The 72,089-nt window shown below is 36.4% G+C and overlaps 1 protein-coding gene across 2 annotated transcripts; it reads right to left on the reverse strand.

Annotated features, from left to right (window-relative positions):
- Positions 1-2,206: 2,206 nt before the first annotated feature.
- On the reverse strand, positions 2,207-38,563 carry CRISPLD1 (cysteine rich secretory protein LCCL domain containing 1). Of its 2 annotated transcripts, XM_031504041.2 has the most exons (14): positions 38,246-38,563; positions 19,587-19,705; positions 19,321-19,453; positions 17,769-17,884; positions 16,778-16,878; positions 15,523-15,702; positions 15,370-15,430; positions 15,178-15,244; positions 14,437-14,567; positions 11,521-11,564; positions 11,362-11,434; positions 9,209-9,284; positions 4,812-4,942; positions 2,207-2,848 (listed from the first exon to the last, which is right to left on the reverse strand). In XM_031504041.2, exons 1-14 carry the CDS (start codon positions 38,501-38,503, stop codon positions 2,797-2,799), a joined length of 1,542 nt encoding a protein of 513 aa, XP_031359901.1. In that variant the 5' UTR covers positions 38,504-38,563; the 3' UTR covers positions 2,207-2,796. The 2 variants fall into 2 exon arrangements, with proteins under 2 accessions (XP_031359901.1, XP_077639273.1); XM_077783147.1 differs by lacking the exon at positions 2,207-2,848 and having other exon boundaries at positions 4,688-4,942.
- Between the last annotated feature and the right edge of the window lie 33,526 nt (positions 38,564-72,089).

Here is a 72,089-nt window from a genome sequence, read left to right on the forward strand (position 1 = left end):
CAAAAGCAATTGCCACACAGAAGACACTGTTAATGTGAGTAACTTGCTTATATCTCTGCCATATGAAGTTAAGGGTCATGCATTGTCCTGAACATATCAATACATGCAAAAAAAGCTGATTATTTTCCTCTTTCAAATCCACTGAGAATCCATAGACAGCTGACACTCTTGACATTTACATAAAACTTGAATCTATTTATTCAGTTAAAAAGCTGTAAACTTACACAAATGTTCTCCCAACCTGTGTTTTAGGTTTGGTTTCAAAAATCAGTTTATGCAAAATTTTTAGATCAGACTGTTCTCTATGCAAAAAGACTGTTCTCTGTGATCGTGTCTCAAGACACAACAAATTCTGTGAGCCCTTTAATAAAAATTCCTCAGCATCCACATTTTAGGAAATGTTTCTTTTTACATTCCCTTAGTTTATGTCCAGCTAGTATTATATGTCTCAAGTTCACTAAAGCAAAATAATGACTTTTCTGTATGTTTTTTTCATCAGTCAAGTTTTCTAATACTGTTAGTTATTCTTTTGGGCTTTGTGTGAATTTGTTGTGAGCATCTGGCCTACAGTTGCTTCTGCTGCAGAAAGAAATACCAAAGTGTAGCTTCCATTCTACAACTTTCTGGAAATGCCTACTCATTGCCTTATACTTACAGTAAATACAGAAGAAAGACTCAAAAAGCTGGTGGAAGCTGGAATATTTACGTAAGAACAGGATAGTCATTGCATGTGGGAAAGCAACGAAACTCCAAAAATTTGGGCAATGAGGAGAAAGGATGGTGAGTAACTTTCTTCTTGGCACTCTGTTGATTAGTAGAGCTGCTCCCAGCAATTATTCACACATGGAATGTTGGAGCTCTCTCGTTCCACCAAACATTAATTTTATTGTTATGGCCCCAAGGGTCTACCCCTGCCCCATTGTGCAGGAACTTGGTTTCAATCCTGAAAAATGGTTAATGCCAGTATTGCAAAATCTATATAAGTGTTTCTTTCAATGGCCACCACTTGCAGAAGAAAATAAGGTTATATATAAAAGACTCTTAGTCTCCTTCATCGACTTGACCCTGGTCAAAACTTGAAAAAATTAGATTTATCCATAAGATTTCTGATGTAATTAGTGGGAATTTTGGGTCTAAACTGCCTTTACAGTTTTAGAATCTCAGATTATGGTTGCTTGCAATGTTTAGGGCAGAAAAAGAAACAAAGACATATTTAGGGTGGCTGCTACTTTCTCTTGAATCAGGAGGGAAAAAAAAAAGCTGTGAAAGGTATTCTTACAATGTAAATTAATTTTATTCAAAACAGATTAAAAAACTAACAAAGCTTGCCTAACTACATGAGGTAGTACATGTAGCAAAAGAGAATGCAGAATATGGTATTCTGAAATATGAAGAATATGAATAAGTTTACAAGTTGGAGTGAAATAAATTCAACAACAGAAACAAAATATACCAAAAATAAAGTTTAACAGCTTTTTAGTCTTAAAGCACCAATATACTTTTCATAGAAAGAAACATAGTATCACCACTACATGTTCTTCATATACCATAATATGGTAAAATTAATGTACCAAGCTGTTCACCATAAATGAATTCTTTAAAAATGTGAAGCAACAAATGACCTAATTGTCACTGGGCTTCATACCACTATACTTCCTGGCCTGCAGGAGTATTTGCCAGGTCACAAGGAGCAAGGTTAGCCTTTGTTACCATTTTCTTTGGTTTTTTTGAACATTTACTCCCATATTCGTGTTTGGCATATTGATAACATGTACAGCTTAAGGCTATAAGCTTGCAAATTTTTTTGTATGTGTACAATTCCACATTTTTTTCTGAACTCAAATTTAGGTAAATTGAAGGAATCACATAGCAAAAATAAAGCATGTGTTTGTGCAGAACTTCAGGCTTATTCATTAATTTCAGGTTACTGCACTTCTCAATACAAAGATTTTACGAGATCCTTCAAGGTTATGTATGTCTGTTTCACACACCCATCCCAAGACAATGGGATATCTGCAAAGGATTGGACCGTAATGAACTATGGCTATTTGAATTAAAGAGCTTAGCAGCATCCAATAAATCTGTTATTAATCTATTTTAAAAATAATTGACATGAATGGCCCAGTCTCTTAAGAATACTTTTTAACGGAAAACATGCTAGTATGACCCAGGACTTCTTCATACATTTTATATTTCCTAATTTATTTCAAAATAGGTATTTGTACTTGTTATGATTAGTGTAAAATTGAGAACAGTCTAGCTCTTCATTGATGCTTTCATGGCTAATGCTACTTTAAATCATCAAAAAGTTATATATGCATTTATTTTACTTTAAGGCATGATTTATTTTATCAAAATATTGGGATGACTTATGTACATTGGAAATAAAAACTCAGGCCTCCCTCTGGTATAGTTTTAAGGTTACTGTTAGTGGCATATATAAAGCACCATATAATAATATATTTAGATAAAGAAAACAAAGTACATTTATGAGCTTTGAATTAACTGTATAGGAGTAACTGCTAAGAAAATATAGCAATATTTAACACAGGATTCAAAGTAATGTTATATATCATTATAGATTTTCAAATGCATTTTTCTCCCATGTTTATTTTTACAATTTTTTTCATTAAGATTTATATGTAATTTAAACTTTTTGGTGGAAAGCAGCATACATCTTCTGTACAATAATGTTACAGCTTTATACAAATTTTAGGAATCACATGAAATGGCCTGTATTAATCTTTTCCAAGTGCTCTGTATTCACTTGCCTGTTTGATGTTTTACTTGCTAGATTCAAACAACAGCAAATACTCTGAAAGCCTTGCTTCCTGGAGGATTCTGTAAACTGAAATATAAAGACATTTTTTATGTTATTTTTAAGACAAAAACACTCCAATAACAACTTTTAAAATTTTTCAATTGTTAATTCTAGTATCCTGCAGCACTTTGTGTGACAACTCCTAAAATTTATCTATTTAGGATTTCTTTAAAACTGCTACAAATAAAAACGATATAAATTTCAGATTTTTTTTTTCCAAACAGCTTAACTGGAACAAAATCCAACATAAAAAAAATTCAAGTAATCCTTTGTGATGAGGGATTCTGGTTTAAAGAATTGAAGCAAAATGCTAAAAGTGTTTTGAAAATAGAGAAAACATACATCTTATGCTTACTCTTCTAGCAACTCTATTTGGAGAGAACTTGCAGACTCAGGAGATCACTTGTTTGTTAGTTGCTCTTAAGATGAAGAATAGATTTCTACAGAGACCTAATATCTAACAAAACCAAGGGGAATGCCTTCTGAATGGATAAGTATCTGGTTTAAAAAGAAAAGAAACAAAAACACCCAATTCCAATTAAATGTTGATAGAATGAGTATTTTTGCCTTAGAAGTTGGACCAGCATGTCTTATTTAATGGTTCATTGCTTTTTCTTCAGGCAACCCTGTCTGAAGTTTATCTGGGAAGGAAAGGGAAATGGAGGTGGAAGCAAGGAAAGGCACGATGGAACAGGTTGGCTGTAACTGCATGAGAATTCATCATCTTCTGCTTCACAGAAAACTTGCATGTGACTCTTTTCCAAACTGCTGACCTCCCAAACTTTACCAAGATGATTAATATGTAAATATATGTGTATTTATACATAGTTTTAAATGTATATTTATAGATTGGATAGAATACCTATATTAAAGCATAAATATCAAATTGGCAACATTCTTCCTATTTGCCTCTCTATTCAAGAAAATTTATATGGAGAGCAAAAGTGTCAGTAAGGAAGCACTCTAAGGGAATTAGATGATCACAGAGAAAAATCAAAAAATATGTAAAATAAGCCATCCATTGAGCAAAGAAAATCTGTATTTTACAAGCTTTCAGAACTGTTGAAGAGAGAGAAGACATTATCCTACCCACAATTAAAAACAAGACAAAAATACTCATTATTTTCCTACTTCTGAGTTTTTTACAGAAACCTTTTGAAGTTTTTCCCACTCAAATTTCTCAGAAAGACTATCGTCTGGTTAGGTAACCATAATTTTTAGTCTAAGAAACATTCTTAGCTTTACAGGACAAAAAGAGTGGTACAATGTTTTTATAGTAATTTGTCTTTCTTGCTATAGAACCTGGAGAACCCTTTCAGGGATTAAATTAAATCTGCAACATATAGCAATGTGTTATCAGCACACAATGTATAAATACATTCAATACAAGCAGTGAACTTTCACAGCATCTCCCTGTCTTTCAAAAAACACTGTTAACAACAAATTATTAAAAAAGAGAACATCAATAATATGTTTAAATGATTGTGAATTTTAATGCTTGTAAGTATTAAATATGATTCAGGATCACTGGTTTGATACCATGTAAATCACTAATGAACCAATCAGGAACAATGAACATAATAATGAACATCAGGAACCAATGAACCTGCATCATTAATGCTAATTTTTAAAAAATCCTTAAAGACGTAACTGCAATTTTACTATTAAATATTGAGAGAGAACCAGCAAATCAAATAAATATTAAGAGAAATATAAATAATAAGAGAACCAGCAAAGCAAACAAGAGGTGTACTTTATTTCATAAGCAGCTTTTCAGGGTAATGTACGAGCTTAGAGGAGGCAGGCAGCTCCACCAGCACAGCTTCTCCAAAGTCACCCCAGCTGCTGTCACACAAGCCCTGTAAATCACCCCTTGTGGCCTGCTTGTTGGGCTTCTAGCACTGCCCCAGGTACAAGCAGACACAATGCAAGACTGTGAACCTTATCGAGGCCAAGAGTAAAGTGTAGCCTTTGTAAATGGGCTCTGTACCTTTCTGAATATATCCCATTTTGAAAGGAAGCCACATAGACCTTTCTTTTGTCCACTGGCATCACATCAACGTAACCGCCCTGGTTGCGGACCACACCAGCGTGCACTGCTGCCCGGCAGATGCTGGAGATCTGAGGAGTGAAGACACAGATTAGCTTTGCATTCATCCTTTGATTTCACCCTTTCTAAGAAGAAGTGTCGTGGTTTGACATGTCAAGCCATGACAGAAGACAAATACAGGTATTTAAACCAAGTCTAAGAAACATAAAATAATAATATTTATTGCATGACTAATTTTATTAGTCTTACAATATTTACATCAGGAATTCAGGAAGAGATTTCAGATCGCTTTCACCATGATGCAAAAATAATTTATTTCCGGCTATTTCAGTTCAAAGATCAGGAACATGTTTGAATTCTTCAGCCTTTCAAAATGAAAGGATCTATCAGCCAAAATCTCAAACATTACTGAAATGACTCATAATTAAAGGGAGCATTACAGTTTTCTATCCAGGCATGGGTAAATACTAAAAGCTAATTAGATAAAGGGTATAATGGGAGCATCAGAGAGAAGATAAAGGTCTAAAGTGAAAGTTCTCTGTTAAATTAACAGCACTTATAGCTGCTTGAAATCTCTATTTTCTAGTCACAAATTCCCCTTGTAAATCCATGAGGAATAAACAATAGCCATAAGAGGATTTCTCAGTGACATTCTTGATAACTTTTATTTAAATAATTGATTTAAACTTGCACTACTCTATTAGTCTTTCAGCACTTTAACAATTGTCAGAAGAATGAAACTTCTTAAGATATTCCAGAAGGTAGGTCCCAATATTTAAAAGACAGCACAGTAAAGTGCAGTTCCAGCTTCAGTATCTCTCCACTTAAAGATGAGGTATTTTGGTGGGAAAAGTGTTCAATGCAATAAGTTTCTCCACAAGCAACCTTAAAAATTTAGCCAATAGAAATATAAATAGCTGGTCAGAAAGGCCACGATTTAAGCAAAAAAACTGCATTTCTTCCAGTTATAATTGGAATATTTTATATGTTATCACAGCCATTTTCAATCTCAACGCTATATAAAATCAAGAATTTAAAAAGCAATGATCTTCCTACTTTCATTCTAAGCACAGGACTTGCCAGGTTCACTCATATATAGTTCACTCATTTATTGTTTATTAATGTTACAATATTTATCCAGTAAAGATCTGAAATAATTTATGCAAATAATCTTTTGTAAAGATGCTTTAGAGTTTTTCTCTCCACACTGCTGGGTGCAGTTTTTGAACATGCCAGAAAGGATGCCATTTATACCCCTCTCTACTTTTCCTCCTCCCAAGGTTGCAAAATGGTTTTTTATGCCCTGAACACCAATAGATGCTTTATTGTTAAGATTTCAGCACACTTTATTTATCCATACTGTGGAGTAACAAAAGAGTAGACTGATCATGTGCAATTTCAAATACCCAGGGGGAATAATGGCCTCTGCAATACAGGATTACAGTCAGAAGAAATAAAAGATTATATTTACAAGCAATTAACTACACTGAAGAACTAGAAGAACACCACTCTATTCATTCCTAGTACAATAACACAGCAGTAACTTTGTTTTCAGTTCTCACTGGAGATGTAAAAAAAGGATGGAGGTACAATCTCTCACCCTTTACATCATGATATAGGGGTATACTTTCATAATTACATATGAGGGTGGCTAAGATACTGGCTGTTCCAACATTATTTGGAAGTTTCTAGTCAAGTAAAAAGGAAAGGAAAAGTCAAGAGATGGAGATTTTGACAGAGCAGGCTAACTGCTTGCTGGAAACTATCTCCAGCAAAGGATGGAGCCATTGTTAGGGCTGCCACCACAACTGAACCAATCAAGTTGGCTGGGCTAATGCACTACATTTCAAAGGTGAAGGCAAGACCCTTGAATGGAATATGTGAAAAAGGAGAGGTCAGAAGACTGGGGTTCATGAAGCCAGCTCAGAAGCTATTGTCAGATGAAAAATAAACTGATATTTTGATGCTACATTCCAGATGAGACTGGAGAACAAATGCACATGGTTTTTGAATAAATGAACAATTACATGAGTATAAATTCATAATTATAAACTAGTTTGTAGGAATAGCTACAAATAGATGCACATAGTTTTATAAACATATACAAAATATCTTTTTTTACAAAGTATTATCTGTCCTTATCTCTCAATAACTTCTCATTGTCTTGAAATGAGACTATTAGACATGCATCTAAATAGAATCAGATTCCAGTAGTGATGCCACAGTATTTCCTATGCTCAATATTATGTCATCCAGATCACACATCCTTGAGCCACTAAGGCAAGCCTCCTTTTAATTTAAGAAAAACAGGATTTCACTATGTCTATCACAAATTTCAGCATATTATTTGTGGTTTACATTAGCATCCTTGTGTCACTTTCTGGAAAACTTCAAAGATTTGTTGTTGTTTCTTTCATTTTGATGAAGAAATTCCAAAGGATGTATAAGGCAGTATTTTTAAGTTAGCATGAACACTTCATACAGCATTACGTGGTCGTGCTTTATTACTGTGTTGTGAACACTCCTAATTTTATTAGCATTTTTAACAGGTCATAGGATCTGAATACCAAGTTAATTATTTTCCTTCTTCAGATACTCAACAAATACCAGTATCTACCACAGCATAGCACTACTCTACAAAGGCATTTAAACCACAAGTGTCTTTAACATACCATCACAGGAGCTATTTAATAGCCTTCTACATCATATTTTCTATATTTTCCCATAACAGAGAATTATGAATACTTTTGCAAAAGTTTCAGGGAATATTTCCATATATGGTTACTAAAAAATTAGTATGACCAAAGTCCTCAAATGATACAAAATGATACAACTCCATTGAACTCTTTAGATAAAATATATTTGTTGGTCTCTAGGCCCTGTAAGAAATAAGGAGGCTGAAAAATTCAAATTAATTCTGTTCTGCAGATACATATATATCTCTTTTACCACTATACTCTCTGTACTAAAAACTACTGAATGCATAATATAGGTAAGCACCCTCAGTGTAAATGTCTACCCTGACAGCATCTGAAGTTGATAAGAAGACTCCCATCTCTGATTTTTTATCTGTACTTATGTCCATTTTTTCCTAAAAGCAATATGGCTGCACACATTTCTACATAATAGAGATGAATAATGAAATAGGACACCTAAAAAAAATTTAAAGTATGCCTCCATAACATTAATTAAAGTCATCTGGAACTTCTCCAGCCAAAGAAAATACATATTATGAGATTCCCCCTGTCAAGATTAAACACAATGTCTTATTTCTCCTACAACAGTCTCTTTTAACTCACTGGGAAACTTGGTCTGTAGCCCTTTATTGCAACCACAGAGCTGAAAAAAAAATCATCTTTCACAAACTGGACTTGCATTGAATCTATTTTCACTGCCCCTTTTATGTACATTAAGGATCCAGTACACAAATCAATTATCTTTCTAAACTGGAAATACTATTCACACCATGATACTACTTATGGACAAGAGTGTTTCCAGGACAAAACACTCAGTTAGTTTCATAATGCTTAAGAGTAAATACTCACATACTGGTTTCACACATTTCAAAGAACTGAAAAGTAGTAAAAATCATCATCTGACCCAGTAGTTGTCATACTATTCTTTATGACATCCATAAGGCAGTCAAACCCCAGATTTTACTGCCAAAAATACAAACTGCTTTCTCTGCCACTACATCCTGGGTCCTTCATAGAGACATGACAAATTAGAAATCTCTTTTCAGACTTTCTACCCACCTCAGAACTAAACATGCTGTAGAAAAGACAGGGAAAAAAAGTTGACTAGCAAACAGAATGACAAAAAAAAGTCTGTTAAAATAATATGACCGTGTGAGATACTTTACATAAGTATATCCAACTGTGTTGGAAATACTTAGTATCCACACACATAAGAAATATTCAAAATAACAAGACTGCAGACATTAATTTTAAGAGCAATATTTTTTGTAAAGTCTGGCAGAAGTTATGGTTGCATCAGAATCTAAAGTGCAAGGGTTTAAATGAGTATACACTGCTAATATTGAACAAATATAGAACAGTGGGAATTTTGATTGAAAAAAATTTAAAGTATGGGTCCAGAGTCTAGTGAAGCCTACAATGAGTTTTCAAATAACTTTCAATATCTTCAGCTTTTGACTACTGCTAACTTAAATAGGAGCCTCTGAAAATAATCTTTTAAAAACAAAGGGTTTCTTTTTGTAAAAAATCATCATATGGAGGAAAACTGTATATCAATATTCTATCTTAGAGTTACATTATAACTTTTTTCATAGAATTTTATATCTCATTTTATAACACAATGTAAATCCCCATACTTACATCAGAATAAATTCGTGTACCAATTACACGAGCATAGTGTGGATTTGCCTGCATACAGTTGTGAGGACAGTACACCCTGAAAGATCAAAAACAAAGCCACATACAGTTAGGAAGAGTATCAGAGCATTAATATATCATGTTCAATGACAGCATTATTAAATATAAATCAAGCTGATTGTCTATACATATGGATCCATAATGCTATTTAAAACCTGTCAGTTTTCAAGGCTTTGACCATACAACTGAAAGCATTGCTGATGTGTTGAATTTCACATGTCATGCTTAAAATCATACTTTAACAAGTCTGGTCTTCTTTCCTTTGGATAAGTAGATGGTGTTCTTGTTCAACACATGTGAGGCAAGTACAAACATCAGTGAGAAGACAGCCTGTTCATTACTCTATAATTTACCTACGTGCCCTACATAAAATGTACAGTCTCAGAAGAGGCAGATCTGACTGAGGACCTGCTTTGATACTGATGACCCAGTGACACAAGCCAATTTAGCAACTTATAATGAAGCTGAGCATTGGCATATGTGGCTAGAATGAAAAACCTTGGATTTTCATCTAGATGAATCTAGCTGATTCTGGGAGGTCAGAAACCTACTAAAACAAACATTGTCTTTATTAACAGCATTTTGTTAACATTTGAGGAAAACTTTTTCTGTGGTTCATGTCTTCTATACCTTCAAAATGCGCAGGAAAACCACGTGGGAAGCTAAGTGTAGTACAGAAAGTGTCAGCATTTTATTTGCTAACTGTGATATGCTACAAGCAAGAATCATTGTCTGACTCTAGGTCTACTCTGAGCAACTTCATCTGAAAAATGGAGCCACCCTACATGGACAGACCTGGGCAAGTGTTCTTTTCTAAAATGTTATCAGAGCTCCAATCAATATTTGGGAAGTCAAATCACTTGGGCATGCTAGAGTCTTGCCAGATGGGTAACTAAAACATGCTGATAAGAGTCAGGAAAGATATTTTTGTCAGAAGGAAGAAAGAATTGAAGAAGCATGTTGAAGACCTGCTGACTTACGAGTTGGGAGTAAGAGGAAAAAATGAGGTTGTCTAATCAATGCCATGACTGATTACTGCTTGTAATTTCCAAGACCACATTTTCAGAATTAAGACCATGCATGGAATCTTGAATGAATCACTGCCGTTGTGAAGTTCTTTAAGTTGACACATCAGAATTATGTCATTTTAAACCTTGTACTTATTCTTTAATTTTCCTAAAGACAAAACCTGTTTTTCTGTTAATGAAGCTAGCTTTAGTTTTTAATAATAAGGAGAAAAAGAAACAGATAAGAGATTGTAGCCATCCATTCCTGTGTTCCAGTCCTCAGCTTACTTCTCCACATCTTCCAGCTAGAAAGCCAGGAGTCATAGCCAAACACCAAGTAAGTCCATGGACCCAAGTGCTACATGAAGGGATGTTTTCCTAGCAGTTTTGGCTTTGTACTTGTTTCCTGTGTTGGCTGAATGATTGCTATGAAAGTAATCCTGTGGATATCTCCAGCTTAATTTGTGGTAAATCATGCTACAGTGTATTTACCTTTGACTCATCTATGGTTTTAAGAAGCGCTACCAAACTCCTTTGTCAAAATATTGTGGTACAGGTGCCTTTAGAAGAGTTAAAACACAGCCTTCAAAGAAATGGCACAGATATTTAAAGACCAGGTCTTACCTTAACTAGACATGTTTCAATTTTTTTTAATCCAGTTTCTCCAGAATTCCCAAGCAAATGGGTAACTTCCATGATAATTATCTGAATTTTATCCTTCTATTGTATCTGCTTTACAGGTAAATAAATTGAAATAAAGTGTACTTTGCCCAAAGTGCATATATATAAAATAATGGACAATGAAAAATAAAATGCACTTTTATTCACAGTCTTTAGTGTAAGGATTTCACTAAGATTAGCAACAGGATCTTCATGAATAAAAGAGATTTTCTTAATGAAAAATCCTGCAGATGATCTTTACCTACCCTGTCTTCTACTGAGACCAATGATTAAATTATCACTTGAACATTTTTTACTTTATTTTTACAGCCACTGTTGTCACCTTTCTCAACAACTTAAGATAAAATAATTAGTAAATGGCAGAAAATAGAGCAGCACTTTAAATTAACAACATTTTATGAATTTTACCTCGGACAGTGTGAAGCTGGTTTTTGAAATGGGCACAGTTGTTCCACTGTGGTTTCACAGGTGATAGCCTGAACTGAAGAAAATAAAACACCAACAAGTAAATGCATACTATTTAGAAAAAGTAGAGTAGTACTGAGCTTGTAAGAAATAAATACTAACCTGTTACTTTAGAGACAGTGAAGGAGTTAGCAGATTGGTATTTTCTGAAGAAGAAATATTAGAAATTATCAGTAAATAACATATTTCAGTGATTTCTTTTAGCTAGAATAATTTTTATTAGAAAATATGGAAATAAACCCAAGAGAATGTCCATGATCAGGTTTTAGCCACTGCACCTCCTCCCCCACAGTTGCAATGACATATTTGCTTTGTACTCCCAGTGAATCTGTTTCAAAAACAGGAATGTGTGTTAAACTCTTTCAGGAGTTTAATTTGCTAAGAGAACGTGTGATAAGAACCAAGTAAGCAATATATTGGTCCCTCATAATGTAAAATGTGGTTGCTCAGAAGCTTTCATCTACCAGAAGAGGTCATTCAGGTTTTGCTAAAGGTTCGTTCCTATAAGCAAACCTAACACTGAGAAGAGTTTCTCCTCACTGCCTTTCTGAAATGTTTAATTAAATTCTACTTTTGGACTTGGCATCTCCTGTCATTATCAGCATCATTAAAAACCCAATATAACATGTAAGAGCTCTTTTTTCCCCCAGTAATTATACAGCACTCAGATGTACCTGCTTCCTGTTGTTATAAAAAGTCAGGTACCTAGATTATGTTATTTTGTTACAAATTGATGAATGTTTCTATTTTGTTCCCCTAATCTTCTATTTTCCTTCTCTTTTGACTCCTAGGATATGCCTGTGATTGTGATATTTTTCATCTGTAACAAAGAAACTGAGGATGCTTTGGCACCCATAAAGTTACTTATCAAAAAAACAAAACAAACAAACAAACAAAAAAAACCCAAACCAAGCAAAACAAAACAAAACAAAACCAAGGAAATTATTCCCTCTTCACCTTTGGAGCAAATTTCTCCTGTGGACCTCACTGTTTGCCTGCATCAGTTTATTTACTTGTGTGACCCATCAATTTCACATTGCTCATTTACTGGGTCCCAATTAACTTTCAATAATGTAGCTCATACTGCTGTTGCCCTAGCATTGTCAAACATTGATGTAGGAATATGTATTCTATTGTTGACTAGCTTGTTAAGATATTCAGAACAGTACCCTATCCTAAGAAAATCCAACAGCTGAAAAAACACTGGTATTAGCCATCCTGATTAGAAATCCAAGGAGCTGAAGATTAGAACACTTGCTGTATGCTGTCCTGACACTTACTTTTCTGTATTCTGTATTCTGGTTTGAAATACACAGTAGAGGTGAGATTCACTTTATTTCATCTATTCTTGAATAGACTAAATAGTATTTTATACAAGGCTCCATCTACAGACACTGGTGAGAGTCAGGTAGCTGCAAGGCATCCCCTGCCTTATTGATGGGCCTTTTGAAGGTTTGAAACTTTGGCAAATAATCTTTATTTATCCCATAGCCAAAATAACTTTCCCTGAGTTCCAATTCTCAGAGGATAGGTGCTAAATACACTCTGTAGGCTGGACAATCATACAGTTTTGTCTCATGTAGCATAGAAATTCAGAGATTTCAACTGATGGGAAATCAATTGGTTCCAGTTTAAAGATTTTTTTTACAGATTTTTTACTCCTACATTTGTAAGCAAGCTGGCTCCTCATATGTTAGCATTGATATAATCAAGATCTACTTCTCTTTGCATCAAAGCAAGTAAAAAAATGTCTGCCTGTATCTTCATTTTTAGGCAAGTAAATCAAACCAGAGTCTGGTCATCCGATGATCCAAAGAAACTGATTTATATCAATGCTTTAAGTGCTACCCAGGTAGTCCAAATTATAGGCCACTCAATTAAGGCTACCATGCCAATGCTCCTCTCTATGCAGGATTAGACATACCTGTTGAAAAGAGAAATGATGACAGGTGTCATAGCCTGTATTATTTGTTTGCACTGCACAGAGTGAGAGCACAGCTGCTGATGATTATCTGTCTCCTGGACTCTTGGGCTTACATGGGAGCAAAATATATCACTCAGAAAAATCCTCTTTTCTTTCAGCTCAATATTACTCCTTTGAGCTACATGCATACCACCATTACATGCACACTAACTACAGACAGAAATAAGGACTTCAGTGTAAAGTTCTGAAGAATACATTGCGAAATTGTGAAATGTAATTTGAAAATACCAATAATATCTTAGATTCAAATATGTTAATATTGATGCTCTTCATCTATCATTGGATAATTATATAAGAAACAGCCAAGCATTCTCCATTTCTATGAGTTACTTTTCTGGGCTTTTCTTTAGCATGTCTACAAGAATTTGGAACTCTTTTCACATACCAGTCTTAAGGAAGGCACCTCAGCAATGCAGTACAACTCCAAACTAAGTTTCCACAGTATGGAATATTATTCTATCACTGGCCAATGTAGAAATCATGCAAAATATTTGTGAAAAATGTCATATGTAAACTATGGAACTGTGATGAAATTACCAAAGCATACAGGAAGAGATGTCTTTTCTTCTTTTTCCATATGCACACTACCAGAGGGTCATTTACAAACATGAACTTGTAATATTACTGCTTTGTTAACTGTCATAGATTGCTCTGTCCAAGTCCAAAACACATAAAATAATCTGCCAGTATGTGCTAGATTTTGACAATAAATATATACTCTTACCAATTAATTAATTGAATACTCTCAGCATTATTTAGCTACAAACACAAAGTTATTGCCCAAGTCACTCTGTACATTATTTAACCTTCTTTCACATTATTATTGTGCCAACTCTGTCCACCATTAAACACTGCCTAAAGTTTCAGAATGGATACAATATTGCTATATCCACATGCCTCTTTATAGCATTTTCATATTATTTATGACAAAAAGGCGTAGCAAAATGTTATTAAAAATGTGATATATTTTGTATTAAATAAAAATAAACAGATTAAAACCTTTTCATATATTTTAATTTTAAGAAAAAACTTACCCAATTGACTGAACACCATTTCTGTAAGACTTGATAAAGTAATTTTTCCTCCCTTGCCTAGTCACATCAACCCAACCACCTTCATTGTCTAGGATGCCATAATGTATGGCAGCTTTACAAATACTGGATTGCTGAAAAACAGAGCAGGAAAAGCAGATCCATGTCAGACAAAAAACAGATTTTAATTACGTGTCTTTAAAAACTTGATAAAGAGACTTTTATGTTTGACTTGGCTCACGTAGGTGTATTTCAAGCAAATAAACCACCACTTTGCCTTACTCAGAGATAAACTATTCTCATTTACAGTTCACTGGTTCACAGTAGATGTAATTTCTTATACTGTTTTCCCATTCTACAGAGTAAATGATATACTCTCAGCTAGTATTAAGGTTATACACAGGCAGGTCCATCTTACTGAAACAATTTATACAAGCATACCCAAAAATTGCTGTACTCCTCCTTTAGTCACACCTTCACATATTTGCATGTAAATATGTGGACACAAAAATTCTATTTCTGTGTATCTATAAGTATGAAATACATTTGTACAGTACACACAGAGTAGCAGATGAAAATTTAGGTTGTCTGATGCTTTCTTAAGCATTTCGTGTAAGCTTTCAGTTTTGGTGAATGCTGACATCCTCAAAATCCATTCTTAATATAATTTTAACTAATATGCCAACAGAAAAGACATTTCATCAAACACTCTACTGCTACAAAATCTAATTTAAAAGTATTTACCATTTCATAATGTACACTTCCAATAACTTTGGCTTTGCTATCCAAACAGCCAGCAGGACATTCATACCTAAGAGAATTAAATACAACTTAGTTTTAAATCCTGGGATTACAAAAAGGGGAAATATTCCAGCTCATGTACAAATATAGCCTTTCAGAAAAATCCCAAAATGACAATTGTAAAATTTACTGTACCTATTGCAAGTTGTTCCTTTGCACTGATCTCTTAGCCTTACTTCACATGAAACAATCTGAGCTAAAACAAGCAAAAAGTAAATTCACTGCAATGAATTTGATACTAGATAATTCAATTTTGTTGACCACTTGCAAATCAGGTAAATTCCTTACACATTTGCTGTGTGCTTATCACTTCATTTTTCTCATTATCGTCAGTGCCTGTGGAGGCTGAAGGTTGATGTGTTCTTGGCCGGCTTTGCACAGTTGCATCCTGGGCTTTGGATCGCTGACGTTCAATCTCATTGGTTTCCTCTTCTGGTTCATGGGGGGAATACAGTCTTTCTGAATCCTCTGTTTCAGAAAATGGGCAAAAAAAATATAATCTCTCAGAAAAAAAAAAAAAATCTGTGTGGAATGTAAATCCTTTACCATGTTTTAGTAAAACTGCTTTGTTCTCATAAAATGGTGGACAAAAGGAAGAAAGCAAGGAAAACTCTACACTGCTTCATAAGCTGGAGAACTCAAGATTAATAAAACACATCAAGTATGTTCATGATACTTTTTTTTCCCAGCATGTGTAGCACAATTGAAGCATGAAACTGTTATTAACGCACTTGTTTTCAGATCTTCATGCCATCAGAAAACCAACTGGACAAGGACAATCTCTGTTACACATGGGCAAAGTATTACCAAGTTCATAGCATGCAAATAAAGCTTATTTCACAGTAACATACACCTGAAAATTAGGTCCTTCTATTCATACATAGTGAAAATAATTCTGAAACACTCCTAACTGTATCTGCATTTCGTACTTAGAACCATAAGGAAGCTACTTGGGCACACACATACAGCTTTCACATGGTCCATATGAAGTCTCAGAAGTTATTGACAAAAATTGCTAAATGAGTTGTTCACGGAGTAGAATAAAAAGAAGTAGCAGCTTCGTAATATGCTGTAGTTCAATGCTATAAATGCTATTCCAAACATTGTAAACTAATAATCCTAGCTGACATTTTCTTTAATTACTAATGTCTTCCAGCTTTGTTCTTGGTTTTTCACACACAACACATGACTATGTCAATGAGATAATGTTTCCCTATAAACAAATTACTGCATAGACTTCCAGTGTAATTACAGAAAGACATATAAAGAGCACACAGTGAGTCTCCATCTTCGTCTACTAAAAGCCCTGAATCAGCACTTATCAGCAGGAATTCAGTGCACTCCATTCCCTCTGGTGAAACTCAGCCTCACTCATCACAAGCATATAATCCCATTCAGCATAGCAAATTAGGGCCTAACTGGTCTTTGGACACACACATAATATATTTTATTCCACTATGTTAAAGCACAATGAGGAAAAAAATCAAAATAAAAGTTACATTTCTATTCCTGTTTATAGCTGTAATGGTGAAATAGTACATACCTCTGTAACAAAGGTTTTCTCTACAACCTCCTCCAAAACTAGGGGGACATGCAGAACAGGGGCGGCCGGATTTATAAGGAGCATGACCCCACCAGTTACCCCTTTACAGAAAAAAAAAGCAAAAAATGCCTTAATCAATGAGCACATTAACATGTTAATATTAAACAGCACCTAATATATCAAGAAATAAATTATGAAAACCAGCAGGCACATAGACAACACTCTTCTGATATTCCAAAGTCACAAGCAATGGGATGAGAGGAAATGGCCTAAAGTTGCACTAGGGGAGGTTTAGATTGGATGTTAGGAAGCATTTTTCACTGAAAGATTTGCCAAGCACTGGAAGAGGCTGCCCAGGGAAATGGTGAAGTTGTCATCCCTGGAGGTATTTAAAAGGTGTGTAGAGGTGGCACTCAAGGACATGGTTTAGTGGTGGACTTGCCAGCATTAGGTTACTGGCTGGAGTCAATGGTCTTAATGGTCTACAATCCCAATGATTCTATGATTCCACACCAAATTCACAGGATCTTGTTGAAAAGTCCATGAAGAAAAAAAATTAAAAACTGACATAAATCACTGTACAATCTTTTCAGAGTGGTATAGCACCATAAAACTAAATTCCTCCACTTCATGAGAATGGGCTCCACTCTCACCTAGATGGAATATTCTATGAAGTTTGATCTTAACCATGGGCTTCCTTTTGCACATTCCTTTAAGTCACAGTGCGGAAATACATTTATTTTTCAGAAAAATATCACACTATAATAAAGGTCTCTGATGTTGTATATGTACTAAAAGACAGGCCAGAAAGCTGAAGCACCAGAAAACTCATGAGAGTATTTGTGCAGCCGAAGGCTGTTTGGAAACAAGGCTCTATTATGTAATGGTACAAAAACCAGAAAATCCAGACTGATTTCCTTGCAGATTATTTCCTGAACTATTAAAAAGTATCCTGCCCCCTCAAGATATTTTTGGGTGTCAATCTACTTACTTAGGAGAATAATTGCATACAAGATAAACTGCTTTTGGCCAAATCTGCCCCCAGATGTTCATGTTATGACACAAATTAATTGCACAACCGATTCTGCTACTTGTAGCCCAAACAACCTACGGAAAAGAAAAGAGGAAAACCAAAGATGATCATCTTAAAATCAAAACTATCTCCAACATACAAAACTCAAATTACCAAAGTGATGTATTCCCCTCTGTTATAAATGGCTTGAAGTGGTCTAATTACAGCGGTCAAAAGGCCATTCAGTTATACCCTAATTAGAGAGAAACGTTTTACCTTGATGGTAAAGATATGACTCTCATTTTATACAAATGCTATAAGCATATATTTGAAAGTGTAGCAAAACATTTACAAAACATGATCTGAAGATCTGATTCTAGGAATCACAATTAATTGATAATTGTGAGCTAGAAGTTATGGTCCTGTGTGCTGGAGTTCCCAGTACAACCTAAAGGCCCAGAGGGATTTGGATTGATTGGACTGAGACAACAGATATTCTTCAGCAGTAAAAGGAGGTAAGAAAGGATAGAAACATTAATAAAAATATTCATACACTGAATAGACCCAAATAATGGATTTTAAATTAATATTCTTTTATGTCATTGCAACCTAAGGTGGCTGCACTTTTTATTCACATTTCATCGCAGATCTTAAAAATAATCAAAATTACAAAGTCTGGATTGTTCAAATGATAAAAATATGACAAATGTTGAAAATTTCTTTAGTCAATGTAAGCCAAATCTGTAGATCCAGCAGGATATAAGAGTTGAAAGAGATAACTATTGTGAAGAACTAGTACCACAAAAAGCTGTCTATATGTATTTATCTTGCATGTAATAGTAAATGTAATTACAGATTATAGATACAGTAAATAAGAATATAGAGGTAGCTTTATTTTTAAATGAGATACAATTGTAAATTATGCTACTAAACATAACTGTTTAAAATTTCATAATTTTTAAGTTTTCCAATGTTAAATCAAAAATTATATGTGGGCCATAGTATAATCTGAAGATCATGTAGTTCCTATTCATTTAAAGCATGACTGGTACCCCTCAACAAAACTTCAGGCTAGATACACAGATTTCAGAAATAGGAAGTAAATTATCACTAATTTCAAAATCTTCCTGAAGTTAAGGCAATGTCCTAAAGACTACTGTTTGATCTGAGGAATGTACCTAAGAAAACTTTTTGGTTTTTTGTTAATGAGCTTTTTCTTCAACCTATTATGGGAAGGGCTATCCAAATTATGCAGAATGCGCTGAGCAATAACACTCAGTTTAACACTGGAGCTTGTGAGCTTTTTCCTCCATCCTGCTGATATTTATGAGGATGAATTTAAAGATTTGTATGACCACCTTACTTTGTCATTGATACCCAGTGCTTGTAACAGTGAAGTCTAAACAAGCCCTTTTTGTGCTTTTGTGCTGTGCTGTGGTATGTAGTGCAATTTTGTGTGCTATAAGTGTCACAGCTGGAAGTCTCTGCCACTCTTTTCATATGTGATTAAAATCAAGCACACCTTACATACCTGTGTGTAATGTGTACAAACAGGACCAGAGCATCTATATGGACAATACGGATTGCATTCATGAGGATGGGGATATGTGAAATCTTTCACTTCATCATACCATGCTTGGACATGAAATGTTGGAGGTCTGTACCTAGGAAAGCCAGTAGCATGCATTAGATCATTCAAAAGTTGTAGCTTCTGCCATTTTTTCCTTTTATTAACAAGCAACTTTTGTTAGATTTTAAAAAATCTTGTATATTGCATAAAATAGTATCTTAAACTACCTTCCCCAATGTGCCCCCAGATTTTGTCCAATTGATGGAAGAAGGCTTGCTGGTCCATGCTCCCACAGACAGGTTTCAGCCCATGACTCTGCAGATCTCTCCAGTTCTGTGTCCCATGTCTGAAATTTAAAAGAAAATAAAGGGAAATCTTCTTAAAAATATTTGGTGTATGTCTTATTCTCAAAAAAAAAAAAAAAAAAAAAAAAAAAAATTATCCATTTTTTGAAGTTTATTTTACTGAGGCAGAAGACTGAAAACTAAGAATTGAAAAATGTATGCTGCATTTGTGCTTCATAAGAAAGAAGAATGCTTTCACCAAGAGAAAAAGTTTTAATCCTTTCACAGCACTCCCTTTAAAAATCACGTGCAACCATGCTGCAGTGAATAAAGCACAAATACAAAACTCAAAGGCTTAGTTCAACTTTCCAAGCTAAATTAAGTGCATTTTTTGTCTTGTGAAATTGTTTTTCAGTATTGGGCATTCTTTTAACTGAAAGGGGGTATTATCCAACCTGCTTTCAAACAAGGCTTTATTTCATCTAAACTAATAGTTTATATGAAATGAATGAGATTTCCTCTTCCTTTTCTATAACCACCTTTTGTTGAAAGAATACACAATTCCAACGCAAATTGTTAAAACTAGAGTAAGGTTGTCATTCATTGATTTTATGGATAGGTTGGTAAAAAAGGGACATTCATGATAGTAAAGAGGCATGTTTAGAAGAAATAAGAAAAAAAAGATATCATAAATTATTGTTTATCCTTAATTTTTATTCTTTAAGGAGGATGGAAGAATAAGCTTGCAGCTGAAAGGTAAATCCAAGTTTCATTCTCTCAAAAGCCTACTAAGACATACTCTTCTTGCAAAAAGTCGTACCATACTGTGAATGCATAGCTTTTACTGCACTAAGCTGGGGTTTGCTCGAAGTGGTCCATTGCTCCAGTGCAAAGTATCCATAATTTTGTTTAGCTTTTTGAATTTCCTGAGAGCTGCAGAAATAGTTTCCAGATACCTGATTAATACCAACACAAAGGTTAGGAAACTAGAATGCCTCCTGGAAAGAAACACATTCTTGATAGAACCTGAAGAATTTCATCATGTGTTCAGACTAAATTTCATAAAGTGAGACTATGCTATCTAAATAACAGTAATTCAATATTTTCAGATTCAAATTCCCATGCAGACATTGGAGATCATGTCTACTCATTTTTGGCACAGATAAAAGGTAGAAAACTCAACACAGCCAAAGATTGCACAAATATAACAGACAAATTCCGCATGCTAAAATTTATTTTTCTATGGATTTTGGCATGTGGTTTTCAAATTATTAATCAGATAACTCTTTAGAAACAAGTATGTCCTTGGTTATGCAAGACCATTATTATGTAAAAACTTTATTATCACTCAATTTAATCCTAGAATATCTGTTCTTGTTTCTCTTCTTCAGAAATCTGTAATGCATTAGATTACATTTTGTCTGTTAATATTATCAGCAAGTTAACAATTTGCAGGGTATATTTTGACTCCCAAAATGCAACATTTATTTTTACAGAAATACTCAAACAATATAATAATGGCAGAATAAATCTTTTAATCCACCTATGGATACAAAGACCAGTGACTTTAGAAAATTGTACAAATTTTCCATTCATTCTCCTACGCCATTATTTCTGTGTCATAAACCACAACTTTTTTAACCTCCAGAAGAAAATACTCTAATCTTAAATCATGAAGTGACTTTTTGTATAATTCTTTTCCCCTTCCCTTTAGTTGTCACACCATCATAAAATGTTCTTCTCCCTATTGTGCCCATTGTAAAAACACATGAAGATTAACACACTTCCTCCCCATTTATACTTTGTTCTTATAGGCTGTAGTAGAGTTGCTTCATCTTCTACCACAAAATCACAAGACCATAATATTTTAAAATAAAAGCCACTACAATTTGTCTTTGTTGCATATATTGTATGGTACTAAGTCACCTCAAAATCTTATAATATGTAGATTTAGTTCTTAGGATGAACAAGTCATAAAGTTAAAATATTTCCCGAATAATTGCTATTAAGAATGGTTTTGCCAACTGGACTCTAAAATACAAATTTAGAATAAATTAGACTTATGATAGAACAAAAATTTTGGCACTTGCTCAGTTTTAGAACTTCCTACCTCCAAGGCTAGCTACAATTTCTTATAGCTCTTACAACCTTCAGAAAGCCAGAAGATATTCTCTTGTAAACCATGCCCCCACATTTTCCACTTTTAAAACATCAGACACAGTTAAAGGAATTGTACTATTATTCTATTTTTCTCATCACACAAGTTTAAAAATATTTTATGCAGCTATTTTAACTGAAATAATTATACTTTTTTTTTTAAGTTTAGAGCTACACAACCAATAGTAGCTGCTTGAATCAACTCTTCAAGACTGTGAAGTAATTACCTTTAACAAAATTTTCTTTAAAGACTGATGAAAGCTATGCATGACAGCACCATCCAGAACTCTGAAAGTACAGCTTTTTGATGAAAACCTGAAATTCATTGCTAATCCTTCTGACAGATGAACACCCACACTCCAAGTACTGTTGAAATTGGATATGGTCTTGAAAAAAGTTCTGTCTTCTTTAACTGTTTCTCTGCCTTCATCCACAGTATAAAATATTGTCTTTACTCCCTTTACCTTACCTAGCCAGACCTAAGCACACTTCCCACTTTCTAGGCCTCACCATAATGCACTTTCCTTGAAGCAGCTTCATTTATGAGTAAAAAAACATAACTAATTTCTTTCTCATTTTAATCGCTTAAGTATATTTTGAGATGTGATGGAGTAAATATCAGAAGTGTTACATATTCAGATGTAAAAGAAATTAGTCAAGTGTAAATTTCACTATAAGAGGAAAAAACTCCTTGAGTGCAGTGTTTATTGTTATATGGGCTCATTTTCTCATCAAAGCCTCCACTTCCTGAAATGGCTTCAATAGAAGTTAAAATTAAAAAAAAAAAAAAACAAAAAAAAAACCTCTCTCTACTAAGGAACATAAATTTTATAAAACATTCTGGAAGAATGTCCAAATGTCTCAGTTCCAAAGAATTTCCTAGATTAGAGTCACTTTCTTATTACCAGAGACTTCAAAGAAAAAAAATGTGAATAAAAAATCAACTAATCTCCTACAGCCAGTAGACAAAAAAGAGATCCAAGTGCTAGAAGTCACAGTTACTTGTGTCTCCAGGACCTGCAAAGACAGAAGCCATAAAACACAAATCCAAATCAACGTAGAAATTAAAAGGTTTCCCAATCTCCAGGATCACTTTCATGACCTTTCATAAAAAGAGGGAAAGATATTCCAGGCTCAAGGATGAGGCATCCTGATGAGCAAGAAATCAAGCAAAGGGGGCAAGAGACCTCTGTTGATGAATAAAGAGCTCCTGTCATTACTCAACTATAGCCAAGAAATCCACAGGAGATGGAAGCAGTGTCAGACCTCTTGGAAAGAACATAGAGAGGTTGCCAAAGTAAATAAAAATGAGAGAAGGAAGGCCAAGGCTCTTCAAGAATCTGGTCAAGGACAAGTACAAAATGAAGGACTTGTTCAAATACAACAATAACAAAAGGAAAAGTAAGCATAGTGCGGGCATGTTACTAAATGGAGGGGGGCCCTGGTAGCAGGACACAGAGAAAGCAGTTACTGAACACCTTCTTTGCATTGGGTTTCACTGGCAAGACCAGCCCTCAGGGATCTCTGATCTAGGAGACCAGAGTAATGGAATGGTGACAGGAGAACTTTCCCTTTGTCAAGGTGGATTGTGTCAGAGAACACCTATCCAAACTTGAGATCAACAAGTCTAGGAGCTCTAACAGGATGCATCCACAAGTGCTGAGAGACCTGGCAGATGCAATAGTGAGGTTGCTCACAATCATGTCTGAAAGCTTGTGGAGATCAGTGGTGCCTGAGGACTGAAAAAACATAAATGTCACCCCAGTCTTCAAAAAGCACAAGAATGAGGACCCAGGAAATGACCACAGAGTCAACCTCACCTCAATCCCTTGAAAGGCAATGGAGTACATTCTGGAGACCACCTCTACCAACATGAAGGACGAGGTGATCAGGAGTAGTAAGCACATATTCACAAAAGTTAAATCATGCTTGACCAACCCCATTTCCCTCTATGATGAGCCAAGACGACAGGAGAGCAGTGGATATCACCTACCACAACTTTAGCAAGGCTCTTTTTACACTGTCTCGCACAACATCCTCACAGGCAAACTCAAAAACTGTGAACTTAAGAGATGGGTTGAGACCTGGCTGAACAGTATATCCCAGAGGGTTGTAATCAGTGGCACAGGGTCTATTTTGGAGGCCTATCATAGTGGTGTCCCCCAGGTTTTAATAATGGACCCAATATTGTTTTAACTTTTTTAATAATTACTTGGATGAAGGGGCAGATGTCTCCTCAGGAGTTTCATTGATGACACAAAGCTGGGAGCAGTTGGCAATAGACCAGAGAGAGAGCTGTGCCACCCTTCAGAAGGACATGGACAGAGCACAGAGACAGGCAGAGAAGAACCATCTGAAATTCAGCAAAGGCAAATGCAGGCTCCTGCATCTGGGGACAAGGGTGTCAAAAGACTGGAGCCAGGCTCTTCTTGGTAGTGTCAGGCAATAGGACAAGAGGCAATGGGCAGAAACTGATGCACAGGAAGTTCCACTCAAAACATGAGGAACAACTTTACTGTGTGCATGACTGAGCATTAGAACAGGTTGCCCAGAGATGTTTCTCAATCCCCCTCACTGGAGATATTCAAGAATCATCTGGATGTTATCCTTTGCCATATGATCTAGAATAACCCTGCTTGAATAGGGAGGTGGACCAGTGATCTGCAGTGGTCCCTTCCAACCTTACCAATTCTGTGATTCCATAAATGCTATCCTAATTCCTGACGCAACCACTAGGAAAATTATCTTTTATTTATACCTGACTACTCCAGTAAAGTAAAAATTATACACAGCTTCTAGTAACATGAATACATATGAAATTTCTGAAAACAAATTAAAGATGTGTACAAAAAAATCTCTAAGACTGCAATGACATATCACAGCTTACTCCAAGAAAATTAGCTTAAAGGTATTTTTAAAGGCCAATTCTACAGTTACATGTAGGTGAAATTTGAAGAATTCTGAAGATTTTCTACTGAATTATCAACATGTTTCAGAGATGGGATCAAGAATAGGATGGAGCCGCTTTACATTTTTGATACCACCTTGAATTTTGTTCTTCTCTTCCAGTAATAAAAATAGGAGATCCAAATTTCTTTCCTAAACTAATTATTCTAATTGAAGTTATACAAAAAAAAGCTGTGCATCTTAATTTTAAGGATAAAAGACTGTTTATTTTAAAGTTTTTCATGCTAATCCTGTCAGATTAGTTCTAAATATAATGCATTTCATGCACAAAGCAAGCTAAGTGAAACAAACAGGTAAAATAATCTGCCTAAGTATTTAAAATATACCTCTTTACTGGAATACAAATTTTATTTTTGGGCTTTTAATAGCATTCCCTTGTTTCACTTACATGATGGCAAGCTTTGGGCTTCAAACAATGAAAGCATCTCCATAAACAAAGATAAGCACCAAAGTTTTCATCTTCATTCAGATCAAATAACACAATGAAGAACTTCAAATACAAAATTAATTAGTGATGTTTAAAATGCCAAGATGCTTGGGATTTTAAAAGAAGCCAGAATAAAAATGGAAGAATATGAAGAGTCACAGCAATCTATTTATTTTACGTCCTACCAGAAGTATGCATTTCTCAGATTTTAACCACAATGTCATTAGTGATATTATAATCTGGCTACTGAAATATATATTGAGCTTTAAGCTTAATTCAAGAAGTTCTTTCACAATACTCACAAAGAGTCAGTATTTTACATATTTAAACTAAGGACATTTCTAAAACAACTCTCTGAAAGAAATGGTAAAGTTGAAAAGAAATCTCTGCATGGTTATAGGCAAGGATCCTTTTGCTTACCAAAGGATGAGTTAAATCTTCAAATACCATTACTTAAAAACATAGGAAATTTCTTTTCATAAACAGGGAGACCATAATTTTTTGAAAAACAGGTGTGTACAGCACCTGATTTTTCATCCATTTATTCCTTCGTCCATGCTCTGATGTGACCAGGTTTCAATGACTTTGCTCTATTGACGTTCCCCCCCTCGCACAGCCCCCCAAATATCCTAGGCTAGCTCAGAGGTAAGCAGGCTGTGAGGGGAGGAATATCAGGAGATGGCCAAGATTTCCAAAAGAGGTTCTTACCCCAATACATGTTGGTTCAGCTCTCTTTATTCTGTGGTGTCCAAGTGGAGAGGGGGCAAAAGAGGACGAACAAGAAATGTCAGGGGTCTATATAGACTTTGGACAGGGTGGGCTTCCCTGGCTCTCCACCAACCCCATTGGGGCAGGAAGGAGGGGTCCAGGGTTATCTTGATCAGAGTCACAGGGTCCCGAGGAAGGGGAAATGGAGTGCCCATGAGCTCACTGTAACACTCTATCACATTTCCTTGGTAAATACAGGGTACTGAAGGGAGCACAAGAAGATAGAAGTGCACCAAGGCAGCTGATTCCCAGGTCTGACAAGCACTTTGACTGGGAATTGTTTGGTACTACATGCAAGCTAATGCAACTTGTTTATCAAGAAAAAGTATTGCTCACTTTGTCAGAAAACTACCATGAGATCTGTCTTTTGGATAAGGCGTCATCATCAGGGCTGGCTATCTACATTGAGATAGGCACACATTGAAAATATCACAAACTGCTTGGCGGTATGAACCTCCCTGTAACTATTCCTTTTGTTTTGCAGAACACTGCTAGAGTGCACTTTGAAGTTGCTCATGGGTATTCATTCCACACAGAGAAACACAGCAGAAAAAAAACAAACCCTGAAGTGCAATTAGCATGAATGACAGGTTCTCAGCATCAATTATTTTGCTATACAAATCTATTTGAATGGCACCACAACACTTGTTAACACAGGCATTTCTTTCATCAGTATTCTGTTAAAACTAGTGCACCATCAAAGACACACAGATATGGCACTATCAGTGTTTCATAAATGTTCTCAAACACTATCCTGGCTGAAGCTAAAACCCAGCTGGGCAAGTTAAACTGAATGGTAGCAGCAGTTACTGACTCCAGCTGCTGGCTCTTCTACCCCAGAAGATTCCACCACATTTTGCAGCAGGGATGTTGCAGAAAATATGGATCTTATTACTGGTTCTGGTTTACACCATATCACATTTAAATAAACCACAACTAATGCCAGTTTAGCTTTACATACTGGACTACAAATTTTGGAATTTAACCTCTGTCAACACATGGTTCAAGTACAGTGTGGACCTAAACCAATGTTCTGCTTATTGGAGGAGCTGCTGTTTCAGTGAGTCTACCACATCTTAAATTAAAATTCATCAACAGCCAAACATATCACATGAGGTGGGATTAATGTACCCTGAATTTAAACAGTCTCAAAGCAGATACCTACATCTGAGCTAAATATCTAAAAACTTTTTGTAGTTACATAGACAAATAAACATCTATAGAAGGAGATAATTTTAGCCACTCACTTTTAACTGAGATAAACTGTGTGTTGTAGGTTCTCATTTTTCTCTACTAATTAAAGGAGACTGGCTCAAATGCAGACATCTACACCACAGACATCAAAAGCTTTGTGAGATGAATCCCACCATTTGTGTTGCAAGAGTGTTAAATCAAAAATGTGCATTCTCATCCAAGGCACACCAGCAGATGTATTTGAACAAGTCCACCTATTACACTAAAAGGTATTGCAGCAGAACTGTAAAGGCCAGTAGCTCAAAAAACATTTTCCAGTAAAAATAATTAAAAAAAAACCTCAACAGTGGTAACATTTTAATTGGATATATTTTCACATATGTTGGAAGGCAGAAAAAATCATATGGACTGAGACTATACGGAAATTAAAGAAGAGCTAAAATTCAAGCTCAGTAAAGATGGAAAAGTAAGTACAGTGGGCACCACTGAAAGTAAACATTTACCATGGCATAGTATAAATACCTCATTGCTGTATACATTCTAAATATAGGGAAAGAGGTAAAGTAAATACCACAGTACAGTATGGGTATTTATTTACTTTTTAAAGGAATCCACTGTATTAAGACTAATGACACTGAGGAGGAAAAAAAAAGTAAAGATGAAACACAGAATGAGAAATGCCATGAGCAAATATGCCAGAAATACAGTTGAAAAGTAGAAATCACCTGCATGGCACCAACACAGGGAAACAGAAATGTGCTCTTAAAAATTACTTCAAGAGACTAATCCTGACTGTAGTCTATCTAGCCTATTCCACTGAGCCAAATATATGTGAATTATCCACATTTTTATAATTTAAATTAGTAACAGTATTTTCAGAATAATATTTAATTTTATTTCCTTCTGGATTTTGATAATTGTAAGAATAAAGAGGATCTCCTTGGTATGCAACCTAAACCTCCTGCCCTGCCATGCTAGCTGATGTTTTTGTTGTCGCACATCAAGAAATCTCTTTCTTTCCTGTAACTACTTGTAGTTATTTCCCAGATTAACCAAATTCAGCTGCTTCATTCCTTAAATCATCTCATAAATCACATATTCTGTCTTCATAATCAATCTTGTTAGTCTCTTTCATTCTCTCTAGAATGAGTAGACCATTCTTTAAAAATTACCAAAACTGGACATTTCCATTTCAGAAAAATTCCCATCAGTTTCACACATGGACAACTCCTTCTACAGATTGGTGCCCCATATTATTTTTTAAGTCAGTGCAACTCCTGTATCTTTATATTGCAATTTTACCTCTACATTTTATCCCTTGTATTTCACCAGTTTGATTTCTTCCTCATTCCATACCTTGCAGTTAAGGTTCATTAACTGCATTACTTCTACTTCTCAAGTGCTAATTTTGATCCCATTCTTTAAAACAACCCCATCCTGTGCCCACATTTTATATATATATATATATGTCCGTGTGTGTGTGTGTGTATACACTGCAGTTTTCAGGTGTATTCTTTGCTCACACAAGTCCTAAGTGTTTAACCAAAACAGAAGAGGCTCTGACACCTTCAATCTTCCACCTGTTTAAAACGAGGTTCTGTCAATTTTCTCACACAAAAACATCAGGGTAGAGAGTGTCAAGATCTTTCCAGAGTCAAAATATGACACCTAACACTTCCCTAACTGTTGGGTCATTAAAAAAGTAAAATGGATTGGTTTGACATGATCTCTTCTTGATGAAGAGCCATTGGCAGTTTTCATCAGCTTGCCTTTCAGTCATGCTTCAGTGAGGCAATTTCACCAGTACAAAGATGCTGAAGGAAGTCCATGAAAACAAATTATAATTAGTACATCTGGAAAGCAAATAATTTGCACTCAACTGAGATACTTACCTCCAGTCATTTGAGTCAGAAAAAAATGTGGTCTCCCCACAGCCTGAGGTCCCTTATGCAGCAGCAAACACAGTAACTCAGGCAAAAACACCAGGCAAAATTCCCTTGGAAATAAAAACCTAATACTAACTACTATTGATATATTCTTTAAGCAAAAGAAAGAAGAGCTAAAACTGCTAAACTTTCATCTACCAAGAAAATTAAGAAAGGCATTTTCTGCTGGAAAACTACTACCTGGCTAGAAGTGAAATGTAAAGAACTTACATGCTACCATGGGGCAGACTGGAGTTTATAGAGCTTTAAACTGGGCAGAGATCCCTGAATAGACCTTGAGGTTTCAGCTACTCTTTTGGAAAAGAGTAAAAAGCAGGAAAACTGTGGCTTTTGCCTGGAAACAGGAAAGTGGTATAAAGCCAAAAATATTGTTCCCAAACACTGAAAAATTGCACCAGTATTTAGAAGTATCTCCTTATTACAGCTTCATGTGTTTGAGCTCTTTGTGTTGAAGATGTAAAACCAGGAATAGGAACCAGTAGACATGACTAATCACGTTTAATTCTCTGTGTACTCTAAGCATGTTAAAAAAACCGTACTGGAATATTCAGCTTTCCAAGGTGTTCTGAAATAGTGCATTTTCTTTCCTACTTTTGAAAAGGAGTGCATTGAGACTGTCTATTAGAACATGACTAAAAATCATCTTTCACTTCTATATTCTATCAGGAATGGAAGAGAAGCAACAGCATGAAAGCTGATCTTGATTTCTCTAGTTTGTCCATTGTCAAATTATGAATTGCATACATTCATTACAAATAGTATTCATGAATATTTATAGCTATTCACAAACTGACCAGAGCACAGGTCCTTACCTCAAATCCTAGTAGCGATTACCAGGTTAAACTCACTGTAACTGATTGCTTTCATACAGCAGTTTTAGACATGTTACACAATTTCCTGGACTTTGAACAGGAATTAGCAATGGTATCTCAAATATGTGTCAAACTAAATGCTTTTAAAAGATGACCACTGTGTTCTGACATAAGTGAATTGAACTTACTGCCAGAAAGCATCCATTGATCATATGTGACCTGGCTCTACTGTCAGAAATATTTTCAAATAAAAACTCAAAAAAAGATTGGAAAATGTACTAAATTAATCCCTGACTACTTGAAGATCCAACAAAGAATTCAGGACAAATCTATTGATATTTATCAGGCAGCCAAATTACGGATTTAACAGCCTCATTTTAAGAGACAGTTATCTTCTTACATAATAAAGTGAAATTTGTCCATCTTTATATTACCAGAGGACAGTCTTTTGCTTGAATCACACTTTTCCTATGATAGTGACTCACACCAAATCTAAGGCTGATTGTATTTACATAGAACAGGATAACTTCATATCTAGCATTTCACTGAAATAATGTTAAGAAATAAGTATCTTTCCTCAATTAAAAAGAAAAAACTCAGTTGAGGAAGAGTCTGAGACAAATGTCATGAAGATGACAGGCAACAGGGAGCTACTTTTATAAATTTCATTGATCCTTTCTGTGTTTGGTTCAAATTTTGTATTTAAGCTTAGATTCTGCTACTACTGATTAATATTTAATGATCCTCTTTATTCTGGAGACAAAAAAGTTCTCTGACAGCAAAAATAAAAGATGAACAGTGTCTGTCCTGTGTTGCTAATTATTTTATTTTGGGAAGGCTCCCTTAAACTTTGAGACAGTGAGCCTTTTTGCTACTTTCCACTTTCAGTTTCTTTACTTGGAGTTGCTCAGTTGTTATTGGCATTGCATCAATAGAAGTCATACCACTTTTTTTCCTTGGCCACTTGACATCGCACAATCCTTTGCTAAAACTGCCAGGGAGAATAAGAGGGTAAGTCAACGTCACTGTGTCCTTTGATGCAGTCAGTAGCCTTTGAGCACAGGCAAAGGAGCTGAAGCACTTCCACCAATCTTTGAAGTGAAGCAGAAAAGTGGAAAACCAGAGGGAAAGAGGGCAGGTTCACTCTGAATAGAGCTGCTCTGTTCTTGGCATCCAAAGTGCTCTTCAGCCACTTAGGCAATTCCACAAACCAAAGCCCTTGCTCAAAAGGAACAGGAATTGTTTTTAATCAAGCATTCCTGAAGAGTTTTGGCAAGATGGGTAAGATACACTAAACAGAGACATCAAAATGTTTTGTCAGAAAGGTCTAGGAAATTTAAAAGGGCACTTCAGAATAGAAAAATTCAACAAAACATATATGTCCATTACAAGGTCTTCCTTTATGTTTCCTAATGCTGTTTCAATTCTCCTAGGAATACTGCAAAAAAAAAAAAAAAAAACCAAAAAAAAAAACTTCATCTGGGAACTTACAGATACACATAGAGAGGAGCTGCTATTTCCTGATTTAAACTGATTGTAGAACCTAAATGCATCACAAAATAGCAATAAAATTTATTCTGATCGCTATTCAGTCACTATGATGCCATGAAAAATCTTTTATGATCACGCAAGAGCTCTATCCACTATGGGTTCATATAGTCCTAAGTCCAATGGTTTCTATTTAATTATAACAGAGGATTGCCTACAGGAAAATTTTAAAAATCTAAATAAGCAATATTTTTAAATTTTTTTCTTCTAAAGTCTTCCTGAAGCTAATGAAATGGAGAGCTTCAAGCTTCCCAAAATATAACGCCCTTCATAGAAGTTATGAATTAGTCATGGTTTGGAAAGGAATTATATAGTATTAGCTCTTTCAACACATCACTAGCAAGGTTTTCAAATTAAGAACTTCAGCGGTATTATACCAAACATTATACCAAATTAAGAACAAATATTTCTTTTTTTCCCCTCAGTGAACAAAATATGGGTGCAACACTGCTGCCAGATAATCATCCAGAATTTTCCTGAAGAAGCACACAGCTATATACAAAATATGTACAGATATACACAGCTATAAACAAAATATGTACAGCTATACACAAATTAATATTCTAATCTGAACTGGTTTTAAAAGCACCTCTAGAACTTTGTAGTTTCCTCACAAGTCTTCTGAAGTAAAACTTTATAGAAGAATGTTATGGGTTTTGCAATGACATCCCTGGTATTTATTGGCAGGATCTGGCCAAAAGACTAGAGATAAAGTAAGCAAAGGCTTCCTTGCCCTATAAGACACTGGTGTCTCCAATTACAGTAATACAAAATGCAGTGCATGGCTCGGGACCAAGAAATACCAGGTTGAAATGCTCTGCTATCTATCAAGCTGAAACCTGAATACTCCTAAGTACAGCAAAGCTACATGCATGGCATGAGGATCTCACATTAAACATTTGACTTCTTTGTCTGGGAAAATATGTATGAAGTCAAGGAATGAATACTGAAAGAATGGTTTAAAAATAGAGTGCATATAAATTCATTAACCAAAATGACTTTTGTGAATATTATTCTTGGTGAATTATTTTATTTTGCAAGCTACAACTGTTAGGAATACAGAGGAATTAACAACTTCTACTATCCAAAGAATAATGACTATTTTTATAGCCTTGACTGCAATGATCATGAAAGAAATAAATTTTCATTAATGTACTCAGATTTACTAAGGTGCACGATTACCAATGAAGTTATTGGGGAACAAGTTTTCCCAATTTCAGTTCATGATACACAACTAATGCTTCCAGAAAAAAAAAATATTAGGAGTTCAGGAAGTTTTTTAACTTTTATTAAGCCTTTAAAATTTAGTAAGAATTGGTTAAGATGCAGCAAATCCTTTCTAACTGAATAAGAGGACTACATCTCATGAAACCACATTGACAAGTATATGACAAATCATGATGGTTCCCATTTTTTCCTTACAGGATAGGCCTTTGGCAAGAGAGGATGGGCAGGCACAGGCAGCTCCAGCCCAGCAGAGGACCAGGCAAGGACACCTGAGCAGCTGCAGAGCAGCAGAGCTGCAGCCCCCCTGCTCTGGTCAGACTGAACGGCGCCAGCAGCTCTTGGCCACAGCTCCCAGCATGTCTCTTCCTATGGATGTACCCCAAGTGCACACATGGTGTGAAGGCCACGCTGGTGGAACAGCCCGGGGGGACACGCTGAAAGCATGACACAGTGCTCTAAGCTCTGTTCAGGTGCTTTAGAAGGGGAGCAAGGAAACCTCATTCCTCTCTCCTCTCTTTCCAGTGCTGTTAAATTCATGTGTGTAACAAAAAGAAAATGTTCCTTCCATCCTTCTTTAAAAAGAAGCAATCCAGATAAAAAAATATACAACATGCATTTGCCATGCATCTTTATAACACACTGTTCATCATAACATCAAAAAAAGAATTTTTTTTTCTATTTAAATCATAATGTCAACAACCCAAAAACTCTCTCAGCTTTGAAGGAGGAGGTCTAGGAAAGAATGATCTAACATTCAGTCATAAGGTCATATAAGGCCACTGCAGAGGAGTTTAACAAATTTTTGCAATACTGTTCCCTACAGAGGAGCTTATGGATATTCTCACACCACAATTCTTCCATACAGAAAAAGAAAGAGAAGGTGAGGTGGAGGATATAAATCAGCCTTAAGAAACAAAATCCTCAACTGAAAATACTGACAGCATCAAATTGCCAGGACCAAACAATATCCTTCAAAAACCTGGAAGAACTTGCTCATTATACTTCTAATTGCTGTGTAGTACACGATCTCTCTTGTTATCACATTAACAAAAACCAGCACACGGTTGATAATGTTTTTAAAAGCTTCTAGAAGATCCTGAGAAACCACAGACTAAAATCCAATTTCCACTGGGCTGATTTTATAGAGTAAGTTAAAAAAATATGAAATATATAGACAATTACTCGCACATATATTGCACCTTGAAGGTGTCAACAAAAGGGTTAAGCACAGTTAAGTTTTCCACAGAGTTCCTAAGTTAGTTAAAAATTGACAAACAAATAAAACTAAGCTATCATAATATAAAGGAAGAAGTGATAAATGACAGCAAAGGGATTTAAGAATACAAAATCATTTTTCGGTTTCCTCATAAGATGTGTCCATGGTCTCTGAAGCACATTTTCTCCACAATAGCCCAAGAAAAGAGAATGTAATAGAGTATTCACTATTTAAGATAGGTAAAAACAAGGTAGGAAAAAATAAAATATAAAGACAGGACACTCCTTAATGCTAAGTGATTGGAAGACAAAATTATTTATAGCATTCAAAGTGAATGAATACAAAGTAGTAGGAACATTGCTGGACATAAAAGCCAAATATATATACACAGTAGTGTAGTAAATGACCTCATAGCACATTAGAAAGATCTTGAAGTCATTGTGAATAACTCTATGAAACATGTCAGCTGCAGGACACTAGGTCAAAAAGTAAAAGAATGTTAGAAATTATTAGGGAGAGAAGAAAATAAATACAACTATAACAATTTGCAATATGCCATAACTATCCACAGTTTGGTTTGTCCCCTTTACATTAAAAGGAAAATAGAAGAACCATAGCAAAATGGAACAGCTTTTCAGACAAAACAGTTTTCAAGTAAAGGAATTAGAATTGTTCAGCTCAAAGCCTTGTGATCACTGAGGAAATAATTATTTCTCACAATAAAGAAAAACAAGGAATCAAAGAGAAGGCCAAGTTTAAAGGAAAACAAATATACTTTTTCACCCACTGCATAATTAAATTTATAGAGCTCTGCAAATTGATGCCGTAGATTCAAACAATACAAGTGGACTCAGAAGCTTTCAGATTCATAAAGAAAATTCCATGTGACAATATTCCATCTGATGCAAAAAGTACAACAGCAGATTGAGGAAGTCCCTCAGCTGCTGTTTGCTGGAAGCTGGAGTGCTTCATTGCAGAAGTTTCTCTTTTCACATGCTTTATTCTTATCCTCCTATCTTAGGAATCCATTACTGCTCACCACCAGAGACTCAGTACTTGGGAAGATGAACTTTTCATCCAGTAAGTTCAGCCAGAGAGCCATGAGAACACTTTGTTCATTAGACCTTGCTACTGAATCTTACTGCACTGTAACTTTAGGTCTCTGAACTATGACAGCCCAGTAATGTTTGCTTTTTCAAAGCACATGGAAAGAGTGTACAGCTCAGTAATGCAACTTTTTCATTTTCCTTGGGGTTTTTGGGTTTGGTTTTGTTTGTTTGTTTGTTTTGGTTTTGTTTGTTTGTTTTTCTGGGATTTTTGTTTGTTTTTAATAGAACCAAGATCTTATGCTGCAGACCTTCTCTCAAAGGTAAGGCTGGACTTTAAGTGAATAACAAAACCAATAGCTCCTACCCCATGTGGTTCTCCATCCCACCCATTCCTTTGTTATGTATTCCAATGTTCTTTTATCAGCACCAGTACTCATCTGATTCTGCCACACAGGGAGGTAGTGTCATGACTCAGAATGAAAAAAAAATTAAATTACATTTTTTTTAAATAAAATCTGATTCTTTACGTACTTGAATCAGTCTCATCATCAACTCAGGAGTGTTCCATTGGCAGGAGCAGGACAGAGGCACTTCAGCCAGAGCTGCCTTTTAAGCTGGAACATCTTAGGTAACCCAACAGTGCAGTGAAAGCATGCAGCCCCCACATACTTCTCCCAGCTCCAAGCACTCTTAGATGTCATAAACTTGTCAACTATATCACAGATTTATAGAGATACAGGTTTATCAGGGAGGCACCTGAACCTTGCTAATCTCCGTTCAGGTTCAGTGAGACATAAAACTTCTCTCCCCCAAGCAGAACTAGCTCTATTCACAAGGATATACTGATACAAAGGGCAGTTTTCAGGGACATGACTGTGCCAATAGCAGGAGATCTGTTTGCCTGTATTAATAAATCCTGTTTGTCTATATTAATAAATCAAATGTATACAAAAGTATTTCAGCTGCACTCATCTATCTCACTAAACATCAGGCAAGCATTTACATGGATGGTTTCCCTTTTCTGGAGCACTAATAATTATATTTTTAAGCACTGAAAGGAAAATCTCTGAGTACCATAAAAATAAAGGTGCAAACAATCAGCAGTTCTGTCCTTTCCTTGTTCTGTTCAAGCAGCATGTGGTTCCCACTGTCTTCTAAACCCTCCTCTCTCCATTCCCAATACCAACTCTCACCTGCTTCCTCTAAATACACTCTTCCTCCCCACTTACTAATAGGTTTAGACTTTTCAAATAGCCTCTTGGCAAAGGTTTGTGTTCTTAACCTCCTTCCATAAGCTTCTGATCCAAATCACAGTCACAGGTCTTAGCTTAACCATCTCTATTTCTCAAATGCTCTTTCTCTCCACAATGATTTCTCAACACCTTCTGGACCACTCAGGCCCTCTCCACACCCTTCTCATGGGTCCCTGTCCCTCCACAGCATCTATCTCTCTGCCCACACACTTTACACAGACTCTTTGCCTTCACAGATCTCAAACCTTTGCCTATCCTAATCCCTCATTCTTTTGGATATTACACCAAAATTGAGTCCCACCCTCTTGAAAGCTGCTGCCTTGTTCTGAGTAACATCCTTGATGTTAAAATTGGGTAATTGCTTTTCCATGCTACTTGTACTCTCTGGCTCAGGCATCATTGGAAAGCACAGAAAAAACAACAAAACCAAAAAAACTTGTTCCAGATGTAGACCTAACACACAGTCGAAGCCCAGGTGTGTGCAGTGCTGGAGGAATCTTTGAATAAAGCTGTCAAAAACCTTACTTCTGTGAGGATATCCAAATTCTTCTTTCCAAGATATATAACACAGGCAAATGCAGTATGGCATTACGAATGGAAAAAGGTGCATAACTACAAATCACCTACATTTTCACAGAATCTCAAGAAAAAGTCTTGCAGTATTTTAACAAGGGAAAGCAACAGTTGTCCCAATTATTATTTTACAAAAAAGCTTAATAGCTTGTTCTTGAGCTTTCCAGAAAAAAGTCAGCCTGAGTGACTGGGAACAAAATGTTAACCTCTGTTGTAGCAAAGTGTGAAGAAGTCACAACAGGAAACAAAATTCATGAATATGTGGAGACAATTTTAACTGAGCAGGTTAAAGGGGTTTCAGGTATTATCATTTTTCTGAGATGATATGTGGCAATACCTCCTGTGATTCCATGAACTAATTCTCTGATGGCTCTTAGTCTAATACAGTAACACTCACATAGGTAAGCTTAAGTTAAACTGCCTTTAATGAGGGATAGACTAGAGAACCTTTAAAAGTCCCTTCCAACCCAAATCATCCTATGGTTGTACTGATGGTTTAAGCAAGCATGGTTTCTCCAGGACCCATATATGCTTTGTTCAAACAGATGTCCAACCTGAAAGACATCACTCCAGTCTAGGAAAGATATTTTGATCTGGAAGTGTGTTAATATAAACCTCTGTCATGGAAAGTGTCAAGAAACCTGTACAATATTTGATACAACTCAACCTATACCAAAACTCTTTCTCTGGTGCATGAACCAGAGAAAGATAAGCCAACAATATACCATGTGGATAGAGGAAAAAAGTGCAGAAAAAAGAAAAGTTGCCCATTTTTGTCAAACCTCTAGACTTCTTAAAAGCTCTAATGTCCTGATTTCATCTACTTAGCAAGAACAGATAGAATTAGCCTTGAACTATGGCATAAAAACAAAGTTCAGAAACATGTGACTTAATGCCACAAATAATAATCTAAATATAGAGGCTTCTTAAAGAAAAATAATAATCAGAAATTACATTATTAATTTGAACACAGAAGTATACAGCACTCCAGTAACATGTGCCAACTTAAATAGAAGACTTTCTTCTTGTAAGACCTTCATTTTGCTCAGAAATTCCATCCTAGAAGCATGGGAAAGAAAACATACATGCTATCTTGAAATTTCATAGTTCAGTACTCTTCTCAGATGGTAACTTTTTAGGCCAATTACAATTACAATCACCTTTATTGAGTACTGTAATTTTGGAAACTGGCCCCTAACTGAAGAAGTCATTTAAATTTAGGAGAGCTATACAAGATTAAACACATTAATGTAAGTAGAGCATGACACTTGATCCACAAACAGGCATTTTTATCTCACAGTTCATACCTGTACAAAAAAAAAAAAAAAAAAAAAAAAAAAAGACAAGTCACAAGTTTTAAATAAGAAAACAAGCAAACTAAGACTGAAAGTATGCTGTTTTATAAAGTGATAGCAACTATTCTAAGAACATTTTTTTCTGCATGTCACTATCCGTTTTTCCTTACCATATATTCCATATTGGAAGCTGGTGGATACACCTGACCCCGTAATTTATTATGAAGATCCAAGATACTTTGCATATCACTGTCTGTGATAGCCCTTTTCCCTCTCTGCTTGGCGATCCACCACTCACCATCTTCATCCATGTACTTTTCCAAAAGTTCCTCTAAGAGCGTGGCATTGGGAAGAACCATTGCAGAAACTGCTTGAGCTATGAATAGCAAGGTAGTTACTCTGAGCCATTCCTGTACTACATACTTCATGATGAATGATCTCAAAATGCTCAGGAGTTAACTCCAAGACAAAGTCTTTCTTCCAGGTTTGCTGGCTGTAAATGCATAAGAGAGAGTAATGTAATTTGTAAACTGAAGGACTGGCCTGTATGGACTTACTAAGCAACTAAATCTCTAGTTCACACAGATTTTGTAACTGTTGTTCTAGGGGGAGAAAGCAGGATGCTGCGTTTTTTACTCTAAAAGTGCACACTGTTGATTTGGGAAGATAGCTTATCTTCAGCCTTATGACTTCAGTTTGTTCAAGTGGTTTTATATATTACATTGACAAGCACATTTCAATGCCTGCATGCAAAAAGCATGCTTTTCATATCTACTTAAAAGGAGCCAGACATCAATGAAGATTAGACTGTAGATAAGGTCTTCCAGTATTGAAACTTAACAAAAGAAGGTTAAAGGATTCCAGTCATTGTCAAAGTGTAAACTGAAATCCACAATTAACTTGATACAAAGTATGCCCTCTTAGTGAATTTCAAAATATGACCTTGATTACAGCTTTTGTTTTACGACTTCCACGATTTCCAAAACCCTAATGAAGCTAAATGTGTTCAACGGACACGAAAACAGGGGAGACGGTGTTTTTCTAGTCACTAAGCAAAGGAAAGCACTGAAAACTCTCAGAAAGAGTAGCACCGCTTCCAAGAATGCGATATTCCAACAACGGCTCCTACACGACTGAGCGCTTTAGGCAGGACAGCCGAGGTCGCTCCTCAGCCTGGGTGAGTGCGCGAATCCCGCCACGCCGGACCCAGCCCGTGGAGGGAAACACAAAGAGGCGCAGGGCAGAGCGAGCCGAGCGCTCCCCAGCGCCGCCGCCCCGCCCGGCCCCGCGCTCCGTGCGCAGCCGACCCGACCGCCGGGCCTGCCGCCGCCGCCCGTCCTCCCGCGGCCGCGGGGAGGATGCTGCGGGGAGGACGCTGCCCCCGCCACTGCCCTTACCCCTCCGGCGGCGGCTGCCCGCTCTCCCCGCAGCCAGCTTCGCTCCGCCGCCCGCCTCCTCTCGCCACGCCCGCGCCGGGCCGGGGGCCGCGGGCACGGCCTCGCCCCGCCGGCTGCGGCGGAGCAGCGCTGGGAGCGGCGCGGTCGTGTCCAGCAGCGGAGCCGCCGCCGCAGCCTCCCCCGCCCGCCTCCGGGTCGCCACCACCGCCCCGAGTCGCTCCACGCTTCTCCCCGCGGCTCCCGCCCCGCCGGGCATTTATCGCGGGCGGCCGTGACGTGCGGTGGACACCCCTCCCCGGCATCCCGCGGGGCGGGACGGCCGCGCTCCGGGCACCGCGCCCGCCCCTGGCCCCGGCCCCCGCACCCTCGCCCGGCACCGCCATCGGCACCCGGGGGCGATACCTGGAATCCGGCGGGCAGCCAGGGCTCCGCAGCCTCAAGAAAAGCTGGCCGCGGTCCTGCAAAAGCTATCGCCAAGTCGAGGGGGGCCCCGTCCCCGACCGCCTCCATCCTTGGCAGCAGGCAAGAGGATGCTAAGCCGGCCTGCTCCTGCTGAGACACAGGAAAGAGTAAAAGCTGTGAGCTCCGCAAAAGTCCTGAACATGTGAATATGCCTGGAGGTATCAGGACAGGAATTTTATTGTGGATTCAATACAGCCACATGAGACTTCTCTTCACAAAGTATAATTTAAAAGTTTGTAACCGCTCATTCTGTGCCAAGCAAGAATAGGCATCAGATACATACTTTTTGTTGTATTGAAGTCTTCTAGACTGAAATTGTTTTGCAAGCTGATGGGGTTGACATTTCATTTACTTAGTATAATTTGTTATATTGAGCTAACGGCTGAATTGACCAACTTCCAGTCTTCACAGGACTGCTGTATCAGCTTCCAAAAGTTTTCTATATTTTCATTTTCAGAAACTGAGAGGCTGAGGTTAAAATTCATCAGAATCCAGCTGGCTTTAGACCAGCTCTATAAATGCTTCCAAATTTCATGAGCCCAAGAGAAACAATGCCATGCAAGTAACACACTGCTGCTTCTTGTGCTCTCTCTTTCTCAGTTTTAGTTATGATTTCCCTAAAGACTTTGGAACTAAGTGCTGGATGCTATAGGTGCTCTTATACACTATGGTATTCTGAAGTGCTTATGCTCCATATTGGTTGATCTATATAACTTTTTTTTTTTTTTTTTTTTTTTTTTTGCAATACTGGAATTGGATTTCTGTGCTCAAGTATTGGGCATTAAACGTTTTTTATAACAAAACTGTGAGGTAAAACACCATTCTGCAGCTGCATACACAGACTAGATGCAAGTTTTTTGAGTGTTTATGCACCAGGATAACTTATCACTTGTCATTTTGGGTACAGAATAGTGAGCCATACTTACAGACTGGGCATGCAGAAGAGTTTAAAGAAACAGGAAGAAAAAAAAGTATTAGAAGCATTTGCTGGAGTCTTTATATCACATCTGGATGTTTTTTTTTAACTCACATCACCTTTGTATTGCTAAATCTTGTTTCCATCCTCTTTAGGTCTCTGGAGGCCAAGATGCAGATTCTGTACCATCAAGGCATAGCTTAACATTATCACCTAGTAAAGCATCTCTAATTCTGTGTATGGGCATAAGTGTTATTTCATTATAAAGCAGCAGAATAGCAGTATTATTAAACCCAGTAATTCTTGCACATAAGAAACTGAATTTTAAAAGAGTGAGGATATTTATGGGGTTCACATCAATTTGAAATTGCACTAGTTGCCCCTTTCCATCAGCACTGGATAGTTGCTGGGCTTCAAAGAGAATATACATCAAATATCACTTACTGTCTTTGATTTTGAGTATTCATCATACTTTTCCTGAAAGTACTTGATCATATTTGGTCTTTGTCAAATTGAAGACATTGTTTTATGATGCAAGTTTCAGATTCATTAAAATAAATACTAATGCAAAAAAAGATAGGCCTCATTTAATTTTTTTTTTGTTGGTTATCAATTAATTTTTCAGCAAATGAATAAACCCTTTGTACTCCATGACTGTGCCCTTTGAGTTTGATTTATGGCTGTATGGTTTGTGGCCACATAAAAGTGTTATGATTTTGACAAATAATATTTTGACACATCCACTAATATTTGCGTATTAATATAATTAAACATTGCTGGATCTCCTTTCTGAATCAGAATGGGAGAGGCCCTTTTCTCCTTTTTTTTGTTTTTCTGGATTGATTTAAACCTCTGCCACTGGATATATAACTGCCATGCACAATTTAAAATTATTATAACAAACAGTTAAGTCCCATTACATCTCCTGAAACTAAAACTAAGTATCCTCCCTTATCAAAGGCACTTGCAGACAGTGCAAATAGATGGACTGAATAACTGTTTTCTGAATAGTTGTAACAGCAACAACAAAAATTGCAATCAAAAACCCACTTGAAGAAATCATAATAGTCACCAGGTACATGCTGCACAAACACAGACAATATAGCACTAAGAAAATCCTAGAAAAAGAATCTTCTGCTGACTGAATCTTTCTGCATTTGATGACAGTAAGTTCCAGCAGTCATTGTAAATAGACAAGGTTATGAACGAAAGATACTTCATCATCAAGTTTCATAATAGAAAAAATACGTGGAGTATTCAAATAGGGATAATTGGGCTAAGAAATAGTGACACCACCAATTAAGAAAGACAAGGAAAGACTGTAATACATATAAAGGATATTTAACAAATCTGCTGAATTGTAAAAGCTGGAATTTAATTTAAAACTGAAGAATCCGAATCCAGGCCATTTTTCTGTTGATGTTAGGTGTCCTTAGTTAATCCACCTTGTGATTTTCTGCTTGATGGCATAACATCACAGCACTGTATTGACTAAAATAGCCATGAAAAAGTCTGATCCATTACAGCAATTTGGAAACATCTTGTTTTTTACTGAAAAATTAGACTCACAAAAACAGTGTTTAGTTGTTACCTGGTCCTGAGGGTGACTAAAAAGGCAACTAATACTTATTGGAATGGTTTTGTTTTTTTTTTTTTTTTTGACAGAAAGATCTGCTGTACTCCTGATGTTTAACCCCTGGAAGTGTACATTGCTGTGTATATCACAAACCTGCTATCAGATACATAAGCTCCACTGACGCCCAAATCAGAATCCCCATCTGCCAGTCTGGACTAGCAATGTGGCCAATTGTTTCAGACTCACACAAAAATGGCCAAGCAGGAGACATTTCAAGAGAGATGTCTATATGGTGAGACCAGTTTTCAGATTTAGTCTCTTCCTAATGTGGAGCAGGTTCTTGAATGCTCCTTTGCTGAAATCTAATATGCCTGCCATGCTGCTGAGTGGTCTGAATTGATTTTGGTTTTGGTGACCCTTGTTTAATCTGTTCTTTTTTTTTTTTTTTTTCCTACAATTAAATACTCATAGAGCTATAGAAGGTAAATATATCCATGAGAAAGTTGATGACTAAAATGGATGAACTCTGCTCAAAGCCTTGATTTAAGCTTTTGCCTAAACTGTTCAAAATTGTTTTGTTTTGTTGGTTTTTGTGTTTTGTTTTTTTTTTTTTAATTTTCTGCTCAGATTAAAAATAAAAAAAACAAAGGCAAAAGAACTCTGGGGAGGAGGTCTTTTACAGCAAATGAAGTAAAGAGATGATGGGTGTCAGTATCTCTGCTCTTCTGGGTGTGATTACAATACTGCGCAACATTATTACTGTGCTGCAAAAATCTTTTGATAGATGGATTATTTCAGACACAGATATCTTGGGCACATCCATTGTTGAGGATTTAGATTTACCAGAATAAAAAGATTCATTAAGTTCCTGTGCCATCTATCAGCAGTTGTATGAGTGCCTGGACATATTGCATTTACCAGAGAGCATTTCCATGCATTTTTCTTTATCTTCCATACCTTTTCCTTTCAGTACTACTGTACATTCCCTAGTAAAGTTTGTGCTACATGATGTTCATTCAAGTGTTGGTCATCTTTAGACATTGTCGCATCATGGAGAAAACTTTGTATCCATTGCTTTTGGTGGTATACCAGCAGAGTTCACATTGGTCTCTCAGAAAACTATTTAAAAGAACTGCATTTACCAGATCCTTGTAGCACATCACAATTCCTTGCCTTCAGGAAAAGTAGCCATATCTAGTATTATGTACTATCCATTGCTAAGATAAAGAGCAAGATTGGCAGAAATGTTTTTCTGCACCATCCTCACCAGGTATTTCACAAACATAACTGGAAAAGTAATAATAAAAATCTCTAAAAGTAAATATTCAAATATAAATATAGATATAAATATATATAAAGATACATGAAATCTCTGAAATAAAGTCATGCAATGATTGCTAGAACAATTATTTAAACACAATATTTTATCCTTGTTATTAATAGATGGAATTAAAATTTTACTTTTTTGTTACTAGTTTTAAACGTTTCACTTCAAAATTTTAATACAATGATTGCATGAGGACAGAACTATTATTTTATATCATTGTATCACTTTGAAAAAGGCATTCCTGTGTATTTACAGGGATTGGAAGCAATTATTTCTACCAAGGGGAGCTTCTACTCTGCTTCTAATTGAGACTAACAACTGTTTCTTTTTTTGATTTGATTTTGACTAAGACTAACAATGAACAAAAGTTATCATCAATTAAGATTCTTCAACTGATATGAAATCCAATAAAGATTATAACCAATGGAGAAATGTCAGAGCTGCAGGCCACAGGGGAGCTGGTGTGAATGGAAGGCAGGATATTATTAAATAGAAAAATGTCATTATTTAAATTACTCTGAAGATACATTTTAAAAGAAAAATTCAGGAAATTGTTCTGATTTCTGAACTGTAGTTTATTATATAACTGATTAATTTACTCCACTTGCCTCTTAAGTGCATCAAGATCAAAAAGTATTTTGTTTATCAAACAAAAAAGCTCTTGAAATAAAGAAGAATTGGACTCCTTTGAAATAGTCTCAGATATTAGATTTTAGCACATAGAATTATTATTTCAATATGGCTGTTCATAAAATAAAAGACACATACTGTCTTTTCCTATACACAGTATCACAAGAGATCATCAGCCAGCATCTGAAGGAGTAGGTTTGCATTTCCACCCCTCTCTAAAAGAATTTGAGCCTTATTGCCCATGATTAATTTCCCCAGCCTGTGCATTAGAGTGAGTCAGAACAACATTCTCTCTGTCATTTCTATTTCACAAAATAATCAAGTATACTCTGAGCCAGAAGGATGTGTAGCAACACTTCTGTAACCCAGTGATGAGGGCACTTCTGGGGAAATGAAGTCACACTGAAAACCAATATTTACATTTAATCTACATGAAATAAAGAACTAATTGTGGCAGGTTTATGGTACCATATATATTCTTATTGATGTAGTCTCACATTTATGCTCACTCTCAAGCTCACAACCATATGCTTTTTTTGTTTTGGGGGAATAGGGTACTTATGAGAATGTTGTTTTTTCTGCCTAGACAGATACACCCAGACAGCTTCAATAAATTCAAGCCTTAAGCGCAGAAACATTTTGTTCTAAATCCCTTTGCCACTGATTGATTTGGAATACAACTGAGAACTATGTTGGAGGTTATTGTCTCCAGCTATTTGTCCTGTAAAATTAACTGAATTAAGCGTTGCTCTTGTGCACAGTGTTGCTGCAGAGACAGGACTGGAGCATTTTGCCCAAAACTAACTTGTACTTCAACAAAGGAATTTTGTCAGGATAAGTTTGGAACAAAACCTAATGTCAGATGTCATTATTTTTCTTATATTTTATATTAAATGTGAAGAGACTGATCGTTCAACCCAGTGAACAGTTCTGCAAGAGCAACTTGCCAGGAAGAGATGTAGCCTCTTTGGGAGTTCTTCCAGCATGGCCTGTACTGCTCAAACTGTGCACAGCCATGGCACACACAGCCTGCAAATATCAGCCTCCCACGTGTTATCCATGGTGATCTAACACCTCACAGGGCCTCGTCTCTACTCCATGTTGAAAATAGTTGGGAATATTGGAGGACAAATGGCTGGTGATCTTTATTGTGTGGGAAAAATGATACAGGCATCTGTGCTGAACTACTTCAACCACTGAACAAACTAGAGGTTCCCACTGACAGTGAAGAAGATGCTGTGGATATCTAGAAGCCACCATCTTAAGATTCTAATATCTTAGGCAATAGTATATTGCCAGCAAATTCAAGGTTGACCTTTACTGTGTGACTGCATGTGAACTATGCATTTTGCTATTTGGAAGGAAGGTGAAGATGTATTGGTGTCTCACTTGATGTCCTATTATTTTTTGTGTGCTTTGTCCTTCATGGTAGCAGTGAGGCAGATGGTTACAAACTATAACTTCATGTGAATTTGTGTGATTTCAGCAGCACTATCATCCTGTCTCTGTCAAAAGCACCACTTACACAGCACTGGAATGACCAGCACTGTGATGTACCTTGAACTGATATCAGTGCTCCAAACCCTGCAGGTTCAGAGCTCTTATAATTAAGCTGGGAGAGATGCATGGGTGAGGTGATGAGAAGTATAGGAAATGGCACTGCCCTGCCCCAGAGCTATAAATGGTGCAAGGCATAAATGTTTCCTGCTGACAGAAGTGCTTTTGTCCCTGTTATGTACATACTCACAGAATCATGGAATCATTGGTTGGGGAAGATCCTTAAGATCATCAAGCCAACTGTTAACGTTGTACTGCCAAGTCCACCACTAGAACATGTCCCTAAGTGTCATTTGTTTGTTTTTTAAATCAAACACATATGGAAAAGGACCTATAGAACTGTTTCTACATGGGGTGCTCTTCTTTACCCACAGTTTCCTGCAGAATAATCAGAAGATTTCAGATGTCTTGACTAGTAAGGAGTAATCTTTCTCTAAAGAACACATTTTTACCCCAGGAGAGACTCTGCCATGTCTGTGCTCCTGTATTGGATTCATCTTCTTCCAGCATCATCCTGGTTCTTAAAATCTGTGTGCCATGGTGAGGATAGGAAGTGGAGAAGAGCCTGCCCACCTACTTAGGTCAAACTTCCTGCACCTGAAAGAGAACAACAAATTAAGCTGACAGTGACACCAGCAGAGCCTCTTCATGGGAGAAGCATGTTCAGGTGCCAATACAGAATCATCTGCATTAGCACCTGTAACATCTCACACCAGCCATGCCACCCTAGTGAGTGTCTGTTTGGCAGCACCCTTCTAGAGATCTCATACATCCAGCACATCTCTGTAGGTACAGATATTCATTATCAGATCAGGCAGTAAAAACCAGTATGATTTACAAGTCTCAAGCCTTGCTTGGTCTTAATCATGTGTCTCTTCAATGTGGGCAAAATCAGTAAGAATATTTAATTCTGATTTTTTGTTGGCATGAATAAGCATGCTAATTCTACTATTATGGGTTGTTATCAATCCTTTTTTTTCCTTCTGTATAAAGCACTCATAACCTGCTGTGCAAAACGGTCATTTTAAATTATACCAGTATCGGCAGTTATGGTCAACTTATTAAGAATTAATTTATGTCATCCAACATATCACCTCAGTTTTTAATACCAACTCATTCTAAATGACAAAATATCAACACAATGTTTAAAACAAAGATTTTAATATTATTAGTTTTTATTATTATTGTATTCCCTGTAAATTTCTAGATAAGTGTAATTAAATGTAAGTTTCCGAAAGCTCACAAGAGGAAAGAATGGTTTAAAATTGATTTATAAAGGAAGTTTTAATTAGAATTATGAAGGACAATGAATGCAATGAACTTTGTCAGTAGGAATATGACTCTTTCATAAAGGAATATGACTCTTTCAAAACAGATCTTTGAAGAAGGCGGTCATTAGCATATTTCTATATTTTGCCCAGGAGCACTTCAGCCAGACTTATTCAAGTTTCATTAATATTTTAAAATTTGTGGCAAAAAATGTAACTTTAATTATGGTGTTGGATTATTTGAAAATTAAAATACTGCCTTCAGCTGTACTAAAAGAGCACTCAAAAGGGACCTTGTGAGAATCTTATTTCTCCTTAAATCCCACAAGATGGAATCAATTTCTATTTTAATTAATAGCTTATTTGCCAGTCATTTACAATTCCATGCATAGCCCTGACTGTTAGCACCTCTAAATACTCATTCCTCATGCTGGGTAAATTATTTTCCAGCAACAGGAAAAGGTGTCTGCTGCCCTGTCTTTTTTGAGGCAAAGATGGCTTTGGAAATTGATCCATGTGGCACATTTGGTTGTCTCAAGGAGATACAGATATGAACATGGAAGAATAAAACCATTGCAAGGCTACCATGATGTGGATGGGCAAACCACCCTCAGCAGCAGCAGCAGCAGCTTTCAGCTCTGTGCCTCCAGTGCAGGTGGTGCAGGAAGAACCATTCTTCCCTCATTTCTCCTTTAAACTAAACAGTGTCAAATGTTAATAGAAGGAAATCAGCCATCTCTCCACTCTACTTCCTTCCCAGTCCCACACTTCCTCCTCCCTCCCTATATCTGCTGTGCATTCCACCTACAATCAACAAGACTCTGTACTCTCACAGAAAGACCCAGCCCTTTATTTTATGCCTCTTCAATTTTGTTACTGCATTTACTTACCTGCCTCATATTGGGAAATCTGACTACTCCTCAGGAGCAATGTCTTTACAATTCCTTAACTTCCTACCTCACCACTCAGAATAACTGTGCACATTTCTAAATTGGTATGTCATTTATTTACCACCTCTTTTGACTGTATAGCATATACATACAGTCAATTGCTCTGCATTAAAAAATCCTACATTCAGAAACAGTATGGGCCTGAGTATACAGGTGGATGAAAAATATAAAGGAATATTTATTAGAGAGCTGCTTTTACCTAGGAATCTCCCATTTCATCAGTCTTCCATATTCTGATGTTCTGCATCCCATAATCCAAACTTCCTCTTTCCTCCAGCCCACTGTTAAAACAGAGCACCACATCCAAGGACTGGGGAAAATGCTGCATCCACAGCTGCTGCTACTGCTCAGCAACAGGAGGGTATGTGAGGATTTGAGCTGCTGCTTTAAAGGAATAGAACCTTTAAAGGAGAGCAGGATATACACATCAAAATACTGACCTGTTTATGTTATAAAACATAATTAGCTGCTTACAGAATGTGGGGCCTCAGCAGAGGAAGTTCAAGCAAGCAGTGTAGTACAAGCTTTGCAAAGAAGCTTTCAGGTTTGCAAAGTCTATTGGTGCTTTCCAAAACGGCGTCGCCAACGTCAGCCAGGTAGGTGCCACTGCAAACACCACCAGGGTAAACACTGAAAGGTCAGCTCCCCTTTTGTGCCAGTTGTGTGTGCCTGTTCTTCAGCCTTTTTGCTCTAAACAGACCGATATCTGTATGTGTGCAAATATTAAAACATACATTCTTACACTGGTGCCAGGGTCTGTTTTTCTTAAAGCAGCAGTATTCATATGTGCAAACAAGACTGTTACAGAGGGTATGGACAGCAATATTTACACACCACAGATCCTTCTTGCCATGAAAAAAGGGGGAAAGGGACAGGTCTTTCCTGATGAGGAGATCTTTGGGATCTTGCCATCTTTGCATAAGTACCTGACCAATCTGATGAAAAACTTTGTGAGCCATATGGTCTTTTGCAAATGATCCTCCAAAGGATGCTATACAATTCAGTGCAGCCAAGTCGAAGCAACATAAAAACATTTACTCAAAGCCTGCTTCCTTTAGGAAAGAAACTTGATGTGGCTTTATTTTAATTAGTTGGTACTATTTGAGAGAGGAGGTGTGAAATGTTCAAACTGTGGTAGGACTCAAGATCCTCATGGTCTGGGTCTTGCAGGAGACAGGGATTTGAAAGGCTTATTCACATCAGCCTTTTGCCACACATCAAAGAGGATGCTGAAGTATCTGTGGCTGTCACAATATGATTGTGCTATGGAGATGTGTACCTGGAAATGTCATGGAGTGGGACATTTGGGCTGCTTGGGAAAGATATCACCATCTGCTGCTGATATCACCAGATGTGCAACTTCCCCACATGTGAGTGCATTGTTAAAAGGAGGTTTGATTTCTTCATTTCCTCTGTGCAAATCGTATTGACTCAGTAAGAGAAGGAAAAAGGAGCTATCTCATGCATATTGCTGATAGTCTGTATGTCCCTTGCAGTTAGCAAATCAAAATACTGCTGTGTTTTTGTCTTTTGCTATTGCTTGTCAGTCTCATAATAGAATAGCACAAAATTTCTGGTCTCTGGTCTGTTAGTAGGACAGTGACATTTTAATACTTGGGGGTTTGTAATATATTCTGTGAGAGGTGTACAGCAGTTTGGTTTGGGCTTATGCTTTTTTTAAGTCTCATCAAAACACTTTGAAAAATAGTAAAAATGGTAAAATGTTTCCACTTAAGTGCAAAGTTGTCAGGGTGCATATTAAGGAGGTTTTCTTAAAAGGTGCTTTGGCCTGGGGTAAATACTTCTCAGATTATTCTCAGAAGTAGAAAAATTTTTTGGAAGATTGTGAAAACTGATCCCTGTGGTTTTGGTGAAAACTTTTGGATGACATGTTTTATGTATTGTGGCCTTTTTCTCCTAAATATTTCATATCACATTAATTTACAATGGAATTACTATGTATGAATGATAGCTTATCACATACTCAAAATATTACTATCACAATGAAAAGCTATACAGCATTAATGTGGTGACCCACCCGCCTCTGGGCAGATTTTAACTTTACATGTTTTCTCACCTCAGCCAGCTTTCCCTCCACAATCACTTCCTGACATTAGGACCACCCACCCATTGACATATGATAAAGTTTTGAAAAATGACCTGTCAGCAAGACTCAACATCTATACTTAACAAATTATGATAAAAATAACTGAAATTTATAAGGTTTCCAAAATACCCTTTAGAAAAAAATGTACTGAGGGAGCTATATAATGCATTATTTCCAGATGTATAACAAATATCATGCTTATTTAAAAAAATGCTAAGAAAGCAGTTTCTTCCAACATTTAAGACAGTTTAAGGTACAAAGGCATGTAAAATAAACAGCATTAAGTGCAGAAAGATGTTTTGGAATGGTAATGTCTATAGGAATTTCTGTAAGGAAACTAAAGCCCAAAGTCCTCCTAATTATAAAGCTCGTAATAAGTAGCTTTAATTATAATGTATATATTTTCACATGTAGAAGAGTTATTTAAAATATCATAGTGAAAATATTTCTATTCTATTTCACATTTCCCATAACCAACTCCTTATTCAACTTTCATACCCTTCCAGGATGCTGCTCTCAGTGCAGTGCCTTTGTCAGTTCATAGAGGTACTTCTGTGCCTGCACCCAACCTTTTCTTCTGCATGATATGTTACTTCCAAATCTCTTTGGGAAGCCTTGATTCATCCTTGGACTGCAGATATTCCTCAGATCATGCTTTGGACTTCTGATGGCTCAACATTTTCCCTAGTCTCATGGTACATTTGGTAACACAAGCCAAGACAAGCCAAGACACTGCCTCCTGCAACTGCATTTCCTAGGAAAACAGAAAGTATCAAGTTGTCCTGTAGAACCCCCAGGAAGGTCATCTGCCAGGTCAGGTCTTATGGACAACCATCTGTCCTTGATAGAACCTAAAACAGGTCTAACCAGGACTGATACATTTTGAAGCCTTTCCAGAGGGCCTGTATAAATAACTCATAAATAGTTACATACCATCTACTGAATACAAAGAATCCTCTCAGTTTTACTGGAATGCATTTATTGTGTGTGTGCAGTGTTCAGTATTATACACTATACTTTGTGCACTTACAACCATCTTTATTCACATTCCATATTTTTCTCCAGTTAGCCCTTTTAAAATATTTCCCACTATTTGCTCACCACAATATTGTTCCAGACAGTTCTTGCCTGCTATAATGAATTTTCTCAGTCTATTTCATTCCAGAGTTTGTTTTACAAGCCTGAACTCTTCCCTGTCACCTTTCTTATGTTCACTGTCTTTTTCTTTTCATTCTTGGAATAGAGCAGACATCTGTTTCTTTGTCTCTATTCCTTCAACTTCTTAACAATTGTTTTCCCTTTCCTTGACTTCATTTTTTCATCTTCTCGCCATCTGTCTTTTCCTCATACTCCACCAGCCTGACATGGTAGGTCAGGCTACACCATTGGATGAGACTAAGGAAAACCCTCTTGCTGTAAATGCCAAATATAGGAATGATAGAAGACAGCTGGGTCCTGTTGCACAGATCAAATTTTCAGAAAAAATTTGATTATTAAATGGCAAGTGCCTGTATTTTCTTTTTTTCAATGTCTGCATTTATCTTTACCCTTCAAGTAGCAATACGGTACAATGCCAGTTGAATATCACTGCTACAAAATAGTTACTGGAGCAGAAGTAGACGCTTCACAGTATGTAGGGAGGGTATGGAGCTGAACCAGAAAGTGGGGTGAAATGGGTCTCCTTGGATGAACTAGGTTCATTATAATCTAATTGTTAGACTAATCCCAAATTGCCTTCATTGAAGGTTCGACCACATTTCACTGAGCACACGCTCTATATTTTGTTGATTATCATTTTAAGAGTGAAGTGAGAGAATTTTACACCCATCATTAACAAAGGTATGCATGACTAGAGCCCCTCAACCTCCAACTAACGTAAAGAAAATGCATAAGAGTAAGTTAAGAATGGGGAGAAGAAGGGGAAGAATCCATTCTAACTTCTGGGATCAGTTGATGGGCTGAACCTGTCTTCTCCCCCATTGGGATGTCTATTGGGTAAGAACCATATTCTATGCTTGCTAAATTATTACCTTGAGATAACTTTCATTGGTGATTAGAGCATGTTTTTATACTTTGAATACATTTTTACAGTCACATACTATCACCTTTCCAAATGTTTTCAAACTTTTTCAAATTTTCAAATTTTCAAACCTGTCTCAATTTCCTGTTAACAGTGTGTATAAATAAAAATAACAATGTGTTATTCCACGCACGGTGAGTGCTCATGGCAGTGGCTGGCAGTGGGTGACATACTCAACTGAGAGGGGAGACCATGGAGGAGTGCCTCTTATGCTGTGACCCTGAACATATTATTCAAACCACTCTCTGATCCAGCAGTGGAGTGTGCCCATAACAGGACACACACGGATCAACCACAAGGGTCTCAGCTTTCCTGGGGTGCTCATAGACCAAACAAACAAAAAGGATTTTAGGACTGTCACACTGTCATGTGACAGTCCCATCTCCTCAGTCTCTCACTTGGCTACAGAATACAATATGGATCTGAACTTTACGGTCCTTGACTGATTGATTAATTAATTGGTTAATTTATGGTTATTAAACATACTACAGAATATCAGTGAGTGAAGAACTACCAAAAGCATTTAACTTCTCTGTAAGGAACTGAAAAATGTAGTCTACCTTGGTTTTTCCACATTTTCTCTTCATTGTCTGAAATTATCTGTTACTCTCTCTGAAATACACAGAGAGTAACAAACTGATGTTTGTTGTAATGTTTCTATTGCTTTGAGTTTCAGGTATGCCATTTAATTGTAACAATTTTAAATCTGATTTGTCTTTGAAGAAAGTCCCTAGATGTCTTACCAAGCTCTGAAAACATGATTGATAAAAAAGTAATACTTTGGTAAGCATTTCAATCCACTAAAAGAAACATTGATGCAGCACAGGTAAATTGATGAGCTGATGAAAAAGAAGTTGATGAAAACAACCCATAATGAATTAAATTACATTATTTGTAAGCCAAGATTTCCTGGTGAGGAAAGTGATTTTAATGAACCTCATTGTTTTTTCCCATTAAAAGAAAGCCTGTAATAATATTTTGTTAGTAAAATAATCCTCCTTACTTAAAAGACTATCCTAGATCTCTGCAGATCTAGTTTGAGACAGACACTTGATTTTTGGGAATTAATTGGATTTATCAGAAGACTGTTAATCGAATCTGGACTTACAGTTTGCCTACTTTTAAGCACTTTAATGGAAAACCATTAATTGCATTGTCATCTTTTCATGCCTACAACAAAAAATATTTTACTCCACGTCAGGGCTGTATTATAGTTTGTAATTCCTTGTAGTTGAAAATAAGTGAAACACTCTTGTTTCTGTCTGTCTCTTTTTCTTCCTGGACTGCTGAATACAACACCTCATTTGTATTTATTAGTTAGTACTATTTCTCTGTCTTTTTATTCTGGCTTTCTGCCTTCTTTTATATGCCTTTTTAATTAAGTCTTATTCTGTCCTTTCATTACTTATTAATGTTTTCACTGGAAAGCATCGTTTTCACTCTCCTCACACAGCAGTCAATTTGTTTCAATAACCTTATTTAGACCTAGTTATCAGCAATAGCACAAATAATCCATTTGTTAATTATGTGAATTGAAGTGACAATTTCAGAACACATATTCCTAACACAAGGTCAAATAGTCATACCTGGAATGTGGCTTCTGCTTCATTAGCAAATGTGCTGACTATTAATGTGACAGCATCTAATAGAAATTATTTACAACTTCTTACTAGGAACACTTGAGGTAGGTAGCTTAGTAGAGATGTTTTTCTTATATATCCATTGTGAAGGAGACTTTGAACATCAAAGTTAACCTCCTCATTTTGGCCAGCCCTCTAAAGCAGCCTGCACTGACTTTACAGGAGCTCACACTGCTAGCAGTGCCTGAAGTCAGGCAGTGCAAATAACCTCTTCTCAATGTCTCTGCAAACCTCCAAATCTCTTTTAACAAAGTATTGACACAGACACTTTAACTATATCTCTTCTTTTAGCTGTGTTCTCATGGAGTAGTTTTCTAGTGATACTTCCAAACTTCTGTTAACTGTAAACCTCAATCCACTTTTTTACTGACTGCTACATTTCTTGTAAACTTGCCTTCATGAGTAATGGTTTGAAGAAAAAGCTCTCATTTTTTGGTACTTGTCTTGGTTTTTTAACTTCTTTACCTTGCCAGTGGACTAATTCCTCACACTTTCACTTTATATATAACAGTAAATTTTATTATCTACAATTTCTTTCTGAAAACTTTTAACTTATAAAATGTGAAAGCACCTCTGTTTTGTATATTTCCTTTGATTTTCTGATAGCTACTGTATGCAGTGAGCAATTTAAGCAACATCATTTCTTCTTTTTTTGTATTGGCAAAGACAATGCTTACTTCTAGTTCTTCATTATGCCATGATGAAGAAGAGTAAAAGTAAAAGATGACTTGGCTTCAGTCATGTCGCCTAGTAAGGTTACAGGAGATCTTGGAGGACTATCATCTGTCACATGGCTATTGATAAGCTGTGATTCCCATGGCTGCCAGGATCACCATAGTTTTCTGGGTAACATCAATCTGAAAGGAAAGAGAGCACACAAAATAATGTACAAGTAAGATCTCTTGCTTTCAGAGAGGCTGCAACACAAGCCCAAGGGGCTGTGTGGAGGGCATAGACACACTTCTGCCAAACAAACACTGAGCTCAAGTACCATCAGCAGATTTACAATTGTAATACAAACCAAAACAGTCTGTAGAGTAAAGTATAAAAGTATCTCACACCAGTGGAACTTGCTGAGTAGTAAGTGGATGGGTATACAAAAGGAAATTATTTGGAAAACAAACTATTTCAGTGCTTGCACGAAGCAAAAGGTGAACTTTTTCAGAGAGGTTATTGGAGCTTTGAACTATCCTTTCCATCTGACTCAAGCTCTGTTTCAAGCTTCTCTTCTGTAGCTTACTGGCTCTGGACTAATTATAGGTTAATACGTTAAGGAGCAGTTACACAGAATTGCCTTCTGTGTACTGGATGTTACACACCAGCCTTTGGCTGCTATCCCCACCACAACATCAGGCTGCTTGTGTAAGTGGTAAAATAGACACAGGACACTGAGGACAAACAGGCATCACCACGGCAGCCACAGCCCCGCAGTGGCACAACCACAAAACTAGCATTCATAAAATAAGGAACTATATAGAAAAAACTGTCTACGCTGAAAAAAAAGACTTTTCAGATGGAGTTGTTAAATATAAGTGAGAGCACATTTTCACCCTGGTTCCACAGGAGTTAGCAGTGATATCTCTGCAGCTAAAATACTGTAATGACATGACATTTTATGGCCTACAACATTAGAGGACAGCCCCACTGACATCCTCAAAAACAGATGTAGAAAACAGAATATTGAGAAGACAAGTTGTATTTGATTGCTGTATCTGAGAAAAACAAAGTTTCCCAGAGAAGCAGCTGCACTTATTGATTCTGTAGTGTTCTTGCTTTCCCAGAGGTTCCTATGCAAAAGACTGAACACGCTGGGTCGTGTATCAGCTAAAATTACATGAACACAGGGTCCTGCAAGCCCCTTGGCTGTGTATAATGTCAGGCATGCTTCAGCATGGCATTTTCTCTTATCCCGGGGCCCCATCTCTGGGGCAGGATTTCAGGACTGACCCATCCAGGCAGCTCTGCACTGGGCTGTGCTATTGTGGATGAGAGAATTGGAGATACAGTATCCAATGCAGAGTGAATGTCATAGAAGACAAACATGAGAAGAAAATCAGACAGGTGTTTCCCACACCAAAAATCAGTGGTTTTCATTATTTTGTCCATTATCACAGCATCATGTGCTTTTCAAGAAGGTAATATAAGACACATTTTTAAACATAGCCATTAATTTTTCAGTGTAACTTTTTCTCATGCCCAAAACTTGTATAGTCATCACGTAAGCAAATAAGATTTCTTACTGCCTTTTTCTCTCTCTAATATGTATATACATATATATCTCCAAGTAGAGAATTTCTGACAAAGGAGTAGAGCAATAAGCCTCTGGGAAGCTTTTTAGTCATGTACATTTTACATTTTACTAATGTACATCAGCATCTGTAACCAAGAAAACACAAAGTACAGTGTTAAACTTCTGGATTTTGCAAGGGAAAAATGCACTGTACCAAAACAGTATTTCCATTTATTAATTACTTAATAAAACTGCAAATGCAAATACAGAATTACATCAGTTTTGGAAGCACTTTATATGTTCCTTTAGCATAACTATCAAGCAATAGCTTTACTGTTATTCCTTAACCAAATTTCCTTAGTTGTTTATATGGCTAGGACTTTTTAAGTTTAGTTCAAACTAGTTACTTTTTAATATTTTCTTGCTTTGATATAGACATACCTCTCTCTGATTTATATATTTTTTTCTCAACCTGTACAGTGTTCACTCAAGCTGAACTTGTATATATGTAGTTTCTTTATAATCAGAAGGAAATGGCACACTCCAGCCTGGATAATTATCATCATCATCACCAAAAAAAAAAAAAAAAAAAAAAAAAAAATATTAACACTTTAACACATCCAGACAGGTGTTGTTATGGACTCAAAAAGAGAGTTGACAAATTCACAGGGGAAAATAATATAAAAAGAGATCAAATTAAAATACATCTCTCATGCCTGAGGAACCCCATGAGACGCAGATGGCCAAAAGATGGGAAATTATGTTGAGAAGTATGTACAGGTGCCTTGCTCTTTTGTTCCTGCTGAAGCACCCATGATGGCTATTTACAGATAGGCAGTAATGAAGTAGATCTATCTCCCTGCTCTTTATGTTCTGCATAGTATGCAATAATGTTTAGATACCTAAGATTTAGGAGAAAAAAAAGTAGAGAAAGTAATTGTCTCATAAAAATATAATGTAATGCTAATTTCTGAAAAGCACTCCAGGAATCATATAACAAGGCAATGAGCCATATGGCACTCACTGTTTGAGATCAAAACCCACTCCCTGAAATGCTAAAAGCTAATCATGTAGATTATTTGCTGTTGGCTCTTGATGGTGATTTGGCATTTGACCAATGAGTAATTCACAGATCAGGAGGGAGGTTTGCTTCCTGATTAAATGGATAACAAACATTTTAAACAGATGCTCAACATGAATGCAAACCAATAATAATGTACTTCCACTGTGAACTTTTTAAATTTATGGATAATTTCACAGATACTGCATAGCAGCCAAAATGCTTGCTGGCAATAACTGATTAGATAGCATAGATAAAGAGAAACAGCCATTCTAGTTTTATGTGTAAGGGAATACATGAGGACCCTTTCAATGTCAGGGTCCTCATGAGGTCCTTCCATCCCTGGAGTAGCCTGATAATGTGTAGAAAAACCCATGGGCATGAATTTAGCACCTGAGTTACTTTCACTAATTTCCCTGTGAAAAGACACTAGTTTTACAACATTTCCAACTTGTCCTCCACAGACTACTATGTGTTATCTGCAGGAGTTCTTAAAGAAATCTTGCCTGAATGGAGATAGGCAATATATCTCTTACAGCAACAGCATTTTAGGGCTTGTCTTGCCTTGGGCAATATTGTCCCTGAGATTTTGATGTGGCTTATGAGCTTGTAGCAGAGAACTCAAACTGCATAATCTTTGAATTCTTACCTTGTTTGTTTGGGTTTTTTTTAATTTTTTGTCCATATTAAATCTCAGAATTTTTCACATAATTGATATTTCTCTCCTATGTAATCAGACCTGACTATATAATTTCAAAAATTCATTAATACCTTACTAAGCAAAAGTGTGAGTGATGAAGGTTATATTATTTACTATGAGCATTGTTACAGAAATGAAGATATATGGATAATTTGGCAATTCAGTGATATGTTAATTTTGGAAAACAAAAATCAGGATCGGTGATAGTGGAAGGGACAATTTCAAATAATCAGAGCTGCTGATTACAGCCACTAAAATGTAACATCCTAAGAAATTTTCCCCAAAATTGAAAATAGAAAATGATTTTTATATGAAAGAATAAGTTCTGAAAAGATAACCACTTACAGTAATTAATATTTCAGAAGGAGATTGCCTAAATGTGTATAAATTATTTCACAATGAAATGGCATAGGAACATCTAAATTTTTTTTAATTGTTACATTTAAAAATAAGGAGAAAAATGTGTTTTCAGGTATAGTCTGACATCACTGACAAAAGCCAAATATGTAGGAATGGAACACTGTCAGTTAAACAATAATCAAGTAAAGGTAATATTGCTTCCTTCTCGCATAGTCAAATTAATTCACAAGGTGTTCTAAACTTAAAATATTATCTGAATCAGACATTGAAAAGAAATTTGGAAGATACTGGACTCCTACTTATTCTATGACTTAAAAAAAATGAGACATACATCAAGAAAAATAAAGTTCTCATTGCGGAGAAAAAAAAAAAAAATGGATAGCAATATAGTTATTACACAGACACCAAAGAGAAATCTATAAAAGAATGTTGTGATGAAGTATTAATGAATTCAATCAAGAAAATTCAGAAAGTATTCCAAATAATTAATAGGAATACAAAAGGAAAAACAGTTCTATTGACAAGCACATGATATGACAGTAACATGAACCAGTGTGCCCTTGAGGCCAAGAAGGCCAATGGTGTCCTGGGCTGCATTAGGAGGAGTGCCAGCAGGTGGAAGAAGGTGATCCTGCCCCTCTGCTTGGCCCTGGTGCAGCCACAGCTGGAGTGATGAGTCCAGTTCTGGGCCCCTCATACAAGAGAAACACAGACATTCTGGAGAGAATCCAGTGAAAATTCATTAAGATCATTAAGGGACTGGAGCATCTCTCCTATGAGAAAATGCCAAGAGAGCTGGGATTGTTGAGCCTGGAGAAGAAAAATCTCCAGGAGAACCTTTATTAATGTCTATAAATACCTGAAATTAGGGGGCAAAGAGATCCAGGTTCTTTTTGGTGGTGCCCATGACCAAAGAAAATGAACACAAATTGAACACAGGAGGTTCCCTCTGAACAAGGAGAAACATCTTTTCACTGTGAGTATGACTGAACACTGGCAGAAGTTGTCGAGGGAAGTTGTGGAGCCTTCCTTCTTAGAGATATGCAAAAGCCTTCTGGACATGGTCCCGGGCCACTGTCTCTAGGTGGCTCTGCTTGCAGCAGGAGGTTCCTTCTGAGATCCTGAGATATCTTGGGTTATCTGGGATATCTCAGATTCCTGAGACATCTTGGGATTTTGAGTAAGGAAAGGCATTGGAATGATGAACAAGTAGGAGGTATTCATCAAGCAGGAAATATTGTCCACCTGAGCACTTGGACACTGGCATCAAGAAGGGAGCCTTTGATAAAAAGATCTTTAAAAGAGGTAGGATACATTTGGAAGACAATTACATGAACTTGTTCTTAGGCTGAAGGAAGGAATGAAAATCAGATGAATAGAGGTACTTAAAAGTGAGAGACAGTAAGAGACAGTGAATATGTGTCCCAAAATTAATAACAAGAGCAATGCATTTACTGAGAGTATTATATTTTACACAGCCAGAAAAAAGTATAATACTTGAAATATTTATGCAGCAATGACCTCTAGCAATAAATATTACACTCAAAATGAAACTAGATACAATAGAAATACCAAACCTGCATGGCATACTTGCCTAAATGCCTTATCCCATGCAATATAGAGGACTTCTCATTTGCAATTTCTGCAGCTGGCTGTTGACTTCCAGCTCTGCAGTTGCTCAGGTTGCCCTAGTATTTTCCACAGCTTCTCTGACAGTAATTTTGCCTTTCTCTGGTTCAGTTGCACCTGCAATCTTACACCTGCAGATTTCATAGCTATTGTTAGTGCAGGCTGCAATGGGAAGTCACCCTGCAAATGCACCTCAACATCCTTTGTGCACCAAATGGATGCTCGTGACTCTCAGGAAGGTCTGTCCAAACATAACCATCATGAATGCTGCCAGTGACTTGCCCCCATGTGGGATTCTGCTGGACTGAGAAGCAAATTAAACTGGTGAGAAGTCCTAGAGATCTCGTGTTTGTCTGTGAAGGCTGTGAGGATCTTGTAGGCAAGCAAAAGATTGAAGAAGAATTGTGAAGTCTGAAAGGCACATATTAAGATTAATCATATGGCAAGAGGTCAGTGAAGACACCTCTGCCTAGAAAGCCAAGAAATACTGAGATAAATTGAGGATTTTTGCAAGTTAAACTAAGCTGTATCTTTAAAGACAACAAACAAACAAAAAAAAAAGCTAAAACAGATAACAGATTTCCTAGACCTGTATCTGTGTGGGAAAAAGAGGTCAAGGAATAAAGAATCACTATGCCATGCTGTGATGACTAGGTACAGTTGAAAGATAACAAAAATATAGTCTCAGACTAGATTAATATTTTGATTTCCTTCTCAGTAAGAATAATTATACTGAACATAAGGGCAAAGACAGGATGGAAAATGGGAAATGGGAGCATGGAAACAAATAGGACTTCAACAAAAGTTAAAGGCAGCCTGCTGTTTTTCAGTGTGCTTTATGAGAAACCAGTATTTGAGCTGGATAAGGAAGAGATTAGGACAAAAGTTGAACGACCTTGAGGACCCAAGTATTACAGACAGGGAGAAATTCAAGACTGCGAAGTATAGGGTCATGCACTTAGAGACTCATAACAGGACTCTCTGTTATAAATTTGGGAGCTAATCATTGAAAATCACCGAAGAGGAGGAAAACTTGTGTATACTGATCCATCTCAGAAAATCTGGATGATATGATGTGTCTGTGAAAAAGGCAAGGAAGGATCTATCCACACAGAAGGAGTGAAAAAATAGTGTCTTTATATGAATCATTGGTAAGGCTCCATGTATAGCAGTAGTCATCCATGTCTAGGGAAACAGGATTTAGAATTGGACAAAGGCACAGAAGGTCTGTTAGGAAGACCACAAGAATTAAGTAGTTTTGTATAATAAGTGTCAGCAACTGTATTTTTTTAATAAATCAAAGGTTGAAATAGTCTGTCTAAAAATGTCTTTGGGGTGTTTTTTCATTCAACATGAGGAAGATAATACAGCTGTTTAAACTAAAGGACAGAGATGAAAAACGACAAAGTCATACATTTACTAGGATAGTACTGAGGCTGCAAATTACAAGAATATTTTTAACTACAAACATGAAAGAATATAGTAGATTTTAAGTGAAAATTCTTGGAGCAAAACTTAAATATTTTTAGTCAGACTTTCTGCAATTTATAAAAGGAATTATATGAACTTGCATTATTCTGGGCTTTTGTAGTTCATCATTTTGGAGGTTCCTTCAGTCTCTTTTAGGAAAGATCCAAGTAATCTAAACAAAGGGTAAAACTATTGTTCACCCTCATTACCTTCTGTGAGAGATCACAGCTAATCATGGCATCAATGAACTTCTGTCAAAAGAGATCTGTGTGCACAAAAATTTTGCATATTCTGCTGATTAATTATCTCTCAATAAGCTGTTGTGGGCATGAGGACAGCAGCAGAATTTAAAGAGAAAGATTAAATGTAGCAAATGCCTCAGACTATAGCTATGGATAATACCTGGACATCTTTCCTTCAAAGCAGAGAGCTTTCTCTAACCTTTTGGAAAACTCTGTGGACAGTGCTGAACTATGGCCTGTAAAGGAAACGTATTAGACACAGAAGTAGTTCCATTAGCAAGTTGCTCAGATTTCAAAGGTAGTGCCATAGATTTCTCTCCAATCCAAAGCTGTTGCAAGTAATTCCTCCATCTGTGTGTCTGTGCATCCATGAAAAGGATATTCTACTGCTCTTGTTGCCAAATGCCCACGACTCTGGTAAATGCTGAGTGACATCATAAAGAAATTGTTTTTGACTGTGGATCAATAATAGCAGAGAGTGTAGTCCTTTCCTCTTTCCTATGTCTGCCCAAACCTGTCCCGCTAACTTCAAAGACAGCTTACACATTCCTTATCTTTTGTAAATTCCTTTGGGTCACCTTTTTCCTCCAAGTCTATCACAAGTTCTTTTTTGATTTCTAAGATAAGTTGTTGGCAAAAACATGCTTTCTGAAGAGGTGTCCCTGGACCAAACAGCAATGTGCCTTTTCAAAATGATGGCTGCTTTTAATTAATAAACTATAAAATATGTTTACAGAATCATATAGTATATCCAGCTGTAAAAGACCCATTATTAAATACATTTTGATATATTTGAAATATGAAATTATATGTCAACTATTTAATATAAGTAAATAAATAATATAGTATAATAAAATTATCAGGAACCTGGCAACCAAGTGACAATGAAGAGCTGCAAGTAGCAATCAGCGCTCCCAAGTCACATCTCAATGATTAGATTTAAAAAAAAAAAAATGGATTGGTGCTTAGAGTATTTCCTGAGGATAAAAGGTTTTCTGAGAGAAGAGGGAATAGAAAGAAAAGAGTACCCTCTTTTTTTAACACTTGCCATCTAAAAATGCACAGAGAGGGATAAGGTTACTTATCTTTTTGTGGTGCCTTTGTCCAAATTTCAGTTATTATCCTACAGCACAAATAACACCTTTCCAAACTAATTAATTAACTGACATTATTTTCTCTCTACTCAACTTTTTTTGCTCAGTGTTCTTGACCTTTTATTCACCCATCATCATCTGGTTTAGAACTCCTCTTTCTAGTTTCTAATTTTGCTTCCTCCGCTTTCTGATGTTGCTGCATCTGGAAAAAGCAGAGGAGAGGTTGTGAAGGGTGAGCACCCAGTGCTATATTTCTCCTTGGCAGAAGCTATAGCTCCTCCTGCCTTGGGCTGCTCTGATGGCAGAAGGCAACGGTGCATGAGGAGCATTTAGCACAGTCTTGACCCTGCTAGCAAGGCGTAAATCAATTAGCTGTTGAGCTAGAAGCCTGAGGCTACAGAATGAGGGAGAAGAAAATTATGCCTATTCTGATTTGGATCTTAGGATGTTGTTTAGGTTTGATTTGTTTGCCAGAGAGATGTTCTTGTTTGTTGTTTGTTTGTTTGCTTGTTGTTTTAGTTTCAGTTTGGCTTGGTTTGGGTTTTGATTGTTGATATTTTATTTCCCCCACAGGGAAAACTCTCCTGGGCAGCAAGCCATCAATTTTCAGTCCTAGTTAATAGTATCAATGCATCTGATACCTAAATGTTTCCAAATGGGAGGCTAATTCTGCACAGCACCCAATTCCTTCAGCTGCTAGCAAGTAAGATGGATAATTCAACATCTCAGAGGTCTTATTTTATGAAAGCATGAGTTATCTCATTTGCCCTGATTAATTAAGATACACTGAAGATAAAGTACTGAACTCTTACGCTTTCCAAAGTACTCCCTAAGCTGAGTAATGACTATTTTCCTGCGTAAACTTTGCCAAGACTGGGAATATAATAAAGAATTTATGGCACTAAAAGGCGGCATTTACTCATATGAATTATGCCATTTTACAGCAGAAGTTTCAGACTGCTACTCACATGAGTAAGAATTGCAGTTCATCCATCATTAGGAAAGTCATCAATAAATAAATATTAAAATATAAATACATGGTCATATCCTTGATACTGCAAAGGGTACCATTTTAAAGTGTACTAATAATTTAGCCTGCCAATAAATGTTCTTAATGAAACCCTTTGGACTAGTGTTGGAATAATTATGCTTGATACAAGTGGAAAAATTCTGCATATTAACCTGATGGGGGGAGTCACTTGAGGCAAGGTGCTTGCATGGGTGTTTGAGAGGCTCTTTATGTAAAAGACAAATATTCAGTAACAAAATTATAAATATAACTTACAACATTAAAAAAATCAAATAAGGAAATACATTTAAAATATTTGCAATTATGATCATCCTACTGTTTTTACACATTTCTTTTGCATGAAGAGTGCTGTTTGTTGAAGAACAGAGAGTTTGTATGTGATTAAATTTAAAATGCTTTTGTAATTTAATTCCCAGGTACATTGTGAAACTTATGCAAAGCAAAATGTTTATTACTTTCCTCTTACCCTTAAATTTAGAATTACATTGCCTTTATTTATATAAGGGCAATTTTTCTACTCCACACAAGAATTTTGTACAAGAAACTTGCCAAGACAAGATGGTTTTTTGTTATGTTTAGCGTGACCTTATAAAATGGATTGTAAAACAGTTAGAGAGTTGTCTACAGAAAACCATGAAGCCTCTGCTCCTACAATTTTCAGCTTTGCCTGCCAAGCGTCCCCTCCTTCAAGACTGCAAACTTTTCTTCAGGATATAATTGAAAATTACTTTGCAAGTTATTTTCTTCACCTGCATAAAGATTTCCTGCTTCTTTTCCTTCTGTGATCATGCTCTTAGACACAAAGGAGACTGTGACAAGTGCCGCATTTCCGAAAGAGAGATGTCCAATCCCTGCCTCAGCTGTTAATAGGATGGGTTGTGAAACTCAAGCAAGGATAGTGAAACGCTGCAGGTCCATGGGTAGATTGCTCCCTCTCCTGACCGCCTCCCATATTGCAGAACAGTTTTTTATCCAGCTAAAATTGAGGCCTATTTAAAACATCTGGTTTACTATTGGTTTTTACTTTTGATCACTTCTTATTAAAAATTCATAAAACTTAAGAAATATTTCATCATAATATCTGATCTCTATTGCTGCACTTTACTGGGTACAATAAGGAGAAGAGTTTTGCTAACATTTGTGACTAAACACATCTGATGATATTTCTCAAGGCCTGACTACAACTAAGCCTGCCATTTGTGTGGAGAAGGCTCTGAAGTAGGCACACAAGACTTTTTACCTGCTTCTACAGAGGAGAAGAAAAGAAGGTTATCTAGGGTCTACAGATACTGGAATATCATTTTACAAGGACATCTATTATGTGCTCCATTTCATAATTTCAACCAACCCAAGGTTACATTTGGTTTTCAAAAGCTCTTGAATGAATCATCCATCCTTGATTACAAATCAGACACTTTAGCCAGTTTCAGGAGATCAGAAAGTGACTGGAGTCAGGGATTCAAAGATAAGCAAAAACCTCTTGGAAGGAGTAAAATTGGCTTTTGGGAGGGATCTGTCAGGATGCATATCTCTAGACAGAATGAAAGACACCATGATGGAAATCAAAAAAGAGAGAAACCAGGAAGTGGTCACACCAAACAGGAAAGAAAACTTGAACAGGAAAGGATACAGGGAAGGACTTAGAAAGAACTAGAGGGATAAAGATATTGCAAAGCACAGATTATTGTAGCAACACAAGGAAAACCTGTTATACAACAATTTACAATCTTAGCAACATCTGAGAGTTGCTTCTCAGCAAATGAAGATTTCAAGAGACTTACTGAACTTTCCTGTTTAGTTATGATTTCTGTAAGTAAATAGAAGTTCCAATACTGGGCAATTTCCTGTCAAAAAAAAAGGAAAAATAGCCTAGAAAGATAAGGAATTACAGACATCTCTCAAAGAGAACTACTGTAAGACCAAGTTCTATTGCAACTCGTTGAAGGTCTTTTTATAAAAACTAAACACCACAATATGGGATATTCAAAATTAAACAGATTCTTGTTGTGAATAAAACTGGTTTTTTGTAATGCAACCTCTGCTTCTAGGGTATCATAAGCAGCAATCCAGTGAGAAACACTGCAGAATTGAAACTGAAGTCCAAACAATAGTAACACTTTTTGCCAGGAGCTAAGAGACCTCAAATGCCATGGGCTTCTGTGGAAACAACTCAATTTAAAAAAACAAACAAAAAACAACAAACAAACAAACAAACAAACAAACAAACAAAACCAGAATCTTGTGCCTCAAATCTCTTTCCCCTCTGCTGGGAAAAGTTTTGCTCAAGTGAAATATTTGCATTTGACATAAAATGTCAAAAAAGTACACCACTGTTAAGAACTTTTAAAAATAGTTGAAATGCTAAAACCAAAAGAACTTCTGATAAACGTGCCTTTTTTTAAAACACCTAAATCTATTTTCTGTGAGACAGTTGGAATAAGATTCATTTTGCTTCTGTATACTTAAGTGTTTTTTCTTTCATGCTCATGGGTCCCCCAAGTCAAAACCAAAACCAGATTTGTTGTCTTCTATAATTACATTTAAATAGATTAAGATAAATATTTTCTTTCTTCAGGTTGCTTTAAATAATTGGCATAAAAGTGATCAGAGATAGTCTTTGAAATTCATACCACTTGAGAGGAAGTGATGAAATTTCACTCTCTGTGGGTACTAAAATTTCCCTGGGCAGACTGGCAAAAGCTTAATAGCATTATGACAGTAAACACTAGAAAGTAGGGGGATCAAGATACATCTAAATAAAAATTTAACATCTGACAAACACAGTAAAATCTCTTCCGCTATGTTTTTAATATAAGAATACATTTAGGATGCCGTTCTTACAAGTTTTTGAAAATGAAACATGATTTCCTTCCTTCCTTCCTTCCTTCCTTCCTTCCTTCCTTCCTTCCTTCCTTCCTTCCTTCCTTCCTTCCTTCCTTCCTTCCTTCCTTCCTTCCTTCCTTCCTTCCTTCCTTCCTTCCTTCCTTCCCATTGCTGCAAATATTATCACAGCTGTATCTAGTGCTGCATAAAAATAAAGTTTCCTTTTCAAGGAGCTGATTTGTTCTATTTGCATAGATATGTAGAAAACTGTATCAACCTGCACATGAAATACAGTAGAAAATTTATCAAAATTGTCTCAAATGTTCCTTTATAGAACACCTGGACTATACATGAAAAGTCTCAAAATCTGTGACTGTCCCTCATGAAAAATAACTACATTATTTCTCTATTTGTTAAATGAACAATTAGCTGCTTTCATGGTTTACATAAACAACAATTTGAGCTTTGTGTGGCTTTTTTGTATTCTTGTATGATGTTGAATTTCCCACTCTTGATTTCTGGATTGTTTTTCAAAGCTTTTTCAGGCACAGTCTGTTGCAGTTCCTGATCTTCTAGTCTCAAATAACTTCTTTTACTTCTGAGAATATATTGCATGTCACTGCAGTGAGATCCACAGCAGAGCACCTGTGAGTGAGCCAGGTCTGTCCCTTGCTGCTGTCAGTCATCCAAATCTTGGCATTGACCACTCTTGCTCCTAGTCCTCAGCACATAAGTACCATTTATCAAGATGAAGAAGTAGTCACTGTATTAGGAAATCTTTATGGTCCAGGTCCCACTTCTACTCCCTGGTGTTTTTCCACCATGCTATTTTTTTCTCCATTGCAAACTGGCTGTGCCATTTCTTCACATGCTTAAACAACTCTCCTCGTCTTCATGTAGCATCCAAACCAAGTGTCATTGGAAGTCATTCTCACTCTTACACTTGGAGAAACTTCAGTACTTTCTTCTCAATTAAACTTTGTTACATTTCTGAGTAAGAAACCTGCAATTGCTGAAAATAAACAACAGCATTTACTCTAAATAACTCCTTATCCAGGAAAAGGAAAAGGCTCCAGTGGATTTCTTTAATGGTAAAAAACTTGCTCTAGGTCCAAACATCTCATGGAATAAAGTCCTCGAGTTTGAAGAACAAGAAAAATACATTTTACAGAGAATTATATATTCTGTGCTGGTAACTCTCCTTGCTTATTCTGCCTATTTAGTCTTCTGACAAACAGGGTCCTGATGTAGGTATAAACTATAATAATTCTAGTGCTATTTTTCATATGTTCATCCTTGAACAGATGATCATAATATAGCCAAGCCTACCTAGCTGCTGTGTGACCAACAGTTTCTCATTGCTTATTTTATTGATCAGCTTTACTGCATGAAATTATTCTTTGCTTTGTTTCTGTCTTGAGTTAATATAAGTTATTATGAAGGAATAACTATTTTTAGCAAAATATGTAGATATTTTAACAGCAGCAGTGTAGATATTACAGTGTAGACAAATGGTAAGGAAGGTGTCTGCCCAATAAGGAAAAATTTCATCCCTTGAGAACTCAGTTTACCCTTCTAGGCTCAAACTAAAAAGTGCTTAGATTTCATTCTGATGAGCCACAGAAACTGCTATTTGTAAAGGGTAGAAATGTTATGGACCTGTAGATTAATTATTTGCAGGCTCTTTTTAACTTCCCTGTTAACGCAGTTGTCTGTTCTTCCTTGCTCCATTAAAGGATATGACTAAAGTGTGAATGTAGCTGAATCCTGAAAAATCCCGAGTCATAAAAAGGATAGATATAGATCAGTTGTTGACTCTCGCTTCCTGAATAGGCTCTGAGGAAGGAGGAGCATTAAATGAAGCCATTCAGCTGAAGCTGCTTGTATGGAGAAATATAGGTACACTCACTTTACTGGCCTCTTAACTTAGTTTTGTGTCTTCTGTGCTTCAATCTCCAGGTTATCCATACCTGAGGTAGCTATTTAACATCATCTACATCTGTTGTAGAGTAGATATGGCTCAAGAATTGATTTTTTTTAATCCCTAAATCTGTTAAAAATTAGTTATACATATCACAAAACCAACAGAAAATACATATATGTTAAGGGAGATGTTATCTTTTCTTATGGAGGGGTATTTATGAACATCAGCCGTCATTTTTTCATGTGGCCACTAAATTTTATTTCATAAGGGGAATATGCTGCCAGCCTTACCTACTCCATCAATATGATATTCATCATTATCTAGAACATCCAGATGCAGTCTTAAATTGTGAAAGAAGGGTTTAATTCACTTTAATTCAACAAAAACTAAGAATATACATGGCAGTTCTGTTCTTTCCTTCTTAAAAGACAGAGTATAAAACATCATAAAACACCTCTGAGCCATTTACCCAATCCAGAAGAAATTTTGGAGGAGGCAAAAGGAAATCTACCTTGAGAAACTGTGCTGGTCATGTTCCAACCTCCAGCAGATGTAAATAGAAATAACCTCACTGTCAGGAGAACACAGGCAGTGAGGCTGTTATGTTTAATCCTTTTGAATAAACTATTTAAAGAGGGCCAAAGCATCATAAAACAATTAGAGGCTGTTTACCCATTGGTTAGTGAAATCTTTGGATCTGTGGGTTTTGCTGCAATGGGAGAGGAGGAAGTGGCCATTTCTACTACCAAAGACTGCTGGTTTCTCTTCTGGATGTAAAGAATAATTTTTTAAAATATATTTTCCAAATATGAATATTTTCTGAGCAAAACATTTTAGAAAGTTTTCTTTGGGTATTTTGAAAATGCATGATCCAAAAAAAATAGTTATTTTCAAATTAAGTTTCCTGTTCAACAGCATAGATGTATGTATGAATATGATAGTTCTGAAGGTGTATGTTTCTGCTGGGAGTGAATCTGCTGGCTCCAGGCTGATGTGGAGAGATGAGGTGTTGGGTTCCCACAAACACCATGAGAAAGAAGTTTTTTACTTTTTTTACAGTCCAAATGTATGAGCTTATTATTCAGTGCCCAGGACTCAATGCCTCTTCTTTCTGTCTAGTCTTCAAGAGCTTCAAGTTCGGTCACTATGAGTGCTCCAGCCCAGTGAACGACTGATGCACATCTCTGGAAGTACCATGGTCACTGAAGGTGCCAGGGCAGTGCGGTGTTCTCCATCTGTAACGGGGTGAGCTGTCCCAAATGCCCTTGTGGCAGGCTGTGGTGAATTATCAGACTTGCTACAGAGCTGCCTTTGGTCAGTGAAGAATTGATAAGGCTTCTTCTTGAGGACTCGAGCTAAGGCACCTACTTTTCCTGCACTGGGCTGGAGCGAGGCTTAACAGTGGAATGCTGCCTGGGGTGAGGGAAAAGTCTCACAGCCAAGACCCTCATTAAGCTCTATTTGCATATTAGCTTTCATACTCCTAAGAAAGCAGATGAAAAGAGACCATGCCTTACATGTATGATGACAGTCAGCAAACCCCACCTATAACATGCAGTTGTTCCTTCCCTTTGCGAAAGGACAAAATTATCATATAAGAAGCGAGTTTTGGGAGCAAAACAAAAAAAAGCTTAAATTATGTTATCTTTTTTAACAGCCACACTTATTCAAATACAATATAAATTGATTATCTATCTACTTGTCAACCAGTCCTATTCAGCCCTATTTATATTTCCTTTATAGATCTGAAAATGAAAAAGATATTTGAAAATATATGTGACAAAATCATATTAAATTGCTTATCTTTTTAGGCCAGGAAAATGCGGAAAATGTACATTTAAAATTCTGAAAAAAAAAAACAACTTCTTGCCTTTTGCTTTGTTTCCAAATCAGATGAAAGTACCTCAAAGTACCTCATAGTTTTCCTCCTTGGCCTGGGGAGTATATGACTCCTTCCATTCTTCTCAGGAGTGTTTAGGCATGTACTAGATGGATTTACTAAAAACAATGGTCAAAAATCTTCACTAAACTATTTCTTAGAAAATGTTAGGAATGCTGAATATGATGTTGCTTTCCCCAGAAGTCTGTCCATTTACCTCATTTCACCCCATTATTTTGCTGTCTTCTACTGATGACAATTGGATTGACCTATTTAAAAGGTAGGTTTAAGTATTGTTTAACTGCAAAGAAATTAATTCAGTAAATTAATTTTAAAGCAGATAACCTCTTTAATGAATGTATTGGAGTTGGGGTGAATGAAAATTAAATACAACTCTTTGCTGAGCAAAATTTAGGAGGCACTCAATCTCCATGAGTTTGAGAGTCCCGTACCAGATGTCAGTATTGTTCCCAGTTGACATTTATTGGTGAAGAATATCTAAATCTAGTTTGCCTGGACAAGAAGTAATTTAGGTAGATACTCACAAAATTAGAATCACAAGATAGAATAAAATAAAAGGAACTTAGAAATTTATTACTGTTATATTGAGAGAAGGATGGCTATGACTTCTGCAAGATTCAAGGATACCTACCCTAACGGAGGGGAAAATCTAAATATATTCATAAATATTTTCATAATTCTGTACTTCAGAAAGAAAATAGAAATGAGGTGTACTATGTCTGCTCTGAGGGAAGTCTGTGAAAAACAGAACGTTTGTGTTTGGTTTTTGGAAAGCTTTTCTTTTACTCTAATCAATGTAATAAAAAAAACTAAATAAGTAAACCCCATTGCTTTTACTGTATTTTCTTGCTTTGATCTCATTCTAAATGGGAAAGCCCCGTGTTGCTTAACAGGAAGAGAGACTATTCAAAGATGCTTCACTTTCCCATTCTCCTGGGGCTCCTTCAGCTGACCTTTTTCTTGACTTACATAAGAATTTCAGATGTAAGATTTTCCCCTTCATTTCCTACAATATCATCACAATTTGGAGGGGTGGAGGGTCCGTGGTCCCACTTTGTGGAGAGTTCATCTTCTTTCATGAATGATATTGATAAAGAATCACTAATTTGAAGTTGCTTTGCTCATTAGTGTTCTTTAATTTTTAAGAACACTCAATACACTTTATGCCCAATAGATGGCAATGAAGGACTGGAAAAGGCACCAGCTTTGTTCATGATTTTGTTTTTAAATGTCTTCTGCAGTGAAAATAACGAGCTAATGCATTATGACCCAATGCTTCCACGGAAGGGCAGGCAGAATTTTAAGTTCCCTCTAAATTCTAACCTGACGTTTCAAAGGAATGTGAAATTTTCATATGCATCATATTTCTGATTTTTTTTTTTTTTTTTTTTTTTTTGGCGACTGTTTCTGCTTCTGTTCCTCTTTTCTTAACTCTTAAAATACCTTTTTAACATACACAAAAGTCTGTGCCTCTTTTTTAAATTAAATGTCAATCATTGTTGACAAGGTGATGATAAATTCCAGTGCTTATCTCTTGGTTAAAATGGCATAATCTCATCCATGTCTCCAGGATAATGGCCAATTGAACCACTTCTGAGAAATACCAAATGTTTTACTGAATTACTTGAAGTTTTTATATCAG

The sequence above is a fragment of the Lonchura striata genome, chromosome 1, assembly GCF_046129695.1.
Source record: "Lonchura striata isolate bLonStr1 chromosome 1, bLonStr1.mat, whole genome shotgun sequence".
NCBI classification, from domain to species: domain Eukaryota; kingdom Metazoa; phylum Chordata; class Aves; order Passeriformes; family Estrildidae; genus Lonchura; species Lonchura striata.

Excerpts from the sequence above, each read along its gene's own strand:
- CRISPLD1 (XM_077783147.1), bottom strand. The coding sequence starts at position 38,503 with ATGAAGTATGTAGTACAGGAATGGCTCAGAGTAACTACCTTGCTATTC. Across the intron at positions 17,885-19,320 it reads TTTGTACACATTACACACAG|GTTGTTTGGGCTACAAGTAG; the intron begins GTATGTAAGGTG and ends TCTTTTCCGTAG. Across the intron at positions 11,435-11,520 it reads CACTGTCTCTAAAGTAACAG|TTCAGGCTATCACCTGTGAA; the intron begins GTTAGTATTTAT and ends TATTTTCTTCAG.